Source organism: Vombatus ursinus, unplaced genomic scaffold (genome assembly GCF_900497805.2).
Source record: "Vombatus ursinus unplaced genomic scaffold, bare-nosed wombat genome assembly UNPS02008961.1, whole genome shotgun sequence".
NCBI classification, from domain to species: Eukaryota; Metazoa; Chordata; class Mammalia; order Diprotodontia; family Vombatidae; genus Vombatus; species Vombatus ursinus.
Window position 1 is genome coordinate 23,241 of NW_020948739.1, and position 72,089 is coordinate 95,329.

Sequence of the window (72,089 nt, forward strand, 5' to 3'; positions counted from 1 at the left end):
TGTCAATCTACTCTCCTCTGGCTCTACTCGACACCATGGGTAACTTTCCAAATCGCAATACCCTTCTCCAGGCCACCACTCCCCTTTATGAATTTTCCTCCAATTAGAATGTAAGCTCCCTGAGGGCAGTGTGGACTGTCTTCTCTTTTGTATTTATATCTCCCTGTGAATGTTCATAGTGCTTTGTACATGCTTTTATTCATTCATTACTGTACCATGTCTAATACTCTAGTGGCAACAGTTCTCAAAGTATGTCCCAGAACTCTTGGGAATCCTTTTCAGGGGGTCCACAAGGTCAAAATTATTTTCATCAAAATAATAAAACATTATTTGCCTATAAAAACATTCTTTCCTCTTCCAACTAAATATTTACATCAGGCTGGATTTTCTTCAAATACGTCAACCAGAGCAACATATCACAACAGATTGAATGCAGAAGCAGACAGGAGAATCCAGCTGTCTTCTATTAAGCCAGTCACAGAAGCTTGCAAAAATACATGAAACAAGGCCACTCTTCTTGCCATATCTTTTTTGTTTTGGAAAATATGTTATTTTGATATATTTTTCATAAAAATGTCATTTATATTAAAATATAATGTTTGTTGTTATTTTAAATTAACTAATAAATATTTTTACAAATGATCAGCTTTAACTTCTAATATGGTAAAATATTGATAGATATAGCCTACATGAACAAAAGCTCTTTTGGAGTCCTCAATTTTTCAGGAGTGTTAAAGGGGTCCTGAGAACAAAACATCTGAGAACTGCTGTCCAAAAGTGTCTGATCAGGGTTTGGGGGAGGATGCCCAAGAGTAGAGTTCATACCCTAAAGGAAGGAAGTATAGAATGCCCTGAGTGTGTGTCTGTGGACATGATGGGGACTGGAGATAGACTGATCCCTGGAGCGGGGAGCATTCCTCTTTAGGTACTGTAGGCTCCTTTGCTAAGATCTGCTTCCTCTCCAGAGGAAGCATACATATTAAACCACTCATTTCAGCCACGGATTTGATACTAGATCAACTTTTGTTATGGGAAGAAAAGCTGATGAGGATTTTCCCCTAGCCTTGGAATGACAGCTCTCTGTGTTTTAAAATGAAGAAACCTGATCAGTTTCTTCTACCCATTTAATTCCTATGTTTGGTCGGTAAATGCTTCTCCAAAGGAATGGTGTGGTATGTGGTAACCCAGAATCTGCACTGGAGAAGAGAAAGCTTATGCACAAGATTAGTGTGTCCCAAACAGACTAGAGGGTATTTTTACAGTCAGTTGGCAGTGGGCAGAGGGTACTGTGGCCATCCAACCCTGTGTCCAAATTAGGCAATGACGAGGCAGCTCTAAGGTGGCTTCCCAGCTTTCCCTTTTGTTTAGGAAGAGTTTTGATCTCTGACGAGTTAGAAATGCTGCCTCCTTTTGAGACTTTTCAGGGAGATGCTTGGTGGGGAGCAAGGTACTTCTAGATCTATGCTTTGAGATCTTTGAACACAGTAATTGGTTGAGGAGAATGAGAATATAGCATTAGAACTTTTCTCAGTATCTTTGAGGTTGGCTGGGGGGGAATGTGGAGGAGTTTATCCGTGGCCCCAGATATAATGGGCTTGGCCCAGATGGATAATTATCTATGAAATTGTAATTAGGTAAACTAGGGAAGACTTTTGGGGCAACAAAAACTACATAAGTATGCAGCATGGTGTTGGTCGGTACTTTTCAATATGTCTGACTCTTTGTGACCCCATTTGGGGTTTTCTTGGCAAAGACACAGGAATGGTTTGCCATTTCCTTCTCCAGCTCATTTTACAGATGAGGAAACTGAGGCAAACAGGGTTAAGTGACTTGCCCAGGGTCACAGAGCTAGTAAGTGTCTGAGGTCAGATTTGAACTCAGGAAGATGAGTCTTCCTGACTCCAGGCCTAGCACTCGATTCACTTCACCACCTAGTTGCCCTCAGGTACACAGCACAGTAGCCAAATAATATGAACACAAGTCATCTTGAGGAGCCTAGACTTCTAAATTGTCTAGCCAGTAAGATAGCTGGATAACCTTGGGTTTTTCTCTGAGTAAGGATCAAAGATGCTTTCCTTTTGGGATTTAAGAAATACATTTTTCATTGATATCTTTTATTTTTCTACATCACCAAAATTTTCTCCACTGTCCTTCCTCCTCCCCTTCCCAGACAGTCATCGCACATAATAAATAATATTTTTAAAGGAAAAGAAAAAAATTGGCAAAAATTATCAATAAATTGAAAAAAAACAACATGAAAATATACTCAATGTACCATCCCCCTGGACCTCCCATCTCATCAAGAGTGAAGGGCAGGGGTGTTTTACCATAGATCTCCTTTGGAACCATGCTTAATCTTTAAAGTTTTATAATATTCACTTTTTGATTGTTTTGTGGTGGTTCTTTCCATTTACATTGTTGCAGTCATTGTGTATATTGTTTTCTTGACTCTACTTAATTCTCTCTGCATCAAGTCATGTCAAATCTTCCTATGCTTCTCTGCATTCATCATATTTGCCATTTCTTACAGCATAGGAATATTCTATTACATTATATAGCCAATTTATTCACTCATTCCCCAATAAATGGACATCTGCTTTGTTCGCCACGATTTGCTAACACAGAAAGTGCTGCTATAAATATTTTGCTGTATTGAAGTTTTCTTTTTATCAATGGTCTCCTTGGGGTATGAGCCTAATAATGGAATCTCTGGGTCAAAGGGTATCCTCTTAGGATTTTTCATATAAACACTAACTTGATTCTATAGGAGGTTAGGGATAAAATTCCAATACACAAAGATCCTAACCAGAGGAAAAGGTCTTAATTATCAATATAACTTTGTATAAATGTGTGTCATCAATTCTACAGCAAGCAATATCAATCCACTTTCATCTCCCAGTGAAAAAAGAATTGCACCTGTATTACAAAAGTTACAAAGTTCTGAAATGCAAAAATATTCTTATATGCATAACAAGGAAGGGTCATAGAAACCACACACCAGAGACTCTGAAATGAATCATGACAAAGTGTAAGGGGCCCTACAACTCTGGGTGTGTGTGGGGAGGGCTCTGGTCTTTTGAAAAGATTTGTGGCAAAATGTCTTTGGGATTTACACTAAAAGGGAGATAAAACAAGGAACGTATATCCCATTCAGAGGATGACCTCTGAAGCCAGGAGCTGGAAGTACAGAAAAGCTCTGCAAACTTGTGCCCAATGGAGTATTGCTTGGTAGCAGCTGATGGCAACTATGACATCAATCAGTTGCCATGCTCACCATGAGAGAAATGATTATTTCTCTCTCATATTAATAGTCAATTGTTAAAACTAGGGAGATCCAAGCTTTTTTCCCCTGTCCCATTTCCTTGTCCAAAGTCTCAGGACAGGGCTGATGGAAGACAGGATTAACATTCTCCTCATTCTGGGTATTGCTACTCCACCCAACTAGCTCAGGCTTTGATTGGGGATATAGATTCTTTGTCTAGATTGCCCAAGGCTGGGGGTGGTCTGGGTATAAGGATAGTCTCTGTCCAAGAGTGACATGATGTCACTCTCAGTCCCTCTTTGGAGTGAGCTCACTGCTCTTTGTAAAGTCTACCTCTCATTAATTGTTGACCAGAATTGACTGCCACCCTCAGGAACACTCCTTCCAAAAGGGCATATAAGCCATGAGCTTGCAGCCATGATGGTCTTTGGTCTAAGAGAGAGATGGCCAAATAACTATCCTTTTATTAAAATACTGGCATTATTAATAAAATGATTAAATTACCCAGAAATTTTGTCTCTTGAACCTTTTCAAATATCACAACCAAGAGAAAGAAGGAAGGGAAGAGGGAAAGGAAAGGAATATGCATTTATATAGTCTTTTATGTTCTAGACACTGTGTTAAGGGCTTTACAAATATTATCTCATTTGATCCTCACCACAAGCCTGGGTGGTAGGTGCCATTATTATCCCCATTTTACAATTGAGGAAACTGAGGTGGATGGTGGTTAAGTACAACCCCTGTAGGGTCACAAAGCTAGTAAGTGTCTGAGGCTAAATTTGAATTCAGGTCTTCCTGACTCCAGGCCCAGCACTCCATCTATCAAACTACCTACCTCCCTCCTATCAGGAAGCAAACCAAAGCAGAGACCACACTCAATGTCCCACACTTCTGGCAGACACTACATGTCTGGTTTAGTATGCCAGCAGAGGCTATGTATCTCTTGTAGGGTATGTCATAGTGGCTATTCTTTCATTTATGGGTTGGATTAGATGACAAATGACGTACCTTCCACCTCTCAGATTCTGTAATTGTGGGACTGTATGATGCATGATGCCAGCTGGGTAACAGGTTGAGCCCAAACTGCAGTTAGTCAACCAACATTTATTAAGCTGCTACTACGTGCCGGGCACTGTGTAGAGATACAAAAAAGAGGCAAATGATTGTGTCTGCTCTCAAGGAGCTCGCAAGTAAGTGTCAGCATGATGACATCACTAGATGCAGTGTTGAAAGTGTGCCTGGACTCTTTACCCATGAGCCATGGCCATAGGGTATAGGCCATTTCCTGTATTTTCCCTTCCATGAACATGCCCTGACCCCCTCTGTTCTCTACTCATGTGCCATTCTAAGGATGTCTCTTCCTTCCAGTGATGGTGATGGGGTTGGGATCTGGGCCCCAGAAAGGAAAAACCCTGGACTTTCCCACAGGGCCAAATCTCTGGTGTTCCTGAGGCTATAATCCCATCAACCGGCCTTTCATTGTGACTACACCCAATCTCCCAATTCTGTTAATCTAGCAGTGGCCTTCCTTTGTTTTACCTCCCTATGTATGGCCCCCGGCCATTTCCCACCTTTAATCCTAGCTAGGCTCCATTCTCCCTTGGCCCTGCGGTTCAGGTCCCAGGAGTTCTGTTCACCCAGTTTACTGGCCACTCCTAGGTCCCTCCCACAGTCTTTCTGTATATAAGGTCCATCTTGTCTCCGTTAAGATGCTTAGATTCTTAAAATCTAGCCACTGCTGGCATTCTTAAAATCTAGCCAATAGCTTACTAATGTTCAGACTCCTTAAGAGTCTGCCCAATATGACGGATGTTCTAGTAAACATTGTCTTTGGCTGAAAGAAGGCTTGGGTCGAATTCTTTCAGGCAGGATCCACGTGTTGTGATTTTTAGGGTCCCAGGACCTCTGAACCCCTAAACTGCATCAATGGTATGTATGTTTATGAGAGAGGGCACACCACTTTCTTCCTATGATATTTCATTAAAAATCTTTGCTTTGAAGTAATTGTGGCCTCTGGCTGCCTAGAAAAGCAAACAAATCAAGAGTGACTTGTGAGCTATAGTTTTGAGCACAGTGCTTGGAATATAGAAGACATTTAATATATGTTTGTTGATTAATTAAGCAGATTCAGATCCACAGAATACCTTGAATCTGATATGGCCTTGTCTGGGGGACCTCATGGGGTATAGGCCCAAGCCGAGACCTTTGCCTCTTACCCCAAAAAGAATTTGGGTCCCCTTTGTCTAAGGGATTCTCCCATGGTTTTTATCATATTACCAAGGACCACTTTATTTTTGGTTCATTTCATGATAATGGAAATAATTCTTTTCTCTACATAAAACATTTGCTTTCTAATGGGGAAATGCCATAAAATATCTTTTGTAATTAAAGTTTCAGGATCATTATGAACATTTCATAAGACTTGTAACCAAAGCATAAAAAATGATGTTTTTTTCCATTTTCTAAATGAATCACTCTTTTTAGTATTTAGTGAATTATTTCTTTTTTGTTTTCCAAACATTAAAAAACCAAGTCTAATAAACTAATTATGCCAGGAAGAACAGCTCACATTTGTATAGGTCTTTAGAAATTACAAAGAACTTTTCTTACAACATGAAGAGGAAAAACAGGAATGCCGGAAAAAGGCCAAAGCCACAAGTAGCCCATCTTGTGTCCCAACCACACCTGCCACGAGGCCAAGGACAAGGCAGTCAAGAAGCTTGTCACCCACAATATCATGAAAGCTGAGGCTGTCGGGGACATCTCAAATGCCACATGTGTACTGTCCAAGCCGAATGTGAAACCACATTACTATGTGAGCACCATGGTAAGGACCTTATCCATTAGTTCAAGTGAGTGTTGAGAGAGTGAGCCCCAGAGCCTATATGTACTATAGCTCATTAGATCCCTATGCAAAGTTTACTCTGAAGTCAGAAAGATATGAGTTCAAATCCTTTCTCACACATTTATTAGCTGTGTGACTTTGGGCAAGTCACTGGGCAAGTCAGCCCAGTTTCCTCATCTGTAAAATGGGGATAGAAATAGCACCTTCTTCCCAGTGATGTTGTGAGGATCAAATGAGATAACATATGTAAAATATTTTGCAGCCTGAAAGCAGTATATAAATGCTGTTTATTAACATTATTGTTGTTATTTTTTAAAATACGTATATCTCACGTCTGGGACATCATAGATGTAGGTAAAGGGGTCTTTTAAATCTTGTACGAGAGCTCAAGGTAGCAATGTTTTTATTGGGTAGAGGACAACCTTAATTTTACAACACAGAAAATATAGAAAATGTGAAGGGCTTACAGGGGCTCACTGGGAATGCAGAGAACACATCAAGGCCTCTCAGTGGCCCATAAACAATCAGTATAATATTCTTCTCCCTCCAGTAAGTCATATTGCTCATTAGTTCCTAAAATCTCCAAAGGGCTTGTACTCTTCTGGAAACTGTCAGACCTATTCTAAGTATCTTTCAGTAATAAAAAATAACAAAGTCCAAATCTCTAGTTCCCTTCATCTTGTAGCTTTGGTCCCTCGACACACAGCTCTGCAAGCCATATCACTCACACTATCCAGGAAATTCTCCTGCTTTAGGTTGAAGGCAGGATCCCCAAACTCTCAAACTTGGTGCTGTTTTTGAGGCAATCCCCTAGGCTTGCACTCTCAAGAAATTTCCTTTTCCCTAGCAAGAAAGTAATAATCTCAAACATTGTGCTACTGAAAATACTGCCCTTAGGAACTCTCTCCATTTGACCACATAGCTCTCTTCTCCACAGCTACAGTGTGGCTGAAAGGTCTTTAATTGCTCTGGAGGATCAGTTTTCAAGATATTTCAAAGTGGATGATTTAAAAAGTATGAAAATGATCATGAATAGTAGTATTCTTCCAGAGAATATTTCTTTAATATCTCATCTCTTTAAAATCATGAAAATAGCATATGCACTTAAAAGTTAGCTATTTTAAAAAATAAATGTAAAATATATGGTTTTAAGAGGACTCCACCTGGATGTTGTTTTTATCTTTGGTGTTATACAATGTCAATGGAATAAATATTGCAGGAAAAAATGCTCTCCTCTTGCCATTATTAAGTGTGAAGGTCCTGTGGCCCCTGATTATAAGTATTCCATGAACTTTGGTATAATCATGCCTGAGAAAATAGGGAAGGGCTCAAAAAAACTAAAGATTATTACTCACTATTATTATTATCAGCATTATTACTGCCTGATCCCTTTACTGTGTGTAATACCTTAAAACCTCCAGCAGCTTGCAGTATAGGCCACCCCAGGAGACTGTCCTTAGGGACACATAACAAGGGAGAACGTAGCTACACAGAAAAGCCTGCCCAGATAATTAAACTCCCCAGTCCTCCCCTGTTGTGCCACACAGAGTTCTTACCTGCAATCTTCCTGCTCCACTAATTAGTCGTGCTACCGTTCAGTTTGTGGTTACATCAAGCATATGTGTGATCAGAAAAGGACATGGCCTAGACCAGTAGATAGGAGGGAATGCATAACCAATGGACCACCCAAGTGATATATGGATATTCACAAGATTTTAAAAGAATCAGAAAAGGAAGCACTGGATGGCAGGATCAAATATTTAGAGCTGGAAGGGATCTTAGACAGCATCTACTCCAAACTTTTTATTTTGTAGATGAGGCACTAAGTCTAGGGAGTTTAAGTTACTTAAAGTTGCACAGGCAAAACTGATTTAAACCCAGGTCCTCTAATTCCAAATTGATTCCCAATAGCAGATTTATGGAAACATGTGGACTAAAATTAGGCCAGATGAGAAGGCATAGATGGGTTGTGTGTTCTGTGCTCCTGGAGGAAGTTCCACATAAATGAGATCACAGATTTACAGAAGTATCACGTACCATCTTTTTTCCATACTGTCTTATTTTTCACAGAGGAGAGGAAAGCTCATCAAGAATTTATTATTTAACAGGAAAGGAAAGACATGTGCATAAATAAATACGGTATAAGTGTAATAGGGTTGACTTTGACCCTTTCGTTCTACCACTACACTAACCTGACTCCCCACCTCCTGTATGGGCTCGTCTCTTTTTTCCTGCCATTGATTGACTCAATCTCCCCAACCAGTGGTCTTGTTCTTCCCCCCTATTATTCCCCCAAAACCTGTCCATTTTTAGGTGTCTAGTGACTAGCAACCCAATTCCATTTAACCACTTAATATCAGATGACTTTTACAAAGGAATATTTATTTTACAGACATAGTAAGAACAAAGGTACAGATATTTCCTCCAGTACCTCAGGGTCATAATGCTCTTTAAACTACCTAGGCCTCTTGGTAGAAGAGGGTAATCAGGCTTACACCTTAACTCAATTCCTATACAGGACTGGTCACACCAAATTGAAGTCCAAAGCCCCCACCTCCACTGGCTTCTGCTGGGCTGGAGTGCTGGCTTCCTTGCTTCTCATATCTGGGCTACCTGCAACACCTGGTCTAGATTCAGGAATGCCCAGATTGCTGTGGCTTACACTCCTTGGCCAGATCAGAGACACCATACCCCACATCAAGGATAGAAAAGAATGAACAGAAAGGCCAAAGACCTAGGACCACAAGGATTCAATGGAGGAAGGAGGCCTCCCCAGGGATCTCACTCCCTTATTTCATGGTCTCATTTGGCTATGAGTGGCCTTACCTTGCTCCCTCACACACAAATGCAGCAAAAACCATGGCTGATGCTCATTCAGGCCCTCAATGGTTCTGGCTACACAGCCAATGAAAAAAGATTCTTCCCAACCACATGGTAAGTCAATAAGAATGTCCATACATGCTCATGTCTTCTACTCTCCTGGAAGCAGCTCCCTAGGAACTTCCATGTAGATAACAGCAATTTAGGTGGTCTGGCCTACACCTCCATTATACAGAGTAGAGAGTTCAGACCCAGGCCAAGGGAGCAAGGAAAGATGCAGGGGGAGTGGCTGACTCAGAAATAGGTGGTTGGCCCACCAAATTACTCAGGGCTGTAACGTGCTAGCCATAGGTAGGGTATTCAAACCCTCCAAAATAAAAGACCATTTGACATAGAGTTTTAGGAGTCACTTGAATTAAAGTGTTACTTCCATGGCACTTAACTGAAAAAAATTTTTTTGTCTTCCTAATTGCTAGCAGATTTCTTTAGTTCTGGATTCTTTGACTCTACCAATTAGTTGAATAACTCATCCGAGCACCTGAGTTTCAGTACTTGTAAACACTTCAGTAACTGACCAGGCTAGGCCTCTGTTTTCCTCCTAATTTGGATCTTTCAGAAGAGGATCCCCATTCCACTCTACCAATTGTGTCCTTAATTACTGGCCCAGGGTGAGCCACTGCCCACCCACTACATAGAATGTGCCAAGGGCAAAGAAGGGGGCTAGACAGAATGCTATCAAAAAATTGGAGGGGAGATGTTGCTTTCAGATGAAAGAAGCTAGGAATGCTTCATCGAAGTGGCCCAGGAGCTGACCCTTGAAAGAAGATGATTTCAAAAAGGTGAAAATGCTCAAGGAGGGGTTTCCAGGCACTGTTAGTAATCTTTATGAATCTAGGGAGATGGGTGAGACCAGATGAAATCAAAGAATAGCTAGTAGTCCAAAGTAAGTAAACTGGCCATAAAGATTCCAGTGAGGATCTAACCAATGCCACATGATTTGCCATAATTGGCTTTCTTGCCTTTTTTCCCCTCGCAAGCTCATAGAGTAAGAGTTTCAGAGCAAGTAGGGATCCTGGTAGTAGTCATCTAGTGCCGCTCCCCTCATTTTTTAGATTAGGAATTGAGGTCCAGAGAAATTAGGCCTCCTGTTCTAAGGTCATGAAGGTGATGGTCTTATCACTAAATTATCATGACTTTTTTTAGCCCTACATACGTAGGCATACTTCATCTAGTCTTGAATGATTCATTTTCTTATTAAATTGGGTGTTGGCAGATCTGTCACAACAGATATAAAAGTTATTCTATTTAAGTTATTATAACCATGAGTCATCTTGCCTACTTTTTGTATGTATTTTCTGCCAATATGCCACAATTTCATTCTTCTTAATTGAAGCTTGAATGTGATAATTATATTTTCCTTTCTCTTACATTTTTTTTTTCAGGAGCAAAAGCACAAAAGTCTTCAGTTTTTCATACTTCAACAGTTAATGGGTCTGAGATCTAATAGATGTGAGACCAAAAAGTCCCTTTGCTGATAGACTTAAAAAGCATATAGATTCAGAGCTGGAAGGACACTTTACAAAAGAGAAGAAACAGAGACTCAGGGAGACCGCACAATTTGCTTTCCCATCCTTTGTGAATCATGTTCATCCATGTTCTTCCACAGATGATCCATCTGTCATTCTGGAAGCCTTCCTGTAGGTGGTTTACTCTTTCTGGGTACCAGTGGAGCACTCTGGCTCTCCATCTATTGTCCTACTCTCTCTCCACGTGACTGGCCTCCCTCCTTTTTTGCTCAAACATCTCTTTAGTGAGATACCTTATGCTGCTTCCTAAGTGTTGGTCATCCTGGGAAATGTGCTAGATGTAGCTAGCTTGTGCCCATCATCCATCTCTCTACCGCCTTTTGTTTCACCCACAAATTTGATTTTTCAGAATTAAGGAATTGATATTTCATCTTGTTATGTTAAGCTACTCTTAATCCTATTTTAACTTAATAGGAATGAGGGGGCAGCTAGGTGGCGCAGCGGATAGAACAACTGGCCCTGAAGTCAGGAGGACCTGAGTTCAAATCCGGCCTCAGACACATAACACTTACTAGCTGTGTGACCCTGGGCAAGTCACTTAACCCCATTGCCTAGTCAAAAAATAAATAAATAAATAACTTAATAGGAATGAACTAATGAATCAATCAATCAATCAATCAATCAACAAGTATTTCTTAAGTGCCAAGTATGAGCTGAGGGAGACAACATATGTGTATATTAGTACCTAAAGAATAAATTCAAAATAAGTATAAGATAGCTAAATACAAATAAAATTGAGAGGGTAGGCACGTGCAGTTGGAGGAGGTTGGGAAAGGCTTCATGTAGTTCAAGTGGTACTTGAACTCATGATAGAAAATGCTATCCACAACCAAAAAAAGAACTATGGAGTTCGAATGCAGATTGAAGCATACTATTAGCTTTCTATTTTGTTTCTTCTATCTTGTGGTTCTTCCCATTGGTTCAAACTCTTCTTTACAACATGACTAATGTGAAAATATGTTTAATGGGAATGTACATGTAGAGCCTATATCAGATTGCACCCAGTCTTGGGGTAGGGGGAAGAGAGGGAGGGGGAGAAAATTTGGAATTCAAAATGTTATGGAAGTGAATGTTGGAAATGAAAAATAAATTAATTAATAAAGAAAAAGAAAAAAGAAGGTGAGTCTTGAAAAAGTAAGAGATTCTAGGTAGCAAAGGCAAAGAGGGAGGACATTTCAAACACTGGAAAGTCCACTACAAAAGCATGGAGATGAGAGATGGAGTATTGTATTCGATTTGAGGAGCGGAGAGAGGCCAGTCTGGCTCAGCTTAAGAAGGCAGGAAGGGGAGTAATATGTAATGTGGCTGGTTTGGGTCATTAGGACTTCAAAATTCCAACAGAAGGTTTATAGTTTGTCATCGAAGTCATAGGGAGCCACTAGAGTTTGTTGAGTAGGGGAATGATGTTGTCAGACCTATGCTTTAGGAAAATCACTTTGTTGGCTGTATGGAGGATGGATTGAAGAGGGGAGAGCCTTGAGACAGGGAGACTGGTTAGGAGGCCACCGAAATAGTCTAGGTGAGAGGTGATGAGGGACTAGAGTCAATGGAGAGGACAGGATGGTTACAGATGTTGAGAAGATGGAAATGATAAGACTACTTTTCCCTATCCCAATCATTTTTATTTTGAACCTAGACCTGGGGGGGGGGGCACACAGGAGTACAAGATTTAGGTAAGTTTTACTATATATATATTTACTATACAAAATATGATCTTACAACTTTTCATCATTACTTACACTATATTTGTACATGCTGTTGAGAGAAATGATTATAGATAACAAATTATTGGGGAGATCTCTGACTTTGCCCCAAAATTTACCCCATCAGGACCATCTTATTTGGCGGAGTTGTTGTCCTATCCAACTAGAACAACCTTACAAAGACATTCTAGTCCACTGAAATCTGGCCCATTTGTGTTTTAGTCAGCCAGGTCTAAATTGTCTAGATTGTCTTAGGGAGAGTAGTCTGGATAAGAGATAAGTCTCTTTGTCCAAGATTATAGGATCAGAGTAACTTCCCCCAGTCCCTCCTCAGGATAAGCCCACTTTTCATTATAGTATTCATTCTTCTCATTGTTAACCAATCAGAGTTGATTGCCACCCTCAGGAACACCCATTCTTCCAAGGGCATATAAGCATTGAACGGGTTCCATGAGGGGTCTTTGGCATTTGAAAGTGCCACTGACCTCTTTTATTACTTATCCACTAGCATAATTATTAAAATGATTAATTACCCAGAAACTGTGTCTCTCCGACTTTTTATACATCACACTACACGTAGGATATGAACAACCAGGCCACCAAGCATAGTCTCTATTCCTATTCTACTCTCACTCCCTCTACACTCAGGCTCCTCTTAAAGGCTAGGGTGCTCAAGCTCTGGCCTCATACCCACCCTCAAGCATTTTCTTGCCAAATTCCAGAAGGCACTACCAAAGCTCCCAAGCTCCATTTTCATCTGCTATCCCTTATTGCATATTCACTAAAACCATTCTTCTTTCATTACTTCCTATGCTGTTAGCACTCAGACCAGCCTCCAGATGGCTCCAGCAAATGGCATATGCCAGCACGGTGGCAAATTCCTAATTTTTTGTTCCCCATTAGGAACTGGTGACAGGAGCTGAGGAGGAAATTACCTTATGGAATGGACACTTTTGTTTCTGTTTTCCCCTTTCAGCCCTAGAATATTCAAGCTTCTGACAGTATCTGCAAGGGGATGGCATGAAGTTTAGTAAATAACTCATCTGCAAAATTCTAGACAACATGGTCCCATAGTATCTTAGACAAAAAGACCTGGAGGAAATTTAACTGGCTCAAGCCACACTTAGGTATGGATGGAGTGTGGTACATTGAGCAATATAGAAGGGGAAAATATGAAAACACTACCCCAAAAAACAGCCTTAAGCTAAGATAAAGCTTAGCATATAAATGCCAGTTTAGGAACACCTATAAATCAAATCAGATAATATTTCTAAAGTGTGCTAAGGCACAGTGCCTGGCACATAGTAGGTGCTATATAAATGCTTATTCCCTTTCTTTCCCCTATAAAACCTTTCAGTGTTTGTGGACATAGTCAGTAAGTCAACAAGCTTTGATTAAGTGTGTACAAAGTTCTAGGCACTGTATTAAATGATGGAAATGCAAATACAAGCAAGAAGAAAGTCATCTTGCTATGTCACCTGCTCTCAGGTAGCTTACATTCTATAGGTGAAGACAACACATAAAAGGGAACTGAAAGGAGAATAGGGTAGAGATACTCTCCAGTGGTGTCAGAAGAACTGGGAGAGGAGTGAAGGACAGTTAGCTTGGGCTCTTCCTCAAAATGAAGGTTCTAGGAGAGGAATTCACCAATGGGAGGAAGGACAGTAGGGTTAAAGGGGTCTTCCAGGGTGAGAAGGCAGATGGGATATGGTGGAAAAGTCTAGAGAGTCAGAAGTGGACTTAGGAGAGGAGTGGAAGTCATAAAATGTCCTATACTAAGGAAATGTTTTACACCAAGTGGTGAAGTGAATAGGCCTTTTCTTCACTTTAAAGGATAGATGTTTCTGGAAAAGTTAAGTGGTGATGTGAATTTCCTTAACAAAAATTTTATTGACACCTTTTGCTTTCACACATCACAGTCATTTTCTAATATGCCCCCTCCACCATTAAATACTCCCTTTTAATAGTATATACAACCAAACTCCCCCTACTAAGAAGTTGTTGCTCAGTCATGTCAGACTCTTTGTTAGCTCACGGACCACAGCATGCCAGGCCCTCCTATCCTCTGCTATTGCTAGAAGTCTGTCCAAATTCATGGTCATTGTTTCTATGACACTATCTATCCATCTCATCCTCTGCCATCCCCTTTTCCTTTTGCTTTCAATCTTTCCCAACATGGAAGTATGTTTCTCATGATGCTAATTTCTATGTATTCAATCATTTTCCCTGCTGATTTGAATAATAAAAAACGAACAACATTAATACATGCAAAGCAATCTATTAGTAAGTGAATATAAAAGTGCCAGTGCAGGGAGGCTTCCTAGAAGTCAGGAGTCTGAAGCCAAGCCTTGGTTGAGGAGGAAGAGCGAGAATTAGAATTAGCTGAGTAATAGAAGTTTAAAGCAATAAGGTGAGCAAGGGCATGAAGATGGAAATTGGCAAGCCGAATTTAAAGTGTGGGAAGCAGGAGGACTAGACTACACCCGATTGTTTAAGATCCACGCGAAGGCTACTTTGTCCAGTAGCTTTCAAACATCCTGCGGTTCTAAGCTTCCTCAGTTTCTCACTACACCCAGCCCCTCTCCCAGACGGCTGAGTGGGAGGGAGAAAAGGGGAGACAAAACTAAACTCAGGGGGCCAGGTCATTGTCTCTCTTCTTCAGTCTAGCTACATTCCTGGCCTTTCATATAGAGATTTGTTCAGTCAAAGGGGCTTTGGGCTCCCTTTTATATTTCCTACTTTAATCATTCTAAATCTGGAATTGTAGTCAAAGGCTCTCCCTGACCGTTTCTTCTTACTCTGAGCTTATTTGGAATCTGTGTCCTAAACTACTTATCTCTGAGCTGGTAGGTATCATCTTTCTGTCCCAACTACAAATAGTCTCTTCACCCTTGGTAGGCTAGTGGAATTGGGCACAGAGAAGGCTTTTTTCTTTTTTTAAATCCCCAAATTCCTGGGGTCAGAGGCCCTTCTTCCTTTCTCTACACATGGAATGGGAAAGAGTGAGAAAAACAACCATGTAGTGGTATGTATCACTGGCAAGACAAAGTCATAAGGTCTGGTTTTTCCTAATCAAAAGGGAGTATTTTCTTATCAGCTGAGCAGAGGAGTAGAACAATGATCTTTCTTCTTCTTGGACCAAAGCTAGTTTAAAAAAAAGAGTGCCCCAAGCTCTATATCTAAGGCTTGACCCTTTTCCCACCAAATGCCAGTTCTACAAAAAACATACATAGCAAAGAGCAGATAAACCCATTTATCCAAGTTAATAGCAAAACAGATATCAGAGAAAGTATAGATAGGAGAATATATACCCGATAATACAGAGTGAAGAAGCTCTCTCTTTGGGAGGAAGATACCTCAGCTCAAGGAAGAGTCTCTGAACTTACCTAAAGGGAAATTCCCCAAAGTCTCTAGGCTAGCAAGCTGGGGATAGGCATAGCCACCTTCACTCATGTCGGCTTCTTCCCGGAGTCCTTCTCTCCCTTCAGTGACCTGAAGAAAAGTTGGAAATGCACTTTTCCTGTGATTCCACCAGCTGCTGACATAATGAACTATTGAATCTCTGACACTGTTTGCCGAGTATTCAAGGGTGAAGAAGAAGAGAGGAAGCCAGGTCAAGAGGATGAGAATTGTGTTCTCTTTCCATCTTGACTTGATATAGACTTGGCTGAGTCAAGTATTTGAGCTTCTCTTCATGATAATGGTTATAATAGCTAGCATTTATATAGTACCTACCTCATGCCTCATGCCAGGCACAGTTCTAAGCACTTTACAAATTATCTTATTTGATTCTCACTGCAACCCCAGGAGATGGATGCTAGTATTATCCCCACTGACTTCAGGCCCAGTGCTCTATCCACTGTGCTATCTTTATACCTCCATAAAGACTTCCATAAAAACATCTCCAAAAGACTGCTATTTAAACCCACATTATAACTACTACCAAAGTCTTGAGTGGGACTGTGGCCATGCTTGCAGACTAGCAGATTGAGAGCTGAACTCCTCCTTCCCTCTTTGCTTCAGAGCTGGGAAGGATATTACTCACTGAACTGTCCTATTTCTCCAAAGTCACTTTCTATCTTCCCCACAAGTATATGGAAACTGAGCCAATACAGTTGCCCAGTTGCAGTGAGAAGCATTTTGCATTGATTGCTGTTCAATGCCAATGAACTACACTGGTCGGCCATTCATGGTCCCCTCTTCTCTCCTTCCCCCACCACACATACTGTCCATTCTCTCGATACTGTTTATGCCATTGTTATATAAAAGAAATTAGTGACTGATCTTTGTTTGTGATGGATGTTCTTTTTTTTATTAATTTATTTTGATTTATCAATAATCACTTCCATATGCTTTTGAGTTTAAAATTTTTCTCCCCATTCCCACCACCCTCCCCAAGACGGCGCACAATCTGATATAGGCTATACAGTTACATTTATATTAAACATATTTTCACATTAGTGATGTTGTAAGTAAAAATTAAAATCAATAGGAGGATGGATGTTCTTTATAGTGATAGAAATTTAATAAAAGCACAGGCTGGATAAAAGTCATAGACACATCCATCCTCCTTAGTAAGAGGAATGAGAGTCATGATTTTTCCTGGGATATCACATGTTTAGGATATGCCTATGACAGTTTTCCTTAACCAGTTTGAGGTGATAAGTAGGAGAAATAATAAGCAGGGAAAGATTAGGAACTCCACAAGAGTTCAAGAAATTTTCTCTAAACTAGTAAATGAGATATTTTGAGAAAGGTGTACTATTTTGGAATTCCTTAGCAGAACACTCCTAGATTCCTTTACCCCGTGTCACAGCACTCTGATTACACTCTTCCATCTTGTAGTGAGGGAAAAACCACTTCCTTCCTCACTCCTTTCACCAAGGGAAGGGCAGAGCAAAACCTTTTTTTTTCTTCTCCTTTATCATTGGGGGTAACAGGTTCTTTTCTTCAAGGCTTCTCACAGAGAGAAGGACCAAAGCAAAACCTCAGTAGCTGTTGAGAAAATTCCCTTTCCTGGCTGTTTCATGAAAGGAGAGGCAAAAGAACAGCTTTTTTTTTTTTAAGTTTTGGAAGGAAAATTCCTTTGATGACTTCCTCCCCTCCTGCTGGTGTAGTGAGCTTCTTTCCTTGGCAGAAAGAAAGGAAGAGAAGCAGGAGGAATTGCACATATGTCAGCCCCATGTTCTAATGAGCCTACAGCTATGGAGAGTTTCTTGTGATATGTAAAGTTGCATTATGCAAAATTGACTTTACATAAAGAATTCTGAAAGAAATTTGCATTCCCAAAAAAAACATCTATGCTAACTTTTCTGTACAGTATTGTGCTCTCTCTCTTTCTCTGCTCCTACTATGTGGCTCCCAGCTCTGTGGCCTCTCCACTCCCTACTTCCCCAACCAAGAAAAAAAAACCTATCCAAGTGAAAGCCAAAGAATGGAGGAAAAGAGATCACCACCACCACTACAGCCAGAGGGGGGCCTTGGCTTGAGACCTACAGCAGGGAGAGAGGAAACCTTTGCCAGCATTCTGCAGCATGGCCAGCTTTCCCCTCTGCATCCATAGCTAGCCTGTTTTCTTCCTCCTGCTCTTGCTTCTCTGTCCCTATGTGTCCTTGAATAGTGTGCCAGCCCCCTCCTTAGGGTCCCTTTGCTCCCTGCCTTCCTCCCTCCCTCCCTTCTCCACATCCTGGCAAATCTGCACTATGGAAAAATCACTTTACATAGAGTTCTGTGGAACAGTCCACTTATGTGTAAAATGAGAACTATTTGTATATAAAATTGTCAACAAAACATTCAAATAGACATAGAAGACATGAATTGCACTGATTTCATTACAAGAAGAAATAATGCTACAGTGATATGGCAAAATGTATTTGAAGGATATTGCATTGGTAGCTTTATTTGGGTCCACTGAAGTGAGGAGAAAATGGAGGCTAGAGACCAATCACAGCTCAAATGTCAATTCTAAAGAGCAGGAAGGAAAAGATTGTCACCTTGACTGAAATCTCAATTCTACTTTCACTAAAATTGAACAAAATCTCACGTTTAGCTTAATAAATGTTGAATTCAATTACGACATTGGTTGGAACAAGATTGAACTAAGAGGGACCCACACTTCCCCTTTTATATTACCACATTGGGAAGTTAAAAAGATAATCGTTACTCAGTAGGGGTAAAGACTTCACTTGCATGTGGAGTGAAGATGTACATGGGCATATACCATATTATAACAGGGGTTCTTAAGCTTTTTTGTGTCATACACCTCTTTGGCAGTCTGGCGAAGCCCTTCTCAGAATGTTTATGACTACATTCACAATTAAATGAAACTCTAAATTTCAGTTGGAGGATAGTGAAAATAAAGATGTAATTTTTCCCATCCAAGTTCATGGAACCTCTGAAATCTATGTACAGATCCCTTGGATTTCAGGTTAAGAATTCCTGCCCTACAAGAAAAAGATTTTACAGTGAAGGGGAAGAGGGGGAGGTGAGGGGGAATAATGAACCTTACTTTCATCAGAATTGGCTCAAAGAGAGAATAAATAATATACACTTGCAATTGGGTATAAAAATCTATCTTACCCTCCAGGAAAGTAGGAGGGCAAGGGGATAAGACAAGGGGGCCGGTGATAGAAGGAAGGGCAGATTTAGGAGAGGGAGAAGCAAAACACTTTTGAGGAGGGACAGGGTGAAAGGAGAGAGAGAATAGAATAAACAGTGTGTGTGGGGGGGAATAGGATGGAGCGAAATACAGCAACTAATAGCAACTGTGAAAAAAAATTTGAAGCAAATTTCTCTGATAAAGGCCTCATTTCTCAAACTTATAGAGAATTGAGTCAAATTTATAATAATAAGAGCTATTCCCCAATTGATAAATGATCAAATGATATGATCATTTTTCAGATGAAGTAATCAAAGCTATCTATAGCCATATGAAAAAATACTCCAACTCTAATACTCCAGTTGACTGGAGAAATGTAAATTAAAACAATTCTCAAGTATTGCCTCATACCTATTATATTAGTTAATAGGACAGAAAAGGAAAATGACAGAAGTTGGAGGGGATGTAGGAAAAATGAAACATTAATGCATTGTTGGTAGAGTTGTGAACTGATTCAACCACTCTGTAGAGCAATTTGGAACTATGCCCTAAGGGCTACAAAACCATGCATACCCTTTGACCTAGCAATACCACTACTAGGTCTGTATCCCAAAAGAGATAAAAAACAAAAAGGAACAGGACCTATATATACAAAAATATTTATAGCAGCTCTTTTCTGGGGACAAAAATTAGAAATAGAAGGGATGCCCATCAATTGGGGAATGGCTGAACAAGTTGTGGTATGTGATTATGATGGAATACTATTGTATTGAAATGATGAGCAGAGTGCTCCCACAAAAACCTGGAAAGATCTGCATGGGCTGATGCAAAGTGAAATGTACTATGCACAAAGTAACAGCAATATTGTAAGATGATCAACTGGGAATGACTTAGCTATTCTCAGCAATACAACGATCCAAGACAACTTTTTTTCCCCCCTTAGGCAATTGGGGTTAAGTGACTTGCCCAGGGTCACACAGCTAGTAAGTGTCAAGTGTTTGGTCTGAGGCTGGATTTGAACTCAGGTCCTCTTGACTTCAGGACCATGCTCTATCCACTGTACCACCTAGCTGCCCCGATACAAGACAACTCTTGAAAAATGTTGTCCATCCCCAGAGGAAGAACTGATGGTGTCTGAATAGATATTGAAGCATACTTTTTTTACTTTCTTTATTTTTCTTGAGGTTTTTTTTTGTCTGTTTCTTTTTTAAATTTTCACATTAGTCATGTTGTAAAGAAGAATTAGAATCAATAGGAGGAACCACGAGAAAGAAGAAACAAAACAAAACAAGGAAAAAAAAGAGCCAATAGTATACTTGGATGGGCATTCAGACTCCATAGTTCCTTCTCTGGATAAGGACAGCATTTTCTATTATGAGTCTTTTAGAGATGTCTTTGATCCTTGCATTGCTAAGAAGAGCTAAGTCTATCAAAGTTAGTCATCACACAATGTGGCTGTTACTGTGTACAATGTTCTGGTTCAGTCCATACAAGACTTTCCAGGTTTTTCTGAAGTCTGCCTGCTCCTTATTTCTTATAGCACAATAGTATTCCATTACATTCATATACCACAACTTGTTCAGCCATTCCCCATTTGATGGGCATCCCCTCAATTTCCAATTCTTTGCCACCACAGAAAGAGCTGCTGTAAATATTTTTGTACATGTGGGTCCTTTCTCCATTTTTATGATTCTTTGGGATACAGCCTTATTGTCTATGTTTGCTTTTTTTTTTGTCTGTGTTTTCTTTCATAGCATGACTATTTTGGATATGTTTTGCATGACTCCACATGTATAGCCTATATTAAATTGCTTGCCTCTTCAATGGGGGGAGGGGAGGAAGGAAGGGAGAGAGTTTGAAACTCAAAATTTAAAAAATGTTAAAAATTGTTTTTACATGTAATTGGGGAAAAATAAAATGTGGAACTGCCCATCTATAGTATTATTTCATTTACTTCTGTGTTTCTGCAGAACCAATTAGAGATGAATGATATTAACATTAATAATATTATGCTTGGATTAATGATGGTTCCATAATCTAGCATGTTCCCTTTCATAAACATTTTATGATACAGCTATGTAAGGTGATATGTGCATTCTGAGATCATGGGATTGATGAAGCCATCTGACTCATTAGGAGGAATTGATATAGAAAACAATAATAGTATTTTCTTTGTCTTATTTAGGAATTAAGAAAAGGTTGGAGCGAGGCATAAGCAGGGAACAATATGATTCTATGAGAGAAAATAAAAAGAGGGAAAGGCTACAGGTAACTAATTAAGTGGCTAAAAAAAGAGGAAAGACAGTGTCACTTCAGGGAAGTATGAGGTCATACATAAAACTTTTCTGCTATCACTATTAAAAGGCTCTTAAGAGCTTCTGAGACCCAATTTCCATGACCCCATGAGATTTCCTCCATTACCCTTCAGGAATTTTTACTCTAAAATATAAGAAATATTATTCCTATGTTCCCTAAATACAGGCTCACTTTTCTCATCTCTCTGTGAATCATGGTTTCTCCTCCATGCCAGTCAGTTCCCTTTTCAAATTTTGGCATGCATTTCCTTAAGGATGACTTACCTGATTGATATGAATCATGACGTAGCAGACAGGGAGAGGTACGAAAACAGTAAGAATATTTTCTGGGGTAGCTCCATTGGACCAAGAATGATTTTCCACGATACAAGTTGAACTCTCTTATTCCAGCTACCTTGTCTAAATTGCTTAATTCTCTGTTCTTTATTATGCACCACTATTCCACACTTTGCTGAACACTAACAGTTGAAAAATTCTGATGGAGAGTGTAAAATGGTAAGGATGGGGAACAGGGAGAAATAGGTGAGAAAAGCTGAAAGTTAAAGGTACATTATTAGAATCTAGAAAATCCTTTATTATTTCTTCTCATTAAATCTGATTATATAATCATAGGAGTCATACGTACACGAAAGAATGAACTCGGGAATCCATTGGGGTGTAGCATGGTAGTTACTCCCTTTTCACCATCTTCTCATTTGAAGAATAAAATAAACCTTATGGGTTTTTTTTTTTTGGCAATTGGGGTTAAGTGACTTGCCCAGGGTCACACAGTTAGTAAGTGTCAAGTGTTTGGCCTGAGGCAGGACTTGAACTCAGGTCCTCCTGACTTCAGGTCCAGTGCTTTATCCACTACACCACCTAGCAGCCCCCAACCTTATGGCTTTAAAAAAATAAAACATATTTTTATTTTTGAGGGGAGGGAATAAGCATTTATATAGCACCTATTATTTGCCAGGTGCTAAATGTTTTTTTTTAAACAAATATCTCAATCAATCCTCACAACAATCCTTCAAGGTAGGTGCTATTTATGATAATGACGATGTTGCCCAGAAGGTAAAGACAGATTCTCAAAATTTTCAAGACATAAAAAATGAGTATTTTTATGGCAAACATATGCCAATAATTTTGAAGTTTAAAAATTCTGTCAGATAGGTTCTTCTGTTAATGTATCTTTGGATTAAAAGGTTAAATTTTAAATTCATTATGGATGCCATTTAAAAAATATTGTGCTGTTTTTTATTTTATATTTATGAGCCCTGTATAATCTCAATTTTCCTTTCTTCTTCTTCTTCTACTGGCTGTAACAGTAACTCTTGAAAACAATTCAGAAGAGTTCTGTAGCAGAAACCAAACATTCAGTGCCCTTTTTGCTTCCAGTAAACATTATATTTAAAAGTGAAATATAGTTAACACCGATAAGCTTTATATTTTTGACAAGTAAGATAAACATAAAAATTTTAGTTTTTCTGAGTTTCAACACTACAAATGTTAATGACATCTCTGTTGGGATTTACAGTGCCTCATTTATAGAACTTAGACAAGACAAATGCCAGAGCAGTGGTTGGAAACAATTAATAGGATTCTTGCATGTCCCACAGGTTCACATGGTGAAATTTCATAAGACTAAGGGTCTCATTTCTGCCAGGAAACTTTAAGTAAGTTTTATACAGATATACTGCTAAATTAAAAAAATTGTAATTTGATTTCAAGCAAGACAGCTTGGCAAATAAAATAGTAGTTTGATATATAGTTTAAATAAAATAATGCTTTAGAAAAATAGGTTTATGTTTTTGCCCCCAAACCACTCAACAATTGACCTCTAACCTTTGAATCCCCAATGCTCAAGGGCTATGTTCTGTAGTCAATATCAGGAAATGTTTCACAAAAAGTCTAAGAATTGAATACAAGGCTCCTTGACAGGACTTGGCAAGGACTTATTTTCATAGGAAAACCAGTAGCTTCCTGCTTCAAATAATTATTTTAGTAAAAAATGAATAATGCTACATTTGGTGGTGGGGGGTTGTTATTCAAATAATTCTTGTTACAAAAGTATTTTGACATGTACAACATCTGTTCCATATCTTATGCATGCAGGGGACTCTAGCAAATTTCTACGTGCCAAGGTTGCTGGTGGAACAACTGTGATGCAGATACCCCCAATTTTCTGTTTTTTAAATGTTCAAAAGGATTCAAGTATGACCTTGGACAGCGCCCATTTCTTATTGCCTCCAAGAAGAGTAGGTAGGTTTCAGTTTTATTCATAGATTTGAGCATCTGGGCCTGTAAAAACAACCAAAATTATATTTTATGTTGAAGATTTATCTATAAACTGGGTCCTTTTTGAGAGTGGATTTTTAAGAGAGGAATCCTAATATTAATTTAGGTTTTAGGATAATGCAGCTAAATCTGAAAGGGACAACAGATCAGAAATCTAGTCCAATATCTTAATTTTATTTACCATTGATGAAATTGAGGGCCAGTGAGTTTGTGACTTGTTCAAGGTCACAGAGGAATTTAAACCCAGGTCTTTTGACTCCTAAGTCAGTGCTTTTCCATCGTACCCCCTGTTTTCACTGATTCACTGTAGCCTCTTCTAATTATCTTGTATTTGCTGCTCAGTAGCTATTATTGGGCTAAAAAATCAATTTCTAGTAATCAACAGTCTTGTGGCTCATAGGACCCAGCTAAATGCAACCTGGCTAAATAACAGGTCTCACCATGTGTCTTTGGTTTGGTTCTTTCTCTTTTGTGAGCACAAATTTCTTAATAACCTACTTCTTTCTTTCTTCTTTAATATATTTTTATTTTGTTATTTCCCAATGACATTTAAAAATTTTTTAACATTCACTTAAAAAAATTTTTGAGTTTCAAATTGTCTCCCTCCTTCCCATCCTTCCCCACTCCTTGAGAAGGCAAGAAATTTGATATTGATTATACATGTTAAGTCATGCAAAACATATTTCCATATTAGCCATGTTGCAAAAGAAAATAGATATAAAAGGAGAAAAATAAAGAGTTTTTAAAAAGTATGCTTCAATCTACATTTGGAGTTCATCAGTTCTCGTCTGGAGGCGGTTAGCATTTTTTATCATGGGTCCTTTGAAATTGTCTTGGATCACTTTTTTTTTTAAAGGGATTTTACTTACTTATAACATGCTTAAAATTTATTATCTTAGATTTGTCATATATTTAAGAAAACAGAGGGCTGTCCTTGTGTGGCTCCAAGGGAAGCTTTCTTTCCTGCCAGGAAGGGAGGCAGAAGGTTGGAGCTGAGGCTCCTCAGAAAGAGGGGACACTGGACCAGAATTACATCTATTTGTTCTCTTAAATATTACCCTTCTAAGGGATATGATCAGATTTGAGCTAACTTTTGATTGTTTTGTCAATTTTAGGGGGAAGGGGGACCCCAAGCTCTAAATCTAAGGCTTGACCCCTTTCCCACTAAATACCAGTTCCACAATGAACATGTATGTATAGCAAGCAAATAGCCAAGAAACTTATTTACCCAAATCATAGCAAAACAGGAACCAGAGAAGGTATTTATAGGAGAATGTATACCAGACAACACAGACTGAAGCAGCTCTCCCATTGGGAACAAGACACCTCAGTTCAACCAAGAGAAAATGTCCTAGATCTCAGCCAAGGGGAAACTCTCTAGACATGATGGAGATGACCATCTCCATTATGTCTTCTTAGAGACTTCCTTTAACTGCCTGAAGTGGGTTAGCCTCTTCCATCTTCTCTCTTGATGCTCAAAAAACACCAGAGTCCCAAAAAGGACTGGTGAAGGCTAGAGCTTTTTCACCTCTCACCAACTCTGCCTCACCTCTCATGTAGGGCAGGACTTTTATCTTCACCAATAAGGAAAGAGTCCCATACACATGGGCCTTGGGATGGGGATTATATATAAAAATATGAATTTATAAAACAGATAAATTAGGGGCTGATTATTATATCACCACAAAACTTATTCCATGATGCCTTTAAAGTTCTCTTAGTGTATATACACATATGCATAGATCACTAGTCAACATAGTATAGTGGGAAGTGTATTAGATCAAAAGCCAAGGGACGAGGATTCACTTCCTGATAAAGCTATGATGCAATCTTGAGTAAGTCACAAACTCTCTGGGTCTATTTTTTCTTGTAAAATGAGGAAGCTGGACTAGATAATCTCCAAGTTCCCTTCCAGCTCTAATATTCTATGATTCTTTTTTGTCTTCCTTTTTTTTTCTCTAACATCTCAGGCTGAAAATTGGATTGTGAGCAAATCAATCATACCTCACCCATCTATATCCATGTTTCTAAGTAGATGTCCTGAAGGCATACTGAAGGCTAACTCTCCATCAGCAGGTCTGCTGGTTTGAATACCAGAACATCATGCCCCACTTGGGATAAACCGATCACCTGAAATCTCATCATTATGCTGCTCTGCTCAGTTTTGGATACTCAACACCTTCTCAACTCCTTCAGCCTCCTCTTTCCTCTGAATAGAGGACTGAAAGGTAGAGCATTAAACTGGTCCCAAATCTGGGATTTGAACTTTCCAACTCATTCTCCACTTTCCATTAGCAGCTCTGCTTGGTTTGAATTCCTGGAATATCGTGCTCTATGATGGCCCCTTGCCCCCTTTCCACCTTCCTTTTATGTGTTGTCTTTTCCCATTAGATTGCAAGCTCCTTGAAGGTAAAAAACTTGTTTTTTTTCTTATTTGTATCCTTAGTGCTTAGCATAGTGTTTATGGAATTGAATTGAATCTCAAACTCTACAAGTCCAAAACAAAACTCATTATTCCCCCCCAAGCTTACCTCTCTTCCTAACTTCCTTAGTTCTTTTGATAGTTCCGTTATCCTTCTGGTTACTCAGGTTGAACCCTGGAAGCACCTTTGATTTTTCAGTTTCCTTTACACCTGATATCCCATCAGTGTGGTCCATCCTGGAGTCAGAAAGAACTGAATTCAAAAGCTTACGTGATCCTGGGTAAATTAATTAATCTTTTCTTGCCTCAGATTCCTCATCTGTAAAATGAGGATCAAAGGAGATAATAATTGTAAAGCACGCAGCACAGTGCCTGGCACACAGTAAGTGCTATATAAATATTATCTCTTGTTATTATTGTTATTGTTATGTCTTCTTGACATGCTTTGTCTCCTCTCCACTTCCACTTATCACAATTCCATGGACTAGTTTGAGTCTTCTTACTTCCAACAGCTTCTGTTACTACCCCATTAGCCATAAAGCTGCCAAACTGATATTCCTAAAGCACAGGTCTCATGGTTGCAATCCAGTGGTTAAGAAACAAATTCTCTTGGTTCCCTCTTGAATCTAGGATAAAATATAGAGCCCTTCACAGTTTGGTTCCAGTCTACCTCTTATTTTACATGAATCCCTTCTTGCACTTTACATTCAGGTCAAACTGGCCTACTCATTACCCAAACACTTTTATTTATGCCATGAACTCTAGAATCCTTACTGTCTTTAAAGGCTCAACTTGTGCCACCTCCTAGCCTGCCTATCCAGATTCCCCAAGTGTTACTGCCCTCTCCCTCACAAATTGCTTTGCATTTACTTTGTGAGTCAGTCATCAAGCATTTAGTACCTGGCACTGTGCAGAATGATAGAAATGCAAATAAAACCAGAGGCCCTGCTCCTCAAGGAGCATTGTAATGGAGGAAGACAATACATAAGAGAGAGCTGGGAGGGGAGAAGAAGTATCCTTGGGTGCATGGTAGAGAAAGTCCAGTGGATGTCAGTCAACAGTGCAGCCTGAAGATGGGATGAAGACATTTTTGCCCTGGCTCTCTTTGTTAAATTGGAGATTCTGGGAGGAATGGCTAATCAGCAGGTGAGGACACAGGGATGGAAGGAGCTTCCAGTGTGAAGAGGTTTCTATGGCCCTGTAGAGAAAATCCTGTGGTGGTGAGTCAGCACTGCAGCAAATTTTGTACTTATTTCTGAGTACTTCTTGTTTCGTTCAAGAAAATATAAGCTCTTTCAAGACAAGGTCCTGTTCCATTTTTGTCTTTATATGCACAGTTTGGCACATGGTCGATGCTAATAAATGTTACTGAATGAATTAATGAAATTAATTGTGTATATTTTAGTTTCTCTGGACTCTACAGTAAATTCCTTGAGGTAATTTTATGTACTTCTTTGGTATTTACCCATTACAGTGAAGCTCAATAAAGGCTTGATGAATGAATCAAGTCGCTTCCTAAATGGTTTAACAATGAATACTATAAATGGCATTTATATTTTTCAGATGGGGAAAAGAGGTAAGTGGAGGTCAGAAAACATTTTATAAGATTTATGAACCACTTCGAAGCAGTGTGGCTGTATCCTAGATGGAGATCATATTGGAGGAAGACCTGGGTTCAAAACCAACTCTGGCTGCTGTGTGACTCTGGACAAGCTACTTATGTTAAAGAACAAGGGCTGATATGCATTGGTAGAGGGATTTTTCCCCCAAGGAGTTCCCTCCCTATGCAAGTAAAATTAAAGGTGGAGGCACAAATCAATTATTTGAATGTAGTGCCTGATTTTTCTCCAGTTCCTTCATTTTACAGATAAGGAAACTGAGGCCCAGACAGGTTAAGTAATTTCCTTAAGGCCACACAGGTAATCATCAGAGTCTAAATCTGAACTCAGGTCTTTCTCCTTCCACATCCAGTCCACTTTCCACTTAACTCTAATTTGAAGTTTTGCCATTTCACTGAACCAACAATGGAAAAGGCCCTAAAAGGGCCAGCTCCCATTACTGGACCTTCCATTAATGTAGGGAAAAGAGAAGAAATAACCAAGGGTGTCAGAACCTCTTCCTACAAGCCTACCCCGACCTCTGTAGGAGTCAATAGATTTTCTTTCCTTACCCTGGCCAACATTTTTCATTTAGAGGGAAAGCCCAGAGGAGGTAGCACAGCCGATAGAGCACCTGGTCTAGAGTCAGGAAGACCTGAGTTCAAATTCAGCTTAGACACTTATTAGCTGTGTGACCCTGGCCTCAGTTTCCTCATCTGTAAAATTAGGTGGAGAAGGAATTGGCAAACTACTCCAGCATCTTTGCCAAGAAAACCCTAAATGGGGTTACAACACTACAACACAACTGAACATCAGCCAAGGAACTAATTTTGCAGACAAATTAGGGCCCAGGCAGAGGTTAAAAGACTTGCCCAAGGGCACCCACGTTAGGAAACAGCAGAGGCAGAATTAGAATCCTGGTCCAATCAATGAACCAATAAATATTTATGAAGCGTCTACTGTGCCAGGCACTTCTCCATGCACAGCACTTTGCCCAGAGCCCAGGCTTTCTTTTCTTTTTGCCCCAATTCAACATTTATACTAGTAATAACTATCCTTTACATAGCACTTTAATATCTCATTTTGTCCTCTCAACAACTTCAGAAGGTAGGAGCTATTATCAGTCCCAGTTTTTTACAGATGAGGAAACTGAGGAAGAGTTTAAGTGCCCATAATTACACAGCTAGTAAGTGACTGAGGCAGGATTTGACGCCAGGTGCAGCACTGCTCCATTAAGTGCCTACTATGTGCCAGGTGCTGTTCAGCACAAAGGAATAGTCCCTGCCCTCAGCGAGGTGACATTCTACCAAGGGGCTTCCATCGCTTTTACATTCCACACATAAAAGGTGACACCAGGCTTTTTTTCACTCTATCTGACTTCTAAAAGTTAATCAAGCCCTTCCAGAAAGGGGTGGAGGTGATCATAAGCGACGGAGACACCACCTAGATCAGGAAGAAGGGCCGAGGAGGACGAAATTCTCAAGCCCTGCCCAAAATGGCGTCAGGACCCTCCCTTCCTCGCTCTTGTCCAACCCCACCCTTTCCCGACCCCGGGGAGGGCGGGGCCTCCGCAGCTCGCCCCGCCTCCCGCGCGCCTCGAGGGCGGGGTGGGTGCGCTCTGAAGTTCGTGCGCGCGTCGGCAGTCGCGCACGCGCCGCCGCGGAGGAGGCGGTTGAGTTCGCAGTTGACTAGTGGAGGAGGAGGAGGAGGAGGAGGAGGAGGAGGAGGAGGAGGAAGAGGTGGTGGTGGCGGGGGTCGGGGGAGTCTCGGGAGCGTCGGTTAAGAGTCACCTGTGAACGAACGGCCGCCCGCCGCGCTCCCGGCTCGGCGGGTCCGGATCGGGATCGGCGGCTGCGACGCCTCCTCCCCCTCCTCCTCCTCCGCGGCGTCCGCTCGTACTCTTGGAGAGGGGCTCGCGCTGCCCCCGGGGGAGGGCGGCCGGGCGGGGACCCGCCTGCCGCCGGCCGCTCCTCATTCCCGGTTACCAGGAAGCTCTCGAGCCTCGCTGACTGCCGCCGGGCGTCGGTCCGGGTAGGTGCCTCCGGCGGTTTCGAAGGGAAACTTTCCGAGCTCTTCCCCGGCGCGGAGAGCCGTCGTCCTCCCCCCTCCCGGGCGGCGGCGGCGGCGGCCGGCGCCATGTTGGGGTCTGGGGAAAACGGGGCGCCCGGCTGCCCCCTCCCGCCTCGGGCCGGGCGCGCGGGAGCCCTGCCTATCCGGGGCCGGGGGCCGAGGGAAGGGGCGGCCGCCGAGGCTTCCGTCCCGCCCAGCCCGCCTCGGCGCCCCCGTCCGGCCCCGGACCTCCGGTTCCCCACGCTGGAGGCCCGAGCGCGCGCCCCGGGAGCACGTCCCCGGCCTCAGAGACCGGGTGTCCCGCGGAGCGGGTCACGGGGAGCCAATCTCTGCCGGCTAGAGGAAGAAGCGGCGTCCGCCTCGTCGCGGGGGCTTGGGCTCCCAGGGTGGGGGAGACCTTCTCCTCGGCTTGCTCGCGCCCCCGGATTTTCTCCGATGCAGACAGCCGGTGGTTCCCCGGGCATTCTTTCTTTGGAGGCTTTTAAAACCCAGGGTGGTGTTTTGCCAGGCTCTGTCCTATTATCTGTGGCATTGTATAAAGCCCCTCGCAGGCTTTGGTTGGTTGTAGAAAAGAGTGTACAGATTGCGATTAACCAGGGCCATTACCTATATATCTTTACTGTATAATATTGCAAATTACGTTAAAATGGTAGTTGGCTTTTTTTTTTGTGGGAGTTGACTTTTTTCTTATACAGTCGAAGATAGCTTAAAGACATTTAGACAAAAAAAAACGTGTTTAGACCTGTTGTCCTCGAAATAAGGTGAAGTGAGTTAAACACTGACAAGTAATTTTTCACTAGTTTCTGGGAGCTGCGTGTGTACCACATTCCTAGTTCAGTATATTTATCTCTTTTTTGACCTCTGGTACCTAATAGGGAGTTGAGGTTATTCAGCGTTATGAAACCCCGAATTAATTTTTCCTTTGTTCAAGCTCTGAATTGAACTATGTTAAACATTACATTTTTATTAAATTTAATACTTAGCAACATCAATAACCAATTTGCTTAAGAATAAAAAAAACTAAAATAGGATATTTAAAAACGGTAATACAATGAAGGATTTAAGTATCCTTAGAATTAATCCCTGAGAAACAATTGATCATAGAGATCTGGAAAGTAGGGGAGGAGGCCATCTGGATCTGGTCCAACCTCCTCATTTTACAGTTAAGAAACTTACCTCGGGAGGTTGCAAATTGTCCAAAGTCACAGAGACAGAAGGCAGAATATTAATCTAGGTGCTCTACCTGCACATCCATTGCTTTTTCCTTTGTCCTACACACCCTGATGTACTGAATGAAATTGTTTTTTTAAGGCGTCATTTTGATCAGAAATGTGCTGCAGTTCACCTGAGTTGTGAGAATGAAATTGCTCTTTGTGTGCATGCGTGTGTGTGTGTGTGTGTGTGTGTTACCTTTAACTGAATCTTAGTGTCTCACAGTAGTTATAGTTAGGTTAGTTGACCTTTGAAATTCTTGTCACTGTGTATTAAATACACTTAATAGTTTTTTCCCTTTCCACTGTCCATTGAATCCACAATTTGTGTCTCAGACTACTTATTAAGTACAGCTCAGTTTTCAAGAATGGTTATATCTATTAAATATCAATATTCACACTGACTTGGAAAAAATTGGATAATGACTGGCACTAGGCCTGTAATGGTATCCTTTCTAATGAATAAGATTGATTGCTTTTGTGTTACTGCTGTAAATCCATCATTTTTTGTGTAGGTAACATTCATTGTTGTCATGGCTAGGGCTAGACTAGATCTTTGATTTCATTGATGTCATGAACTCCTGGGTGAGAAAATTCCTTCTATTAAGCCAGGTAGACACCTTCTCTGCGACTTAAGAGTATAATAGAGTTGCCTAGAGCATTGAGAGATGAAATGACTTGTGTATGGTCACAAAGTAAGTGTGTCAGAGGCAGAATTTGTATCCAGGTGTTTCTGGGTCAAGGCTGACTCTCTGTCCTCTCTTCCTTGCTGTCTCTCTTTACATTATTGGAAATGAATAAATCAGACTTGTATACATAGCTTAGATTTCTGACCATGTAGCCCACTGTTGAAAAAAACTAAACAAAACTGAGGGCATCTCCGCTGTAGGACTTCTAGACATCCTGTAGAATGTTCTCCCATGTGTTCACTATATTTCACCTTTTCACAGACTCACTGAAAATCCATCTTTCCTGACTTGAAATCAGTTCTCCCTAAACATCTGTTTTAGTTTGTTTATTAATCCTAATCTTGAACATAGGAGGTATATCTTGTCTGTATGCTGAATCCTTAATATGGTGCCATGAATTCAGTGAAATACAATACAATTTGCTTTCTCCTGAGGTCATTTTAATTAATTAATTAATTAATTTTTAGGCAGTTGGGGTTAAGTGACTTGCCCAGGGTCACACAGCTAGTGTGAAGTGTTCGGTCTGAGGTCAGATTTGAACTCAGGTGCTCCTGATTTCAGGACTAGTGCTTTATCCAATGCGCTGAGGTAATTTTAAATGCATAGATATACTCAGAAGTCTATTTGGAAACTTCAGAAGGCTGATTTTGAATTTCTTTAGCTGACTTTGGTGACTCAATATTAAAACTACAATTACTTAAATATTTGTAGAAGTCTTGTAGATATCAAGGAGGGTGCAGTTACTTCAACTCAACTCTACACCAGTAACAAAAGGGAAGTAGTGGATCTTCATAATGATTGTATAGACATCCCTCACTAAAATTGCCCCAGCCAACTTTGTTTCGTGCTATACCAAGGAAATAATAAACCTAACAATTTTGCTATAATGGGGACACCAGATACCAGACTGATAGAAGTCCTTTGGAGACTTTAATACTGAGGCTAATGAGAAATGGTAGCTTGTAAGACTAGGGGTGTCACCCCTTGAGCTACTGGAGTAGGGCTCCCCATCCTAATTGGCAGGGACATCGGAGAGAGAGACATGTGTGGCACAGCTCATTCTCACTCTTACTTAGTACCTAGAACAGTAAAAATGCTGGTTGAATTGAATGTATTGAATTTTTGAGTTAGTTATATGAAAGATAGTAGTAGATGTTTCATTAAGGCAGTTTGTAGGATGAGCTGGAAGGAATACAATTGTTTTGTAAACTAAAGAGAAGAAATACTTTGAAAGGCATGTAAAGTTACAGTCTTCAACAGTGCAAAGTAGCGATTGATAGGTAGTGGTAGTGACAGTAAAACATTCTGGCATTCTGTTCAATGATAAAATCACTAAAAAGTAAAGACTGAAGTTGGACAGAATGCAAAGATAGGCTATGTAAGTCCACTGAAACAGTTCTTGATGAAAAGTTGAGCAAAACTACTGGTCATTGTAGAAGGGACAAGAGTGACCCTTATACATGAATCATGTGCAGTTTGGACATCATACATCTTTGAATAAGTCTACATTTTTGTTTGTGATTATTATATCAGTGACTAAGTACTCTGTAAAATTCTAATGGTTGCATAAAAGACGTTTTAAGTGATTCTCATAATTTTCAGTCATCAAAAATTTTGCTTTTATCTTGTAAATAAGCAACAAAAGAAGAGGCAGTGTGGCATAGCGGATAGAGGGAGTCTAATCCTACCTCTGATTCTTCATCCCTGGACAATTCACTTAACCTCTCAATGCCCCAAGCAAGTCTCAAAAGACAGAATTGCAACTTTTTTAGAGTTGGAATGGACTAGAGCAGCCAGCTAGTCCAATGTTGACCTTCAGCTTTTTTTTTTCTTTTTGGTGAGTCAATTGGGGTTAAGTGACTTGCCTAGGGTTACACAGCTAGTAGGTATCATGTGTCTGAGGCTGGATTTGAACTCAGGTCTTCCTGACTCCAGGGCCGGTGCTCTATCCGCTGTGCCACCTAGCTCCCCCTGATATTTAACTCTTTCAAGGCAAATTAACAAAAAAAATATTTTTTCAGGGACCAGACTTATGATGTCCTGGCACAGGGAAAACTGTGGATGCTGATCCCACAATTCATCTATAACTTTTAGGAATAGCAATTTATGGAGAAAAGAAAACTTGAGAAATCATAATAGCTGTCTTCCTGTATTTGAAGGGTTATGTGGATCCCCAGTGATTAGACTTGCTCTGTTTGGCAGAGGTCAGAACTGGGAGCAATGGGTGGAAGTTGCAAAGAGGAAAACAGGTTTGCTGTTAGAAAAAAAGAGAGCTGTAAGAAACTTTAGATCCCATATAGTTACTTCCTTATTTTGTAGGTAAGGAGACTAAGACCCAGAGAAGCTAAGTGTCTTGTTCAAGGTTAGTCAAGCAGTAAAGAGCAAATGAAGGATTTGAAGCAAGATCCTCTTCAAAATCTGTTGCTCTTCCTTTGTACCATGAATGCCAGGAAGGTAGTAGATTTTCCATCTTTGGAGGTCTTCAAGCAGAGGCAGAATGACCAGTTATGAGGTATGTTGTAATGGGGATATTTCAGAAACTCTGAGTAAGGGCCAAGAGGGATAATGGTGGGTGTTTTTCTTACCTCCACGTATATATCCCATCTGCATCTGAACCCTTCTGTACTCCTGACCACCACACTAATTCAGGCCTACTTCACTTCTCCCTGGACTATTGCATGACTCCTAATTAGTCTCCCTGCCTCCAGTCTTTCACCTCTCCATTCTGTCCTCTAAACAGCCCTCAAATTGAAATTCCTGAAGCACAGTTCTGTGTCTCTCTTTCCCTGCTTAAGAAACTCCAGTGGTTATCTCTTGCCTTGGAAACACAGATCTTTCTTTTTGACTTTTAAAATCCTTCACAATCTGGTTCCAGCCTACTTTTTGCTCATTGCTTTCCTTCATCTGCTCTGTGTATTTCCTGTTTCCCCATACATGACGTTACATCTCTGTGTTTCCATGTCGTAGCACTGGCTGCCCTCTGTTCCTGTAATGCAGTCTGTCCTCAGTTCTACCTTTTAGTATTCCTAGCTTTCATCATAGTTCAGCTCTGGTCACCTTCTTCAGGAAGTCTATCCTGATCCTTCAGTCACTAATGCCTCCCCTCCCTCAAATGGTATATTTTGTATTTACTTTTTTCTGCATGTGTATTTTCCCCTAGTAGAATGGAAGTTCTTGGATGGCAGGGACTAAAGTTTTCTTTTTATCTTCATTCTTAGTATTCAACGTAGTTCAACATAGTACACAGTTGATAGTCAATAAGCATTTTTTTTTCCCAAGGCAATTGGGGTTAAGTGACTTGCCCAGAGTCACACAGCTAGTGAATGTTATGTGTCTGAGGCTGGATTTGAACTCAGGTCCTCCTGACTCCAGGGCCAGTGCTCTATCCACTGCACCACCTAGCTGCCCCTATCAATAAGCATTTATTAAGTACTTTCTTTGTGCCAGGCACTGTGCTAAGCTGAGGATATAAAGAAAGGCAAAAGACAGTCTCTACCCTCTTGGAGCTCACAATCTAATGGGAAAGACAACATGCAAACAAGCTATATACAGAATAAATAGGAAGTAATCAACAGAGAGAAGGCACTAGAATTGGGAAAGGCTTCTTGTAGGTGGAATTTTAGCCTAGACATCAGGGGAGCCAAGAGGCAGAGATGAGAAGGAAGAGCATTTCAGGCATGACGGATAACCAGAGAAAATGTCTGGAACTGAGACACGGAATGTCTTGTTTGGGAAAGAGCAAGGAGGCCAGTGTCACTAGAACAGAGAATATGTGAGGAGGCAGGGAGTGAGGGTGGGGGAGCTGTAAGGTGTAAGAAAGTTGGAAAGGTGGGGGGAAAGGGCTAGGTTATGAATTACTCAGAATGGCAAACAGAAGATGTTATTTGATCTAGTAGGTCAGAGGTGCCAAACATACCAGTCTGCCACATGTTGCTGACAACACTTCTGAGTGGGGCCAGAATCAAATTAAAATGTAATTGGGAAATATTTAACAAAATAAATAAAAATACAATAACATAAATAACATTACATTTTAAAATTAAGCCAATATGTGAGGGTCATTAGATGATAAGGAACCGTTTCAGTTGGATGTGTGTGTGTGTGTGTGTGTGTGTGTGTGGAGAGAGAGACAGACAGACAGACGGAGAAAGAGACAGACTGATACACTTGGTCAGACTTTCACTTCAGGAAAATCAGTTTGGCAGCTGAACGAAGGTTAGACTGGAGTAGGGAGAGACTTATGGCAGGGTGACCAACAAGCAGGCTATTGCAGTAGTCCAGGCTTGTGGTGATACAGCCCTGAATTGGAATGGTGGCAGTATCAGAGAGAAGAGGGAGTATTTGAATTGTTGCAAAGTGAAATGGACTTTGGAATCGGATTGGATGTAGGGGGTAAGAGAGAGGAAGGTGTCAAGGATGAAATTTAAATTGCAAGTGAGCAAGTAACAAGTGCTTGTAGAATTGAATTCAAGACAGTAAGTTAGTTGAACTTTGAAGTGAATAAAGTGGAGTCAGAATCAGGAAAGGATAGAAGGTAGTATTAGGTTGTGGTGAGTTTGAAGGATGGGTTTAGAAGTGAGTCAGAGGCAAATACAATTAAAAGGATTAAAGGTCCAATGTTGAAAGTTCTAGAAATGTTTTGTATCTGCCTGTTTTAACCTTAGGAGAAAGGCATGGAGAAAGGACTAGATAGATGTAAAATTTTCCACACATTTTAAAGTCACAGGAAAACGATTTAAAAGAAGAAAAGAAAAAAAATACACAGATGGAGAGATGGAAGGACAAGAAAGCTACGAGAGGAATTTCATAGTTTGTCATCATGGAAGTGAAACAGTTTGTGTTTAACGTAGTATTGCCCTCTTGGAATTAGAGTGACGATATAGGTCACGGGAGTTACCTTTGCATTGGTGTTCTAGGGGACTTCTCAAGTCTCGAGGGCAGGAGATTTGGTGGAGAGGAATCCAGGTGCTGAACTTCTTTTGAGGCAGTGTAAGTGGCCTTGAAGATAGCAATAGCTAGGACCTTGACAGTGTGAGAAAGTCTTCAAAGTAGAAGTTGCAGAATGATGGTGGCCAAAGGAAGGCCTGGAAATGGCAAGGGGACAAGTCATAAGGATCATAGGATCATAGAATTTTAGGACTGGAAGGAAGGTCCCGAGTTCAAATGCAGCCTCAGACACAAAACATTACTAGCTGTGTGACCCTGGGCAAGTCACTTAACCCCATTATCTAGCAAAAAACCAAAACAAAAAAAAACAATCACCAAGATAATCTTAAAGCACAGGTATATAATTGGTGCTCTGGTATCTGACTTTGTGTTTGGTTGGTATAATGTGAATAATGGTTGTCACTCCCTCACTCAGAAATTTTCATTGTCCCCTTATAACTTCTAAGATAATTGCACAGACTAGTATTTAAAGCTTTTTCACAATCTGACTTCAGCCTGCCCACTCCAATTTTATTTCACAGAACTCCCCTTCGTATTCTTTTAGCCAAGCTGACCTACTTTCTGTTCCCTAAACTGTATTCCAATCTCCTTTATTATTTCCCACAGCCTATCTTTTGGTGCTTGTATTATAGTATATTCCCTTCTTACTTCAATCTCTTAGGAGCCTTAACTTCCTTTAAAGTTTATTTCTAGTCTAGCTCTTATGTACAACCTTTCCTGATCCTTCCATTTGTTACTTTCTCCTTCTTCAGATTATCTTGTATGGATATTTTATGGATATTTTATCTTCCTTTGACTCATCATTTATAAACTGCTTGAAGGCAGTAAGAATAATTCAATTGGTGAAAATCTCATGTAAAATTAAAGAATTTTTAAAAAAGAAAAAAAAGAAAGGGGCAAGTAGATGGCGCAGTGGATAGAGCACCAGCTCTGAAGTCAGGAGGGCCTGAGTTCCAATTCGGTCTCAGACCAAACAGTTGACATTTACTAGCTGTGTGACCCTGGGCAAGTCACTTAACCCCAATTGCCTAAAAAAAAATAAAATGAAGAATTTTGATTTATCTAGGACTCATCACAAAACCCCAAATCCAGAAAAAAATAATAAATTCAAAATTGAGACATAGTAAAATGACCATAAATCTGCATTTTACAGCAGTATCAAGTTCTCAAGTTGGCAAAAACAATGTGACATTTGCTTTGGGAGAGTAGTAATTTTAAGATATACACTTTATTACTTTATTTTATTTTTCAAAAGGACACTTGGAGGATTTACTACTGAGGTATTAAAACTTGAGTTTTAATTATATATGACTAAATGTTGCTAAACCATGCTGCTGAGAAATGACAGCCTGTATATAGTTGGTGGAAGGAGCAGCACACTGGAATAAAATAAATGTTGTAAACATTCCTTAGGGAGTAGGTGATGCCCCTTTTCTGGTTATGAGTAATCCATTATAATAACAAGCATCACCAGTAGTCTTAAGCAGGTATACAATTGGTGCGCTAGTATCCCTATAGAGTGAGGGTGGGGAAACCAGTGATCTTTGTGTCAAATTTGGCCCGAAGCATAAATTTCATGTAGTTCCAAGAAGTAATAGGGATAATATCTGCATGTGTGCTTGCAGTTGCAAAACAATGGAGAACTTTAAATTTTTACTAGCAGTGTTCTCCAAGTACTCTTACATAATTACATAATAATGATGATGGTGACCTAATGAATAGTTCTGGAGTCTGAGCTAGGAATTCCCAGATTTAAATTCTGACACTTAGGATATCTGTGTGACCCTGGGCAAGTCACTTAACCTCTTTAAGCTTCAGTGTCCTAGTCTGATCTGTAAAATTGTAATACCTGTAGTATCCACATCTTAGGTAGGTAAAATGATATATAAATGTCAGTTATTTTATTATAATAATGGAAGGAGCAACCAGCATTGCAGGGGGATAATAATGATTGTTGGCATTTACATATTTTATTTGATCCTCATGACAACATTTAGTTTCAGTTACAATGCCCATTTTAAAGATGAGGAAAACAGATTCTAAGACTTGCTGAAGGTCACCGAGGTATAGTAAATGTGGGATTTGAATACAGATCTTTCTGACTTCAAGCCCCACACTAAAGTTAATCAGTAAATGCTTATTAAGTGTGTCCTATGTTCCAAAGATCATTCTAAGCTCTGGAGTATATATAAAGAAAGGCAACAATTCCTGCTTTCATAGAGTTCACATTCCAATAGGGAAGACAGCATGCCCAACAACTATGTACAAATAAGCTGTGTTGTGGATAAATTAGAGATAATCAACAGAGGGAAAGCACTGCAAATTAAGAGCTCAGAAAAGACTTTCTTTAGAAGCTGGGATTTTAACTGGGACTTAAAGGAAGACAGGAGGCAGAGGAGTCCAAAGATGATGGTGCCTTGGACAGCAATAAGGAAATTTGGAAAAGGAGTCTTGGGGAAAAAATGAGTATTTGGAAATGCTGAATTTGAGATGCCCAAAAGGCAAGTGGTAATGTAGGGCTCTAGCCCAAGAGAGAGATTAGGGCTGCATATGTAGATCTGGGAATTAACTACATGCTATTGTTGTTGTTTTTAAGTCATGTCTGACTCTGTGACCCCATTTAAAGTTTTTATGTTTTGACATTTGTTGTTTATTTTGTTGTTTTGTTTATAATGATGAAATAATACTCATCTATCACAATTTGTTTAGATATTTCCCAGGCGTAGAGTATGTCCCACAATTTATGGTCTCAGTTTTCATTATTACAAATAATGCTATGAATATTTGTGTACAAATAGGTCTTTTTTCCCCTCCATTTAATAGCATTCATAGTATAGTTCCTAGTTCTGTTATCATTGGGACAATCACTTTTTTGCAATTGAGTTTAATTTATTATGTTTTTTTTTAAATTTTATTTCATGTGTAGCACCTGGACACCCCTCCACTCCCACCTCCCCTTCACATATGACACCTGGAAACAGCTTCAGGTTATATGCCCTGTGTAGGTCATTACTCACTTAAGAACACACTTCATGCATCCTAACTGATGTTTCTTTTCTTGTACGACCAGAGGACACATTAGCTTAAAGCAAAAGACAGCTGGGTGGTATAGTAGATTAAGGAGTTGGATTTGGACTTAGGAAGACCTGCTTCAGATCCTGCCTTAGTCACATACTAGCTCTGTGATCCTGGGCAGGTCACTTAACCTCTTTCCGCCTCAGTTTCCTCAATTTTTGCATCATTAGAAATTAGCACATAATGTAGTAATTATTTGATGAATGTTTTTTTCACTTATTAGTGAGTTGGAGGAGCTTTTAGTATGAATAAATTTCTTAAAAAACTATTCATAAACTTTGCCTATTTATTCAGACACTATTTTTAATGACCTGCATTAACTCAACCTTTGTTTTTCCTAACCAAGTGGTAACCAAGTCTTAGATGCTCAGACTAGGAAATGTGGGATAAGACTAACAGAGGAAGGCTGTTGTTAGAAGAGGATATGAAGTAAAATGCAAAGGAAAGCTGTGGAGAGAAAGCTGGCTTAAGGAGAGACATGTTTTCTCTTAAAATCTTTTTGCCAGTCCTTTTAAGTATATTTTTATCAAACTTCTGGATGACCTCTTCTTGTTCCTACCTACTCCCTATTTTCTCCAAAAACATAACAGTGAAACTAACGGAAAGAATAAGCTACCCTACTCATGAGGTAGGTGATGAAGTATTCTATTAGAGCTGTGATCAAGAAGTTTGTATGTTGGCCATTTGTGTGTTCTCTGATATTGGCCATTGAGTGTTAATTTTGAGGAATTTGTTCACCTTAGTTGGTATTAAAGAAGCATGGCTTTATTTAAGCAGGATGCTTCAATATAAAGCAAATGTAGAATATACAGGGTGCCCCAAAAGTCTTAGTGCAGTTTAATAGCATTATGATATTACTAATACTGTATTACTATTAGTACAATGGATCCTAATGGGAGGGGGCTAACCCACTTTGTAAATACCTTAAGAAAGTCATCTACGCTATGTGCATCCACTTCCTCTACTCCCACTCTTCTAAACCCTCTGCAATATGGCTTCCAACCTTATTCAGTTAAAACAGATCTCTCCAGAGTTACCAATAATCTTTTACTTGCTAAATCTAATGGCTTTTTCTCAGTCTTTATTTTTCTATACCTTACTGCAGAGTTTTACACACCTTCTCTTGGATCCTTTCTCCCCTCTGGATTTTATGATGTTGGTCCCCTGGTTCTCTTCATGTCTTTCTGACTGCCCCTTCTCACTCTGCTTTGCTGGTTCTTCATGTCACTCCTATTCATCATTAATCAGTTAGTATCCTCAGGGTTCTATCTTGGGCTCTCTCCTCTCGTCATTGTAAATTTGATGATCTCATCAGCTTCCGTGGTTCAGTTATCATCTCTGTGTAGTTGATAGGGGGCAGCTAGATGGCATAGTGGGTAGAGTGCCAGGCCTGGAGTCAGGAAGACTCATCTTCCTGAGTTCAAATCTGACCTCATAAACTTACTAGCTGTATGATCCTGGGCAAGTCACTTAAACCCATTTGCCTCAGTTTCCTCATCTGTAAAATGAACTGGAGAAGGAAATGGGAACTACTCCAGTATCTTTGCCAAGAAAACCTTAAATGGGGTCGCAGAGTCAGATGTGACTTAAAAATGACAATAGCATGTAGTTGATTACCAGATCTATATATGCATCCCTAATTTCTCTCTTGGGCTATAGCCCTACTTTACCATTTGCTTTTTGGGCATCTCAAACTCAGCATTTCCAAATATTCATTTTTTTCCCAAGACTCCTTTTCCAAACTTCCTTTTTGTTGTCCAAGGCACCACCATCCTTGGACTCCTTTTCAGATACCATCTTGGACTCTTTGTTCTCATCCCACATATTCCATATGTTGCCAGATTTTGTCATTTCTGCCTTCACCTCTTTTCTGTACATCTTTATTAACATTTAGTTCCGGCCCTCATCACCTCTCTCCTGGACTATTGAAGAAGTAGCTAGCCTTCTAATTAGTCTCCTTGTCTCGTTTTTCTCCTTCCATTTCATCTTCCACTTATCTGTCAAAATGATTTTTAAAACCACTGGTCTCTCCATCCCAACTCGCCTACCCCCATCTCGCAGTTACCTGCAGAATCAAATATGAAGTTTTCTGTTTGGAATTTTAAAGTTCTTCACAATTAGACCCTTTTCCACCTTTTCAGATTATCACACTTTGTACCCCCCCCCCCCCCCCCCGCGATACATCCAGTTTTTGCGGTTTCTTTAAAAGGCACTCCACCTAGTGTCTCCTTATCTTTGTACTGATTGTCTCCCATGTCTGAAATGTTCTCTGCCCCTTAGCTTTCTTCCCTGGTTTCTTTAAAGGCTCAGTTCAAATCCCATCTTTTGTTAGAAGACCTTCTTAATCCCCTCCTAGTGCCTTTTTACATTCCATCTACTTTATATATCTTGTAGGTAACCATGTTGCTCTTTCATTAGAAAGTGAGCTCCTTGATGGCAGAGACTGTTTTTGCTTTTATTTTTTTATCCCCAGCATTTGGTAAATACTTTAATAAATGATTGTCAACTGGCTAGAAGAGTTTGCTTCTCTTGGTAACAGGCATAGGTATCCTGGAGACAGAATATATTACTATAAAACCTTTATATGTAGCAAATGATAATTTTTGAAATTGTAAATCTGAAATTCTCTCAACTGGGTTGAGAAAACTAAATATAAGGCTATGAAAGCACATTTGAGAATGTGACAAATGTTACTTTTCTATTCAACACTACATATTAACTTTATATTAAAATAAATTTGAACTCATTACATAATTTTTGGTTTTGCTAAAATAGTTTTCATATCAAACTCAGATTAATGTGATCTCTATAAATAAAAGGTATGACAATTTTGTGCTGTGGAATAAAGTACTTGGCCATTTTTTTTATAAGAATAAGATAGCTGTTTTGCCACAAGTCTTCAATTGGTGATAGGGGAAGAGAGGGGAATTGGTTCTTTTTTGCTTTTGGATATAAAATTTAATAAATAAAACAATTTATATGTTTATAATATAATTTATATAGTTGTTAATATAGTAATGTTTCCAGTGAAATTTTTCAAGTTTTCAAACAGTTCAATTCGTCTAATAGAATGTAAGCTCCTTGTGGACAGAAACTTTTTTGTTTCTTAGACAGTAGATTGCAATGCTTGTTTAATTAAATTGCCTTTGAGCAATAAAAATGAGATGTGTAATGATCTGTATAAACAAGTTAATGTTGAGCATCTTTTTTAATTAAAAAAGCACTGAAGGTTTTAACAGTATTTATTCAAATGCTTTTTAATTTCATTAGATCATATATTTTAAAGGCACTTCTTTTGTATGGCTGGCATTCTCTTTTAGATCAGCAAATATAAAACCTTGTAATTGAAGTCCCTGTTCTGGGACTAACTTTGAGTTAACTTGAAGAATTCCATCCAAATAGCATATTCTCTCATTAAAAGGAATATGTAAAGTCATTAACTGGTCATCCAGAGCTCACAAGATTTAAAAGCCTTAAAGCAAGTGATTTTTCAGAGTAGTAATTATTAAATAAAGAGTATGACTGTCCCAAGAAAAATAGCCTGCTCTTTTGATTTTATTCATTGTAGCATTGTAAACTCTAGAGCTAAAAACCTTCCTTTTATTAGCTATTAGATAAAATAAAATGTAATTTGTAAAATGGCTTTTCATCCCTAATTAGTTGATTTGTCAAAAGAGAAGCGGAAGCAGTCTACCCTAAAATAAACTGACCCTAGGGAGTATATAATCTTCCCCACCCTTCATCTTGTTCCTCTTTCTTTTTAAATGTTTCTTTCAGGTTCCAAATATAGTATTATATTGTTAATGTAATTACAAATTAGCATTGGTTCAAAATCTGGAAATAAGTTGATGGGCCATAAAACTTGAAAACTGAAAGAGACCCTAGGTATATTTTAGTGTAATGCTTAATTTACAGAGTATAGGAAAGTAAAGAGACTTGAGGAATGTTATGATAAATTAGTAACAGTGTTGGGGCCAAAACCTATGGCTTTGGGTTATATAACCCAGTACCCTTTCCATTTACTCTCTGTGCCACTCAACAGCTGTATTTAAATTAGTTAAATTTACTGATAGGATAGATCTCATAATTCAGTTGGAAAGAACTTTGAAGAAAAAGTCATTTGTCCCATTTATTAAATGCTTCATTTTGTGCTAGGCACTGTACTTTAGTGCTGGGGATACAGAGAAGGGCAACAAAGTCTCAGCTCTCAAGAGGATCCTAGTGTAATTTATATCTTCAACAAATGGCCTTTGAGCCTGAGCTGTAGGGCTTACCTACCCACAAGATTATATTAAGGATCATATTTGCAATGGGAAGAACACATCTTCAGTTTTTGGGAGCACTTCTTTTCTCAGTGTTACATTTCTTTAGAAAATCATTTTGCCTCTTTGTATTAGATATTTTAAGAGCACGACAGACGTTGTATTAAAATATTTACTAAATAATAAATTAAATGTAAAATGTGCCAAAAAAAAACCCCAAAACCATTAAGGAGGGACCTGGAGTTTTAAAATTCTTGTCTGTACTTTTAAAGAGGTATTTTAATATCAGGAATCCTTCTTTAAAATTTTCTAACATGAATTTCACACTTGATGACATTTTGTTTACACACTTCTGCTTTGGCTTCTGAAGTTGTATTATGCTAGACTGAGGAGTTTGGACTTAATTTGATGTTTATGTTTTTTCTTCCTCGCTAGATTGTATTGAGTGCTCAGTAAGTATTGTTAAGTGGTTGAATATAGTCTGTTTGTATCAAGATGCTTCCTTGTACAGACATTTGCCCTAGGAGTATTGTGTGTTTTTTTAAAAAAATCACAAATTAAAATATATCCACAGTCTCTCCCCTACTTTGTGAACCCACTCTCTTTTAAAAAAATAATTCTTTATTTTTAGTTTTCAACATTCACTTTTATAAGATTTTGAATTCTAAATTTTCTCCCTTTTCTTCCCCTCCCCAAGACGGCATACAATCTGATGTAGTCTATACATGTACAGTCATATTAAACAGATTTCCACACTAGTCATGCTGTCAAAGTAAAATCAGAATAAAGTGGAAAAACCACGAGAAAGAAACAAAAATTTAAAAAAAGAGCAAAATAGTATGCTGCGATCTGCATTCCGTCTCCACAGTTCTTTCTCTGGTTGTGGACAGCATTTTCCATCATGAGTCTTTTGGAATTGTCTTAGATCCTTGTATTGCTAAGAAGATCTAAGTCTATCAAACTTGGTCATCTCACAATGTTGCAGTTACTGTTTATAATGTTCTCCTGGTTCTGCTCACTTCACTCAGCATCAGTTCATGTCTTTCTAGGTTTTTCTGAAATCAGCCTGCTCATCATTTCTTATGGAACAATAGTATTCCATTATGTTCATAAACCATAACCTGTTCAGCCATTCCCCAGTTGATGGGCATCCCCTGAATTTCCAAATTTCCAATTCTTTGCTGCCACAAAAAGAGCAGGTACAAGTATTTTTGTTCATGTGGGTCCTTTTCCCTTTTTTATTATCTCTTTGGGATACAGACCCAGTAGTGGTATTGCTGGGTCAAAGGGTATGCACAGTTTTATAACCCTTTGGGAATAGTTCCATATTAATCTACAAGAATGGTTGAATCAGTTCACAACTCCACCAACAATGCATTAATGTTCTAATTTTCCCACATCTTCAACATTTATCATTTTTCTTTTCTGTCGTATTAGCCAGTCTGATAGGTGTGAGGTGGTAGGTACCTCAGAGTTGTTTTAATTTGCATTTCTTTAATCAGTAGTAATTTAGAGCATTTTTCATATGACTATAGATAGCTTTAATTTCTTCATCTGAAAACTTCCTGTTTTGTATCCTTTGACCACTTATCAATTGGAGAATGACTTGTATTCTTATGAATTTGCCTCTGTTCTCTATATATTTTGGAAATCAGACCTTTATTAGAGACACTCGCTGTAAAAATTATTTCCCAGACTTCTGCTTCCCCTCTAATCTTTGTTGCATTGGCCTTGTTTGTGCAAAACCTTTTTAATTTAATGTAATCAAAATTATCCATTTTGCATTTCATAATGTTCTCTATCTCTTGTTTGGTCATAAATTCTTCTCTTCTCCATAGATCTGACAGGTAAATTATTCCTTTGAGCCTTCTCTTTTAACAAGGATTAAAAAAGGAGGGGAGGAGGGAATCCAGGGCAAGTGTAGAAATTTGTTTTCTTCTACTATGCATATTTGTTACAAGGGTTTTGTTTCTTCCCCTTTTAGAAACAGTTATGAGGAGGTTGATTAGGAGGAGTGACTAGTGATTGGGTTGTTTGTTCCCCCAGAAAAAAAAAAGTATAACTGAAATAATGCATAGAAGAGCACAGAAGGAAGGGTTGAAGGAAAACAGAGAAATAGAATAGCTTTGAAAGTAACATGTTGAATTTATTATGTACTTAAAAGGATAATCAAATGTATGCAGTAAAGATTTGTGGTTTTATGTCCAGTTCTCTTTTTCTGATCTGTTTTGTATATGGAAATACTAATTTTATTGTGTATTAAGTTCAGGAGAAAAATTAATTTAAAAAGATTCTTATAGGACATCCATTTCAAAATGTCCACTAGGCAGTTATGTGATGTGGGATAATCTCAGGAGAAGATACTCTGAGTAGATGCTTGGTTATGTGCTGCTTGAGGAAATAGAAATGGCACTGAGGAAAAGATGGAAAGAATATTTAGATTAGACCAAGTGTATGCAGGGGACATCTGTGCTGGAGGAAACAATTTTGTAGGTATTTTAAAGATCAGATCTCAAGATCTAGAAGAGGAGGAGCACACTGAGCTCTAAGGAAAAAAAATACAGACTCTATTCTCTTAAAATTTTTTTGAGAAAATACCAACTTTTTCATCTTTACGTGAGTGATATGTGTTCATACTGAGGGCATCCTTGATGAAAGTATGAGAAGGAAACTGCTAGGCTTTCACAAATGATATTCTATAGCAGATAACATCTATACAATCCGATAGTTGACTTAAGATGCAGAGAATGCAAGATTCTATATTCATTTGACTATAAAAAGCATTTGAACCAGTACCATAAATGAGATATTTAAATAATTATGTATGTCAGCTGTCTATTATTGTTGTTCATCTTGTTTTTTGTTTTTTGTTTTTTTAATGAAGTTCAGTTAGAAACAGTCCTGGAGAAAGTCTGTCTGGATAGTATTTTTCCATATTTTAATTTTTTGCTGACTTATTGCGCAGGTAAAACAACTACTTTTTGTAACTAAATAAAAGTTTTGAGATACAAGTTCATCTTTTGTAAGCTCACTGAAAGCATCTTTGGAACAATTATAGTAGCAGACAGGACCAATCATCCTATCATGTACCTCATCTTGTTTGCCTCTACCTGCCCTCCAGTTTGTTGCTTCAGTTCTTCATCAACCATGATACCAGATTATCAGACATGTTAAAGTTATTCTCAGTTAATAATGAAAAGCTTCTGGGTGACATCCTAAAGTGCTTTCTTTTTAGTAGGAGTTGACATCTCTTTGGAGTGCTTAGAAAATCATTATTGCTTGCTTCTGGTTTCTTATCTGTTCATAAATAGTTAAGGGGTTGCTAGTTAAGTCACTTTAAGATAAATGAAATATTACTGTCTGTTAGTTGAAACAGTAATTAAATGAGTTTAAGGGTCTGCGAAGGACCTACCTCTATGTAGATAATAATAAATTTAGCAGTTAGAGATCATATAGATTTAAAACTTAGAATGGACCTGAGATACTATCTAGTCCAGCTTCCTTATTTTATAGGAGAGGAGACTGACTCTCAGGAAGGTTCAGTATGATTGTGGGACGGTTGTTAATAGGGATCATTCTTGTTTGGCATAGATAACTTCTGAGATTCTGTATGAATGTGTTAAAGAGCATAAGAATGCAAGAGCAATGAGTTGAATGCATAGGTGCACAATTTAGAGTTAGAAAGTAGTAGTTATGAGGAATAGTTAAATTAGTAATTTTACTTAAACTTGTTAAAGGTGACCTATCAATGTTTCTAGTCATATTTTAGCAAATTTAGGGGTCAGCTTTCCATTTTAGAAGCCAGATGTATTCAAGGACAGAGTAGCAATAGGAAAAAACTCAGTATACTGCTTTAAGACACTGATTCTTAACTTGAGTTTAGAACTCAAATTAGTATCACTGAAGAGCTACAAAAAAAGTTTTTAAAGATATTTTGGTGAGGTTTAATGCAGGAGCTCAGCACACTGGACTAGAGTACTTCCTGAGATGTATTTAAGGCAGATGGCAACCCTGATTGCTAGTGGTCATCTCTGGCTTGTCCATTTCTGTCTTGCCTCAAATCATAAATTTGGTTAAAGATTAGAAGATTATCTAAGACAGGAATGGGGAACACCTTGAGGCCGCAGGTTCCCTACCTCTGAATTCTAAGACATCATTTTAGGATTTATAATTTCATATTTTATCTCTATAATAACCATAAAAGATGGACTTTCAAATGCAAAAACAAAATAAAACAAAACAAAAACAAAAAAACAACTCTCCCCCCAAGTATTTTTAAAAGATTGTACTTCTAAAACATACATAAGGACTAATTTAAGTTTGGGGCAGGATAGGAATCTTAAGAAACAAAGTTGAATTAGTGAGAATCATGTTATACACTGTAGTAAAGATGTTATTTTGTTACCTTTGAAAAGCCTTTTAAACTGGAAAAAATTAACATCAGGTAGTAAAGACAGCTATAGAATGTTCACCAATAGTTGGGAAATGCTAAATAAGAAAACATCTTAAACCTCTGTTTAGATTTGATTTTGTGATGATCAGCTTACTTTCGTTCCTATTATTTTTCTGGATAAACCTAAATTAAATTTAGTACATCCACCTTGTAAAGATGTCATTGTTAATTATCTAATGTGATAAAAGAGAGTGTCTTTCTAAGTTGTATCATGTCTTAGACTGCCATTATCATTTTTACTGAAGTTTTAGACTTTGCCTTTTTCTGCTCTCTTTTCATCTAAGTGAATTAGGTTTTCCTTGTGGTACTTAAATAATTTGGTTGGTTTGTAAAATACATAGATGTATTGTAAAATCCCAGATACTGTGGAAAGAACACTGATTCTAGTCAGAGGACCTTGATTCATCTCTGATGCTTACTGCTGTTCAGTTTTGATCAAATTACTTACCCTCCTTGGGCCTTAGTTTCCTCATCTATAAATGAATGTATAAAGTGACTGAATGTACTGTAAGACCTTTACAGTTAACTTCTAGCTGTAGCTATGAGATCCTATATATGTTATGTTTATTCCACTAAATAGCCGATATTCAGCTTAGGTAGTGAGGTAATGAGTGCCTGTGAATAGCCAAATTTTGTTGCAGTGGAACTTTGTTATGATGAATACATTACTGATATCTGGACCTGAAAGAAAAACAATTGAGTAGGGGAAAAAATGTGTCTGGTACGCAAAAGTAAGGCACATGTCACCTTCCTTGCTTCTTTCCTCCTCTTAAGACCCAGGATCTTTTTGGATGTTTTTATTGTGATAAATGAATCAATGGAAAACATTTATTAGATGCTTACTATGTGGCAAGCACTATGCTAAAGGCTGAGGATACAGGTGCAGAAGTGAGACAATCCCTGACCCAAGAAGCTTATATCCTAATAACCTGAAACAGCACATAGATGGGATTGGTGGCCGGGAAAAAGTGTTTAAATCTGGCAAGTCACAGGGATGATGAGTTGAATTAGAGGGAGTCTATTGACATGTTCTTTACAGCAGCAATGGTAGTATTATAATTACCCCTCTATCTCAGGAAACTGTTAACACTACCATCTTCCATGTCAGCATGATTGCCAGGGAGCATAGTCTTATAGTTTGGAGACTGCTTTATATAGTGACCTAACCTAAGTGAATTTGTATTTATTGACTCATCAATTAGGATATCTTCAGCCCCAGGGCAGGAAGTCTAGGTCTCTAGAGGTCTAGATGGCCAGGGAGGATGGCTGAAAGCTGGGGTGCTATAATTGGCATGTTTTGGTGGTGATTGGGATGTTAGTCTGCAGGGATGAGGGCTGGTGACAGGTTATTATTGATTGATAACTAAATAATTAAAAGAGATCTTCAGCCCAGCCTCAACTCTATGCCAGTCCATTTTCTTTTTGGTAGGAATAATATACAGTAAAGTATTTTCATTACAAATATAAAACTTGCAAAAACCAAACAAGACATACATCAGAATTAGGCTTGCTAATAATTAAGATTTTTTTCCATCATGTTTTTGAGTTAGAAGCAGGCATATGCCACCAATGGGTGAATGTGTGTACCAGTATGCATTAGTTCTGTGTACAATAACACAGCTATTTCCAAATTACAGTAGTCTGTCCACAATCTGTGATCTGTTTGTGACAAATTATCTAAAGTAGCAAATATGCATAGTGAAGCAAAACAAATTCCTTCATTTGGCATGTCCAAAAAATTTCCATCTGCACCCTTGAGCCCATCACATGAGGGTGGGTAGTGTGTTTCATCATGAGGTTTCTGAAATTGTGGTTGCTCATTTTGTTGGTCAGAGTTATTAAAATACTTCAAAAAGTTGTCTTCACAGTGCTGTTATCATACAACTTTTTTTCTTCATTATGTTCACTTCACTCTACATTAGTTCATACAAATCTTCTCTGGTTTCTTTGAAAGTGCCCTATCACCATTTCTTATGTGATAATAGTATTTCATTACATTCATATGCCATAATTTGTTTAGTCACTCTCCAATTGATGGGACACTCTTTTCTTTGCCACCATGAAAACAGCTGCTATAAATATTTTTGCACACATAGATCTTTTTCCTCAACTCTTTAAGAGTATAGGTTTAGTAAGGTGTTGCTGGGTCAAAGAGTAAAGTAATAAAATATTTTTGTAGCAACCGATTTAACCAAATTCCCCAATCAATGCTTAGGTAAACTAGGTGGCACACTGGATAGAATGCTGGGCCTGAAGTGAGGAAGACCTGAATTAAAATGTGGCCTCAGACACTAGCTGTATGACCATGGGCAAGTCACTTAACCCTGTTTGCCTCATTTTCTTCATCTGCAAAATAAACTGAAGAAGGAAGTTACAAACCACTCCAGAATCTTTGCCAGGAAAACCCCGAATGAGGTCACTACTGGAGAATTGGACACTACTGAATGACAACAGTCAGTGGTGAAACTTTTTGTTTCTAGTTCTTTGCTACTAAGAAAAGGTTAAGCATTTAATATTAGCAGCAGTTATGGTTGTCAGTTCTAATCAGTTAAGGGATAACCATTTTTTCTCAAATTTTTTTTTGAAGTTTAAAAAGCAAATTTGTTTTATTTTAGGATGTTTAAAAAAACAAAACAAAACATGAATTCCAAATTCTCCCTCCTGCCCCTTCCCTCCCCATTGAAAAGGCAAGAAATGTGATATCAATTATAACTGTGAAATTATGCAAAATGTATTTCTATATTTGTCATGAAACTTGATGTAAAAATACCCCCCCCCGCCCAGTTTCCTGCTTTCCTTCTAATCTTGGCTGCATTGGTTTTTTTTGTGCAAAACCTTTTTAATTTAATGTAATTCATTTAACCATTTTGCTTCCCATGATCCTTTCCATCTCTTGTTTGATCATAGTCTTCCCTTATCCATAGATGTTACAGGTAAAATTTTCCAGGCACCCCTAATTTGCTCATGATAGTGACCTTTCTATCTAAACTGTTTACCCATTTTGAACATATCTTGGTATATACAATGTGAGATGTTGGTCTATACCTAGTTTCTTCCAAATTGCTTTCTAGTTTTTCCCAGCAATTTTTGTCAAATAGAGTTCTTGTCCCAAAAGCTTGGATCTTTGGGTTTATCAAACACTAGATGATCGTTTACTACTGTGTATTGTGAACCTAATCTCTTCCACTGATCTACTACTTTATTTCTTAGCCAGTATCAGATTGTTTTGCATATTACTGCTTTGTAATGTAGTTTAAAGTTTGGTACTGCCTACAGTTTTCATCGATTTCCTTGATATTATTTTTAAAATGTATTTTCATTTGTTTTTAAAAATATTTCTCAATTTAAATTTTTAACACTCGTTTTAAAAATAAAAATTTTATTTGTAAAATTTCATTTATTTATATTTGACAGTCAGTTTTAGAAGTTTGAGCTCCAAATTCTCTCTCTACATCTCACCTTCCTCAATCTTCTTTACTTGTTTTGAAGGCAAGAAATGTGTTATTGATTATATATTGTGAAATCATGAAAAACATTTCCATGTTAGCCATGTTGCAAAAAAAAAAAAAAGACAAAAATAAAATGAAAAAATTATTCTTCAGTCTGCATTCAGACACCATCAGTTCTTTCTCTGGAGGTGGATAACATCGTCATGAGTCCTTTGGAATTTCTTTCGGAATTGCCTGGGATCGTTGTTACTGAGAATAGCTAAGCCATTCACAGTTGATCATTGTACAGTATTGCTGTGAGTGTGTATGATGATCTTCTAGTTCTGTTCACTTCACTTTGCGTGAGTTCATATAAGTCTTCCCAGGGTTTTCTGAAACCATCCCCTTTGCCATTTCATATAGCACAATAATATTCCATCATGATCATATACCACAGCTTGTTCAACCATTCCCCAATTGATGGGCATCCCCTTGATTTCCAGTTCTTTGCCACCACAAAAAAAAAGTTGCTATAAATATAGGTCCTTTTCCCTTTTCTTTGGTCTCTTGGATTCAGACCTAGTAGTGGTATTGCTGGGTCAGCAGGTTTGCAGTTTTATTGCTCTATGGCCATAGATCCAGATTGTTCTCTAGAATAATTGAATCAGTTCACAACTCCACCAGCAGTGCCTTAATGTCCCAGTTTTTCCATATCTCCTCCAGCATTAGTCATTTTCCTTTTCTGTCAATCTGATTTATCTAAGTTTTTTTAGTTTGCATTTCTCCAGTAAGTAGTGATTTTGAGCATTTTTATGTGACTATTGATAGCTTTGATTTCTTCTTCTGAAAACTGCCTGTTCATTTCCTTTGACTATTTGTCAACTGGGTAATAGCTCTTATTTTTATAAATTTGGCTTAGTTCCCTGTATATTTGAGAAACGCAGTCTTTATCAGAGAAACTTGCTGTAAAATCTTTTCTCCAGCTTCCTGTTTTCCTTCTGATTTTGGCTACATTGTTTTGTTTGCGCAGAAGACTTTTAATTTCATGTAGTCAAAATTATATATTTTACTTCCTGTAATCCTAACCATCTCTTATTTGGATTGCTCCCTTAATTTGCTAATGACATCACTCTTTATGGCTACATCATTTATCCATTTTGACCTTCCCTTGGTATACAGTGTGAGATGCTGTTCTATACCTAGTTTCTTCCAAACCGCTTTCTAGTTTTCCAAACAATTTTTTTTTGTCAGATGGTGAATTCTTACCCTCCAAGGTTGGGTCTTTGGGTTTATCAAACACTAGATTACTATGGCCATTTACTTCTGTGTATTGTTTACAATGTTCCACTGATTGACCACTCTATTTCTTAACCAGTACCAGATTTTGAGGACTGCTGTTTTATAATATGATTTGAACTCTGGTACTGCTAGGCTGTCCTCCTTCACATTTTTTTTCATTGAACCTTGATATTCTTGACCTTTTGTTCTTCCAGATAATTTTATTATTATAAATTTTTTTTTGGTAGTTAGGCTGGTGTAACACTGGATAAGTAATTTAAGTAGAATTGTCATTTTTATTATATTGGCTTCACCAGCCATGAATAATTAATATTTCTCCAGGTGTTTATATCTGTCTTTATTTGTATTAAAAGTGTTTTGTAATTGTGTTCATATAGTTCCTGGATTTGTATTGGCAAGTAGACTTGCAAGCATTTCCTATTGTCTTCAAGAGTAACCATTTTTCAAAGGTTAACATAATTCTTAAAGAATTAGAACTCATACTATAATGGACATAGTGTGCTGTGTTGCTTGCTGTAAATCCTAAATTCTGATGTAAATTTCCTCATGGGTTCATGCAATATTCAGTCAATTGAATTAGAAAGTATCCCTCAATCATAGTTGAGGCACAATCATTCCAAAACGCAATAGTTATATTTTGAGGTTAGCTTACTATTTAAACTTATTATTGAGGAAAATCCACACCTCTAGATGATCCCAGGAATTTTCTTTTAAGAATAGTGTTGACCCAACAGGACTTGAAGAAAGACCAGGCTGAGATAGCTAACACTACAGTCTTTGCTATGTCTTGACTAATTTCCCATATATACTCCAGGTTGGATAATTTAAATTGCAACTGAAATATATTTCCTACATTTTGATGAATAGTGGATCCTTTTCAGCTGTTCTCTCTGTTCTGCTTCTAACCTATAGACACAGAGCTTGCCCAACAGGATGACTTGAGAAACCCTATAGAGAATCTTGGGTCTGATTTATGGGATGTCAGAACCTATAATGGCAAAGTAGATAGTTCAAAATTCAGTAATTTGTGCTCAATATTGTTTGCTTTATCAAATTCCAGGGCATTTAAATTCTATAATTGTGCAACACTGTCAGGGATTATCTGAGTTTCATTTCTTTCAGTTTTAATGGATCTCATTATAGCTCTTCTACTTATCACATTGTCTTGTGACAAAGTTGATGGTCTTCAAAAATTGCTCTAGTTGAAAAATCCATTACATTGTGGTCAGCTTGATCATGAATCTCTCCAAATTTAGCTAAATAATGGACATATTTGTTTAGGCTTGTACCTTCGAGAAGATGTAACTTGCTGGCAATTTCATCTCTATAGTATGGTGAAGCAATAGAGTAAAACTTTAGTGGAGATCTATTATTTTAAATGAATTTTCATTTTTGTCAGATCTTTGAATTCTTGTGAGAGTTTGTGTGTGTCTGAAGTATTTTAGGCATAGAGACTACTGTGGTATTGGTAAAAATACCAATCTACAAATAGTTGTGTATACTCTACTATTGTTTTCAGGGCTGTAATGACTGACATATATCACTTTCTGGTTTAGACAACAACTGCATCAGGTCAGTGGTGTAAATAGTGTGTCCTTATCTTAGAGATGAGGAAATGATCTCTTCTGTAAATCTATAATCTCATTGGTAATGATATTAAGCTTGGTAATTAATGTCCTTCAGATAGCTTCTCCTCAAATCCCTTTTCCTCTCTGCTTCCATGATAAATTAGAAGAAAAACAGTTAACTTTCTTCAGGCTCTAACCAAATAGGCAGCTCTTTGTTGCTTAGCTCTCCAGAAAATAAACTTATTTGGTTTTATGAGAGTATGTGTGGTTTTGAAGTTATGAAACTTTTTGTTCCTGGATTGTTAAACCAATCTCATTACTTAATATCACACCTTGTACTATTTGACTGTAAGTTCTTATCAGTAGAGAAATGCTGTGTGCCAGAATCTGTAGACGCTTTGATGATAAACAGCATTTGGCCAGGGATGTGGGGGGCATTTAAGGATTATCTTGCTGATCTTATTTATTACTTTTCTACTAGGAATTTTGGAACACTTGACCCTTTTATAAAAATTCATTCAATATATTAAATTTAGTTCAAGTAATTTGTCCTAGCTTCTGTGAACTTTTCTCTCCCTGTGTGCCAACAATTTTTTTCCTTTTTTTTTTTTTGTTTTTTTTTTGTTTTTAGGCTACTAGCAGAAGATGGTGGATCGATTGGCAAACAGTGAAGCAAATACCAGACGTATAAGTATAGTGGAAAACTGTTTTGGAGCAGCCGGACAACCCTTGACTATTCCTGGACGAGTTCTTATTGGAGAAGGAGTATTGACTAAGTTGTGTAGAAAGAAGCCAAAAGCAAGGCAGTTTTTTCTATTTAATGATATTCTTGTCTATGGCAATATTGTCATTCAGAAGAAAAAATATAACAAGCAGCATATAATCCCCCTGGAGAATGTCACTATTGATTCCATCAAGGATGAGGGGGACCTACGGAATGGATGGCTTATCAAGACACCAACTAAATCATTTGCTGTTTATGCTGCCACAGCTACTGAAAAATCAGAATGGATGAATCACATAAATAAGTGTGTTACTGATTTACTCTCCAAAAGTGGGAAGACTCCCAGTAATGAACATGCTGCTGTCTGGGTACCTGACTCTGAGGCAACTGTGTGTATGCGTTGTCAGAAAGCAAAATTTACTCCTGTTAATCGTCGTCATCACTGCCGCAAATGTGGCTTTGTTGTGTGTGGGCCCTGCTCTGAAAAGCGATTTCTTCTACCTAGCCAGTCTTCTAAGCCTGTGCGGATTTGTGATTTCTGCTTTGATTTGCTTTCTTCTGGGGACTTGGCTACATGTCAGCCTACTAGATCAGACTCTTACAGCCGATCACCTAAGTCCCCTTTGAATAATGTATCTGATGATGAAGATGATGAAGATAGTAGTGACTAAAGATATAAAAGTATTTTCAGAAACAGAATTGAGTGTGATCAGAGATATCTGCTTTGGAGGAGATTTATTATCGTGGCCTCCAAAAATTTCATTCTAGCCATAAATTTACCTGAGAAACTTCCAACCTATGTGCCTCAGTATATTTTATAGAGTATGGTTTCACTCTTCTGCAGGGATAGACTATTGCAAATGTATCACATAATTTTCCACCTTCTTATACTTGAGTTTTTCTAAACTATCCTTTTCATATAAGGTTGGAAAAATTCAGTTAGAGCTTTTTAAAAAATTAATAGATCATATGCTACATTGATATTTTCATCATTTCTGTATTTTGTTATAAAAGAAAATTAAAGCATCATAAAATTATGGAAAACTGAATGTACTTTTGGATTAATAAGTTATTTGCATAAGATTAGTAGTTTTTCTAACCATAAGTGATTAAGAGCCCTAACAAACATAGGTGTCATTTATTTGGCACGATTTTTGTTTTGCTTTTGATTTTGTATGCCATGTAGTGCCTTGAATTGATAGCACAGTTACAGGAAATAAGCCCTTATGTTCTCACTTTGTCAATTGTTATAAACAAGAGAAAAACCCATTGGTGCTATTTGAAATAAATATGATAAAATTAGTGCTTAAGAAAGGAAGTCCTAACCATGGTTACCAATTTGGAGGTAGTCATTTCTACGTGGGCATGTTTTTCCTACAAAATAGTTGAGTGATTATATTCTTACATTTTTATAGGTACCAAGTTGTATTTACACAAGCTAGAATTTTACATTAGTAAGGCTGTCATGTTTAAGAATTTACTTTACAATTTATCAAGTTTGCTTTGAGCCTTTTCAATACTGTTGGTCTCTAATTTTAGTAAGAATAATTTTAAAATGTAAATTGAATGGCTTTAAAGTTGAAGCTAAAGTGAAAAATTTTCATCTAATACCCTCAAAAATAAGCAGTCTCTTCTAACATTTAGTGGCAAATGAATGAAAAGTACCATGTTAAAAATGGAAAAGAAACTTAGGTCTGAAAAATTGGAATTAAATAATTTGCATAAATGATCAGTGCAGAAAATATCTTTAATATACTTAAATTTGAACAGATTTCTGTCTTTAGAAGTTTTTTGGCCCAGCAGAAAATAAACCTTAAACTTAAAATTAATAGTATACTAGGTTTTGTAAAGTCCAAAAGTATATTTCTATTTTTGTAAAATGATAGTATGTTTAATTTGTTTCTGATGACTTTTTTGAAATCCATGAAAATAGAGTAGTATATGATCTTTCAAAATTGTGAGCTTTGCCCAGTGTAGGTTATTTTTGAGAAGTGACCATTTCTGTACTGTTTGCAAACTTTGAGGTAACCATTAGGTCAAAAATATATTTATTGAATAAACCTGTTTGTGTATTGCACTAGTTTTCCTATTTGTATGCTGGAGATAACTATAGTGGTTTTTTGTGTATAAAAATAATCAGTTTAAAGTGTATTAACTATAATTCTGGACTCTTCTGTTTTATCTTAAAATTTGAATGTCATGCAGATAATCATGAGAGACTTGATTCATTAATTTATGTGACTGAGAATTGTTACAATGTCTTAACATTAGATTGAAGCACTATTTTGATTGATTTTATTTTAACTTTTTTAAAGCTCCTGTGGTCACATAGACCTATCTGACCTGTTTATATTATGAAGCAAAAGCACAGCAAGGTTGGTTTTCATTAAAAATAAATGCATTTTTTTTTTTCTCTGAGAGATAACATTCACATACATACAGATACATTCAGGTATATACATAACTGATGTGCTATGCTTGTGTGTATATATACACACCCTTGTTGCTTCATACTTATATTGATATATTTGCCTGAGAAATATGATAAAACCTGAGAACTGAGAAAGTTATTTTGTTCGTATCCTGGTACACAGGAAACTAACCTATTTTGGAAGTCAGGTTGAACGTTCAGAGAAGGCATTTGCATTTTTAACCTATTGACTATATATTTTTATAATTTAAAATCCTCAGTTACTATTTTTCTTATAGAATGTGATGTGATATTTTTCTTGTTGTACAAATACATAATTGAGTACATTTTGCTTTCTTGTTTTGTTCCTTTTTCTTTTAAAACAATCTCTTCTGAGATGCTACACTTTTCCCTAAATGCCTTTTTCTGCACTTCTAAAAAATTAAGTGAAAAAGCAAAACAAAACCATCTCATTTTTTACAAACTTTCCCAATAAATGAAATTTTATACTGTGCTGCACTGATCCTTGAAGCTGTAACCAAATTGCTGGCAATTGTAGTTGGAGGAAGAAAACAAACAAGTTTCTATAGGACGGGAAAAACATGGTTTTAAGTGGAAAGTACCTTATTATAGAAGTTCAAAGCTATTGGGGCCTAATACAAAAATTGTAATAAGTTAATGTTACAGGTTAATATTGCAATTTCTTGTTGATATATACATTGAATAAGTATACTTCCATTTTGAATTTTTCATAAAATGGGTGTGAACTGTGTTTGTGTAACTTAAATTTTTTGAAAGGGCTCAATACTTGTAATCTGTTTTCTGTCAGATTTACTAGTTTTTGTGCTCAAATATATGATGTAGCTTTTAATCACTGTTTTAGTATTTCTTTATCCTCATTTCTTAGAATTATAGAATCACAGATTTAGAACTAGAAGATACAGTAGAGGTTATCTAATCCAATCATCAGAAGGACTAGAATTGAGTATTTCTACAATAGGCCAGGTGTGGAAATTCACATCAAGAGGCTGAAATTTTGTGGCCTCTACCACAAGTTGTCTTCTCATGACAACAAACAATTTCATAATAACAAAGCCCTTGGGGGTTATATGTGGGATATTTTTAAAAAAGTATATTGAACAATTAAAATTTCAGTGGGAACCTTATTGATGAATAGACATGAGCATATCCCAGAGGAGAATCAAAGTTACAGTAAATAACCATATTATATTTCAGTCTTAAAAATGAACTTTAAAAATGATTTCATGATTGCATATTTGCATCATGTTGGTAATGAGCCCAGCCAGGGTCATAGATTTGATCCTTGAATGGGCCAGTTAGCTTTCATCTGCTCCATTGTTGAAGATTGTGTCTTACATCCCACAAATATATGCCATTGATCACAAGGGAAGACTATATGGACAAATGGACTCCTACAGACTAATCTTCACTACTAGAAAGGAATTAAAAGTTCATGTCTTAACTGTTGCTGTTCATTCCCCAAAGGACCACACACAATATGTGATATATATCCTTTCAGGTTAGTCAGTCACCAAGAATTTATTAAGTGCTTACTATGTGCCAGGTGCTGTGCTAAGGATGTGAACAAGGCACAAATTCCCTGCCCCCAAGGAACTCACATACTAATAGGACAGACAACATGAAAATTACTAGGGACATAGAAGGTTTTTACAGAGAAAGTGGAAGGTAATCTCAGAAGAAAAGGCACTAGAAACTGGGGGGACCTGAAAAGGCCATCTGTGGAAGGTAGAATTCAAGATGAGTCCTCAAGCCAAAGCAAGTAGGAGGTGGAAGTGAAGAGGAGCAGGACCATTCAGGCACAGGGTGGGATAGGAGGTTAGCCAGTGCGAAAACATGGAGACAGACGTATGGTGTGTTGTGGAAAGAATGACATGTATAGACAATGTGAATGGATGTGTGGGATTAGTGGAGAAAAAAGAATGGAGAGGTAGGAAGGGATCCAGTTATGAAGAGCCTTAATGCCAAATAGGCTTTGTATTTTATCTTGGAAGTCACTTTTTTGGTTAACTTTTGTTTTTGTTTTTGTTTTTGTTTTTGGAGGCAATTGGGGTTAAGTGACTTGACCGGGGTCACACAGCTACTCAGTGTCTGAGGCGTGATTTGAATTCAGGTTCTCCTGACTCCAGGGCTAGTGCTCTAGCCACTATGATGCCTAGATGCCTCTTCGAGTTAAATTTTAAGTTAAATAAGAGTATTTCAAATTTGTTGCATTTTAAGGTGCTTCAGTTGTCAAATCCTATTTCTGTGAAACTTTTTTTTACCCATCTTTTCTCTAACACAATAACATTGCAGATCTTTTTAACCTCACACCTGGAGTATTGCAGTAGCCTGCTGATTGGTCTCCCTGCTTGAAGTAGAGCTCTATATCAAACTGATCTTCCTAAATGCAAGTCTGACCATATCACTCCCCAATTCAATAAACTTCAGGAACTCCATTGCTTCCAGAATAAAATACAAAATCCTGTTTGGTTTTTAAAGCCCTTCATAAATTGGCCTCTTCCTGCCCTTCTAGTCTTATATACTACTCCCTGATAACACTTGTGTCCTTGTGATTCCTCGAACAGGTCACTCCCCGTCTCCCAACTCCAAGTGTATTCAACCGGACACTCCTCTGAGCTTTTTCACTGGCTGTCCCACATGTCTGGAACTGTCTCCCTCATTTCCTCCTAGCTTCCTTCCTTTACAGCTCAGCTAAAGTCCTACCTTCTGCAAGAAGTTTTTTCTAGTTCTCCTTCATCTTAGTGCCTTCCCTCTAAGAATACCCCAATTTATCTTGTGTATGTTTTATTTGTACATGTTAGTTGCACATCATCTCTTCCATTGGACTGTGAACTCCTTGGGAGCAGGGCTTGTTCTGGGTATGTGTTTTTATCCCTAGCATTTGACACAGTACCTGGCATGTAAACACTTAAAAATGTTAGTTGATTATTCAAGAAACATAAGTGCCTACTCCGTACCAGCTAGGTGACACTGGATAGAGTGCCAGAAGATACATTCCTGAGTTCAAATTGGGCTTCAGACACTAGTTGTGTGACCCTGGGCAAGTCACTTAACCCTGTTTGCCCCAAGTTTCCTCATTTGTTTGTTTTTTCTGTTTTGTTTTGGCTAGGCAATGGGGTTAAGTGACTTGCCCCGGGTCACACAACTAGTAAGTGTTATGTGTCTGAGGCTGGATTTGAACTCCTGAATCCAGGGTCGATACTCTATCCACTGTGCTGCCTAGCTGCCGCCAAGTTTCCTGATTTGTAAAATGAGCTGGAGAAGGAAATGGCAGCACTCCATTGTCTTCTAAGAAAACCCAAATGAGGTCATGAAGTCAGACACAACTGAAATGACTGAACAAGTCAAAGTAACTGATTAGGAAAACAGTTGCTTCAGAAATTATTTGAAGATATTTCTGTGATGTGGAGAGTGAAGACATAAGGTCTTTGTGTTAGTACTGAATCAACAAGTTACAACTTTAAAATGAATGTCAGAAAAGGAAATATTGTGAATGGGACTGAATGTACTAGATACGTAATATGTCATGGAAAATTAAGAGTTGATCTAGAGCAAAGAAAATGAATTTAATAATAAGGATAATTACATAATGGAATATTAGTGAAGAAAGAGTTTTTTGGTGATTTTTGAAATCTAATGAAGGCTCTTTCGAAGATGAGAAGACTAAATCATAAGGGAAGGACTTCTAAAAAAAACCATTCCATAGCTTTGTACTGATAACTCCAACCTGTTACAAGATAGGTAGAAGCAACGTAACAGCTTTGGTAGGGGCAAGGGAACAATAATTTTGTTACCTTAAATCAATTTGGGAAATGATTTCTGTAATTATTTCTAGTTACATATTTGTGATACCTCTATATAGGGGTACTGCATTGATTTTGTAAAATTATATTGTGTTATGAAATGTTTTGTCTTTGAAGGCCTTGTCCGTTGCAGACTGGTCTGTTTTTAGTTTTTAAAAAGCTTTATTGCTGACTTTTGTTTTCATATCATAGCCATTTCCTGATATTTTATTCTACTCCTAGCCCTGATTCCACAACCAGTCCAGTTTTTTTTAACAATTTATTTATTTATTTATTCTTAGGTTTCAGCATTTACTTTCACAATATTTTGAGTTCCAAATTTTCTCCCTGTTCCTCCCCTTTCCCCACCCCATGGCGGCATGCATTCTGATTATCCCTTCCCCCAATCTGCCCTCCGTTTTATCACCTCCTCTCTTATTCCCTTCCCCTTCTATTTTCCTGTAGGGTAAGGTAGATTTCTATACCCCATTTCCTGTGTAGATAGATTTCTATACCCCAGTTGCATGTAGAAACAATTTTTAACATTAGTTCTTAAAGCTTTGAGTTCCATATTTTCTCCCTTCCTCCTTCCCCACCCACCCTCATTGAGAAGGCAAGCAATTTGATATAGGTTATACATGTGTATTCATGCAAAACACTTTCATAGTAGTCATGTTGTGAAAGACTAACTATATTTCCCTCCCTCCTATCCCGGCCCCCATTTATTCTATTCTCTTCTTTGTCCCTGTCCCTCCTCAAAAGTGTTTATTTCTGATTACCCCCTCCCCCAATCTGCCCTTCCTTCTATCACCCCTCTCTCTCATCTCCTTTCCCCTTACTTTCCTGTAGGGTAGGATAGATTTCCATGCCCAGTTGAATGTGTATGTTATTCCTTCCTTAAGCCAAATCCGATGAGAGTAAAGTTCACTCATTCCCTCTTACCTCCCCTCCTTCCCCTCCACTGTAAAAGCTTTTCTTGCCTCTTTTATGTGAGATAATTTACCCCATTCTTCCTCTGTCTTTCTCCTCCCAGTACATTCCTCTGTCACCCCTTATTTTTCTTTTTTAGATATCGTCCCTTCATATTCAACTCACTCTGTGCCCTCTGTCTATATATATTCCCTCAAACTTCCCTAATAATGAGAAAGGTCTCATGAGTTACAAATATCATCTTTCCATATAGGAATGTAAACAGTTCAACTTTAATAAGTCCTTTATGATTTCTCTTTCCTGTTTACCTTTTCATGTTTCTTGAGTCTTGTATTTGAAAGCTCTGGCTTCTCACGAATACATTAAATTCCTCTACATCATTGAATATCAATTTTTCCCACTCATTGATTACACTCTGTTTTACTGGGTAGGTGATTCTTGATTTTAATCCTAGCTCCTTTGACCTCCAGAATATCATATTCCAAGCCCTTTAGTCCCTTAATGTAGAAGATGTTACATCTTGTGTTATCCTGATTGTGTTTCCACAATACTTGAATTGTTTCTTTCTGGCTGCCTGCGGTATTTTCTCCTTGACCTGGGAACTCTAGAATTTGGCTATAATATTCCTGAGAGTTTTCCTTTTGAGATCTCTTTCAGGAGGTGATTGGTGAAGAACCCTGTTTTAAAGTCAAGCATGTAGCTAATGCCATTGTTACACAATTTCAGTGGAACTAACCTGCTCTTATCATGCTGCTTCATCTAATCAGTTCTTTTTTCCTCAGAACCAAAAATATTAGGTGATATATACCTGGTTTATGACAACATAAAAAAAGAAATGTTTTTGTAAGGAAGAAATCTCTAAAAGTGGACATGTTAGACCAAAATATTTAATGTGTATAGTGCTCACCTAAAATAGATCTGTCTGATAATTTTAATGATCGATCTCGTCTCCATAGAATAAATTAGGAAATGTATCACCCCCTCTTTTTGCTGGAGAGATAGGTGACCATGAGTGTAGAATGTGACATACACTGTCAGACTTGGTTGTGTCAGGGTTCTTCAGCTGGTAAAAGGATGTTATTAGGAAATGATGTCAGTTGAAGTGGGAGGTATGATTCTAGTTTCTCAATATAGATTTTTAAAAACACCCATAATCTCTGAAAATTAAAAATTTGTGAAGAAGTGTATGAAAATAAAGTTAAGACTAAAATTTCATTGCATAGATGAAAGTGTGCTTGATCTGTAAGCATGAACAGAAATTATAGCCAGAATTTATTGCTGCCTCCCTTAAGATAGTACAAAATTCAGAAAGGTGTGTTTGATATCACTGTTTAAAGTGATAACTTTTCATTTTAAGTCTGTCAGATTAAAGATTGAATAGAAATGCACAGCTTCTGAAAGGCAGAGGATTTTAAAACAAATTCACAAGGGGGGAAAGGGAAAGCAAAAAGTATTAACAAAATTTTAAAAATCTACTTCTGAGAAATATTGTTAGAGTTGTCTTTTTAAAATTTAACTTATTTATTTGTATTTATTTTTTAAAATTTATTTAAAACATTTTCTTTTTAAATTTTGTGTTCCAAATTCTTCCCTTCCCCTATCCACTGAGAAGGCAAGCAAAATGATAGCAATTATACATATGAAATCATGCACAATATTTCCATATTATCCATATTGGGGAAAAAAAGGCAAAAAAATAAAATGAGGAAAATTATATTTTAGTTTGTTTCCGTTCTCTCTCAGGAGGTGAATAACTTTTTCATTATGAGTCTTTTGGAATTTTCTTTGATCACTGTATTGATCAGAGTAGCTAAGTCTTTCACATTTGATTATCATTACAGGATTGCCATTACTATGCACAAAGATCTTCTGATTATTCTTACTTCAGTTTGCATCAGTTCATATAGGTCTTGCCATGTTTTTTTCTGAAACCACCCTCTGTCATCATTTCTTATATCATAATAGTACTGCATCGCAATCATGTGCCACTGCTTGTTCAACCATTCCCTAGTTGATGGGCATCCCCTTAATGTCCAATTCTTTGCTACCACAAAAAGAGCTGCTATAAATATTTTGTACATATAGATTCTTTACTTTTTCTCTTTGATTTCTTTGGAGAACAGATTTCTTTCTTTGGAGTATAGTACTGTTACTGGTAGGTCAAAATAGTCACAGTTTTATAGTTCTTTGGGCATAATTCCAAATTATTTTCCAGAATGGTTGGACCCGTTCACAACTCCACTAACAGTTTATTTGTGTGCCTACTTTCCCTCATCCCCTTGAGCATTCATCATTTCTGATAGGTGTGAGGTGAGGTGGTACATGAGAGTTGTTTTAATTTGCATTTCTCTAATCAATAGTGATTGAGAGAATTTCTTCACATGACTCTAGGTAACTTTGATTTCCTCTGAAAGCTGTCTATTCGCATCCTTTGCCCATTTATCAATTGGCGACTGGCTCTTATTTTCATAAATTTAACTCAGTTCTCTATATATTTGAGAAATGAGGCCCTTATCAGAGAAACTTGATGTAAAAAATTTTGATATTGTCTGTAGTACCTTATAGCAAAATATTTCCTTGATTATCTCTTAATTAGGTCTATTTTTGTTTGTCTGAGATCATGATTGCTGCCCTTGTCTTTTTTACTTCGGCTGGAGCATAACTCTGCCCAGGCCCTTTATTTTAACTCTGTGTGTCCTTCTGTTTCAAGTGTCTCCTGTAAAGAACATACTGTTGGATTTTACATTCTGCTGTCTGCTTCCATTTTATGGATGAGCTCATGCCATTCACGTCCACAGTTATGATTACTGTGCATTTCCCTCCGTCCTATTCTTCTCTCTTTTTTATCCTCTTCCTGACCACTGCCTCCCTTAATCTGCTCTTCATTTCATCATCCCTTCCCCTTCGTATTTCTCTTTTGGGTAAGAGATTTCTCTACCTGGCTGAGTGTGTGTGTGTGTGTATATATTCCTTTTCTGAATCAGTTCTGATGAGAGGTTCCAGCCTTGCCTGCCACCCATCCGTTTCCCCCTCCACTACGAAAAGTTCTTCCTTGTGTGCCTCTTTTATGTGAGAAAATCTTCCCCATTCTACTTCTCCTTTCCCTCTTCTCCTACTGCATCCTTCTTTCTCACCTTTTCATTTTTTTTTTCTGGAAGTCATCCCAACATAATCAACTCACACATGCTCTCCGTCTATTTAGACTCCTAACTGCCTCCAAAACGATGAAGTTCTTTGGAGTTAACGTGTATAATTTTTCTGTATAGGAATATAAACAGTTTAACCTTATTGAGTCCCTTGTGATTACTCTTTGATGTTTATTTTTTTATGCTTCTCTTGAGTCTTGTGTTTGAATATCAGATTTTCTATTTAGCTCTGGTCTTTTCTTTTTCTTTCTTTCTTTTTTTTTTTTTTTTTTTTTTTGGTTAGGCAATGGGGTTAAGTGACTTGCCCAGGGTCACACAGCTAGTGTCAAGTATCTGAGGCTGGATTTGAACTCAGGTCCTCCTGACTCCAGAGCTGGTGTTCTGTCCACTGTGCCACCTAGCTGCCCCATAGCTCTGGTTTTTTCATGAGGAATGCTTGAAAGTCTTCAATTTCATTAAATATCCATTTCCACTCTTAAAGAATTATACTCAGTTTTGCTGGATGGGTTATTCTTGGTTGTAATCCTGTCTCCTTTGCCTTCCAGAATATCATATTCCAAGTCCTTTGATCCTTTAATGTGGAAGTTGCTAAATCTTGTGTGGCTCCACAATATTTGAATTTTTTTTTTTTTTCTGGCTGCTTGCAATATTTTCTTCTTGACTTGGGAGCTCTGGAATTTGGCTATTATATTCTTAAGATTTTACATTTTGGGATCTCTTTCAGGAGGTGATCAATAGATTCAATTTCTATTTTACTCCCTGGATCTAAGATATTGGGGCAGTTTTCCTTGATGATTTCTTGAAATATGATGTCTAGGTTTATTTTTTTGATCATTGCTTTCAGGTAGTCTAATAATTCTTACATGATCTCTCCTCAATCTGTTTTCCAGATAAGTTGTTTTTCCAATGAGATATTTCACATTTTCTTCTTTTTCATTCTTTTGATTCTATTTTATTGTTTCTTTATGTCTCATAGAGTCATTACTTTCTACTTACCCAATTCTAATTTGAGCTTTTGTACTTCTTTTTTCCATTTGGCCAATTCTACTTTGCAAGTTCTTTTTTTCAGTGTATTTTTATGCCTCTTTTACCATTAGGCTAATCCTTTTTTTTTTTTTTAAAGGTAATATTTACTTCAGTATTTGTTGTTCCTTTTTTTCCTTTTTTTTTAACCAAGCTTTTAATTCTTTTTTCATGATTTTCTTGCATGATTCTTATTTCTTTTCCTTTGGGTTCAGTTAGCATTTTTCTTTGAGGCTTTGCTTGTAGCTGTTTTCACATTGTTGTCTTCTAAATTTATGTTTTGATCTTCCCTACCACCATGGTAGCTTTTTATGGTCAAGTCCTTTTTTTTGTTGTTTGCTCATTTTAGGCTATTTCTTGACTTTGGACTTTATGATAAAGTTGGGCTCTGCTCAATGGGTGGTAGGGAAGGCATCATGCCAAACCTTCAGGCTTTTCTGTGCTGCTGTTTTCAGAGCTAGTTCTGGAGGTCTGTGAGTTTTTGATGCCATTTAGTTGTTGTGATCTGGGAGAGGTCTGGTCACTGCCCTCCTGGTCTGCATTCTGGTCTTTACCCGGGAAGGGTCTTTGCTCCCCTGCAGCTGTTAAGTACTAGTGTTCCTCTTTGCCCTGGATCTGTGACCAGGTACCCTGCTCTCCTGCAGCGACAAAGTGCCAATGCACCTCCCTGCCATGAAACTGCAACCAGGGCCTCTGCTTCCTTGTGACTGACCACAAGTGTTCTTCTCCACCCTGGAACTGCAACTCAGAACTGCATATGGCCAGTAGAGTTGCTGATCAGTGACAGCTGCACCCAGTGCCAGCAAAGGATCCCTTGTAATCTTTTTGGCTAGTTGTTCACCTCTTTTACTGTCTCTTGACAGAGCTCTGGAAGTTGCTGCTGCTGTTGCTGTCCTTGTGGTCTCTTAAGAAGCACTGCTGGTGTGGTGCTCCAGGCTGGCCCCCACTCCAGTGTCACAGACCTGTCCTGCCTACCTCATAAGTCATCTTAGGTTGGAAAAATGCCTCACTGACCTTTTGTTGGCTCTACCATTCCAAAAATAGGTTTGAGAAGTTATTTTAAAATTGGAGGGTAATGTTGGGAGAATTCAGTTTGCTGCCAGTACTCCACTGTCTTTCTTGCCCTGTTAACACTGAAAAATGTCCCAAGGGCAGGTCGGACTGCAGGCTGGATTGTTGTATCACCTAATGTTACTCATGTACCATATCTTTGAGTTTTTGTGTATTAATGTAGTCTTTCCTAGGGATTATGTATTCATGAAATTTTTATTTAGGTCTCATACAAAAGAACTGAATTCCTAGTGTCTTGTATAGAGGAGTTAAAAAGAAAATTATTATTTTATAGTAGTAAGTTAGATCCTATAGAATAATATATTAATTCCAGGTATCCTTTCCAAGAGTGGCTTTATAATTTTGGAAACCTGGCAGAGGTAGGAATGTGGGTGGGTTATTTTGACAGAATAAAGAAAGGTATGCTTTTTTATTTCTTCAATAAAAGTTCCATTAAAAGTGAATGGGTTTGTTTTACAACATTTTGTCACAAGTTATGTGAATAAAGCTACTCTTCTAATAATTTAATTTTTTTGTTATTTAGTATAAAATATTTGTTTTACAAATGTAGTTGTGTAAAAGTTCTCTTAAATGTTGAGGTTATGTGAGTTGCATTGTGAATTCACTTTACTGAAATATGTATAGCTTCTGAAAAAAAAATTGAGCCAGGACTTTTTAAAATTCTATTTGGATCACATTTAACTTGTAAAATTATTTTCTGTAATTAGATCTTATCTGACTTCTGATTTAGACGCATATGTGAGTCTATGCTAGCGAAATATTTTCAAAAGTTTTATTCTTAAAGTACTGAGTTTAGTAGTTCCTAGTAGGTACATTTATACATATATATATATTTATAGCATTACAAAAAAATGACATGAATTTTAAATATACAAGGGGGAGCAGAATGTCATTATAGCCATATATAACTTAATTTTAGTAACCCTTTGGTCATCTTAAACCACCAGGAAGAAAAGATACTAGAAAATAGAGATTTTTGTTTGTGACCAAGAGTGTGGTTATCTCCAGTATTGATTTTCTTAAATTTTTTTGGCTTTAAGAGAAGAGTTCTAGAAGCAAGTCAAACTGTTCATTGATACTTCCACAGGTGGGGCAAAATCTGGTCTTATTTACAATTCAGTTTTTCATTGTCATAGAAGGAAATACTATGTATGTGAGAAGACTCCAAGTTTGTGGATCTTAGGGATCACAAATCTAGAGCTGAAAGAGGCTTCAGAAAATAGATTTCATTTATAGTTTTCATCTAATTATACAGTTACTTTATAACATAATAAACTTCTATTAAAAATCTTACTCTTCTTGTGTGGAGTTGAACCTGGGTCCTTCAAGGCTGTATCAGTGGAATGCAAACTGGCACGTCTTATAAGAAGCTGGAAAGTTTAATAATACAGTAATCTTAAGAGTTGTTAAGTCTTTTTTGTTTGTTTTTTGGCAATTGGGATTAAGTGACTTGCCCAGGGTCACACAGTAAGTGTCAAGTGTTTGGTCTGAGGCTGAATTTGAACTCAGGTCCTCCTGACTTCAGGGCTGGTGATCTATCCACTGTGCCACCTAGCTGCCCAAGAATTGTTAAGTCTTGTCCGACTCTACATGAAAGTCCATGTCATTTTCTTGGCAAAGATATTGGAGTGGTTTGCCGTTTTCTTCTCCAGCATAACCCCATTTTGCAGAAAAGGAACCAAGGCAAATAGGGGTTAAGTGACTTGACCAGGGTCACACAGCTGGTAAGTGGCTGAGGCCACATATGAACTCAGATCTTCCTGACTCCAGGCCTGGTGCTCTATCCACTGCAACACTTGGCTGCCCCAAAAATCTAATAATAGGCCTACCTAAATCTGGAGAGGCTTACTACAATCTAGAAGATTGATTACCAGATCATGAATATTTTTTGTTAAAGGAAGTCATGGGGGCAGCTAGGTGGCGCAGTGGATAGAGCACTGGCCCTGAAGTCAGGAGGAATTGAGTTCAAATCTGGCCTCAGACCAAACACTTGACACGTACTAGCTGTGTGACCTTGTGCAAGTCACTTAACCCCGATTGCCTCACCAAAAAAAACAAACAAAAAGAACATCATGAAATAATGGAAAGGTTGTAATTCATGTCAGTAGGCAGCACCCCAATATATAGATCTTTTGAAATGCTTTATAAAACATTTTCAGTGCACAATGGTTGCAGGTATAGGCAGAAGTCAAGTCTTGCTTTGAATAAGTTAAAATTTTCTTCTCTTTTTACTTATAAAATGCATAGAAATCTTGAGACTCATTAAAGCATAAGTGAGCGTAAAATGGTAGGTTGGTTCCTTAGTAAATGTTCCTGTGTCAGTGTTGTAAAAAGTAATACAACAGGCAACACTTTCCATTCTCAGGTGTAAGATTTTAGGTGACGTCTGCTTATTCTCTTGAATGACAGTTTGTTTTACTTGGCTCTAATGGGTGCACAGCAGTTTGCAGAGCTGAGGAAGTGTGGGTGAATGGATGGTGTGTGTGACTGCATACTCTTCATTTCCAGCAGACTGGATTTCAGAACCTGTTTAGAAGATTGTAAGCTTCAGCTTTTCCCATCTGAGTTTAATCTCTGGTTTAAATTGACCTCTTCAGTTCAATCTACTGCTCTGTCATCCTTAGCAATGTATAGCTCTCCCCTGATGGGGAAAAAAAGGAATGAGATTTGAGATAATTTTTTTTAATTTAATTTTTATTTTTATTTTCAATCTCAAATTCGCTCCCTCTCTTCCCTCCCCCAGTCACTGAGAGGGCAAGAAATAAGATACTCACTAAACATATGAAATCATGCAAAACATAATTTCCATATTAGCCTTGCTGTAGAAAAAGAAAGCAAAAAAAAATTAAAGAGAAAAAATATGCTTCAATCTGTACTCACAGTCTATCAGTTCTCTATCTGGAGATGGATAACATTTTCCATCATGGGTCCTTTGGATTTGTCATAGGTCATTGTATTGATCAGAATAGCTAAGTCTTTTGCAGTTGATTATTGTTAATATTGCTGTTACTGTGTACATTCTGGTTTTGCATCAATTCCTATGTCTCCCCAGGTTTTTCTGAAACTCCCCTTCATTTTTTTTTTTTTTTAGTTTTTGTTTCTGTTTTTGGTGAGGCAATGGGGGTTAAGTGACTTGCCCAGGGTCACACAGCTAGTTAGTGTTATGTGTCTGAAGCTGTATTTGAACTCAGGTCCTCCTGAATCCAGGGCCAGTGCTCTATCCACTGCACCACCCAGCTGCCCCCGTCCCCTTCATTTCTTACAGCACATTCATATTCCATCACAATCACATAACGTAACTTGTTTAGCAATTTCCCAATTATTAGGCATCCCCTCAGTTTCCAATTTATTGCCACCACAGAAAGAGCTGCTGTAAATATTTGTGTACGTACGGTTCCTTTTCCTTTTTCTTTGGTCTCTTTGGGGTACAGACCTAGTGGCATTGATGGATCAAAGGGTACGCACAGTTTGATAGTCAAAGCTTTGGGCATGGTTCTAATTCTTCTCTAGAATAGTGTGCCACATTGCTTCTAGCATTTGTCATTCTCTTTTACTGTTATGTTAGCTGATCTGATGGGTTTGAAGTGCTGGGGTGGGGAACCTGAGGCCATATGTGGCTTTCTAGGTCCTTGGGTGAAGTCTTTTGATTAAGTCCAAGTTTTAAGGAACAAATCCTTTTATTAAGGGGATTTTTTTCTATGAAGTGTGGATTCAGTCAAAGGGCTGCATTTGAAGACCTAGAGTGTGTCATGTGCCTCGAGGCCGCAGGTTCCTTACCCCTAACTGGTAGTCCCTGATTTGAGGTAATTCAGCTGAGATTTCTTTATAAGCAATGTGGATTACTCTTCAATTGTGTTTAAAAAAATACAGCTTTCCACAGACTTGCCTTTTATTTTGTTTCTGGGATAATGGTTCTCATCGTTAATGTTGATACTATGAGGAACTTTGTTATGGAAGACGACTAGTGAACATAGACCGTAATTATCCCAGGATATAGCTTTTTGTATCTGATCCTTTTTAGGGATGTAAAGTAGGTGATTGTCTCCCAGTTTCCAGTCTCCTTTCTAATCCAAGCTCCACACAACTGCCCAATTGATTTTCCTAAAAAGCGGGTTGTAAGGATAGAGCTGGAAGGAAACTTCAAGGTCCAGTCCAACCTCCTTATTTACAGATGAAGAAACTGAGTCACAAAAGGGTTAAGTGACTTGCCCAGGGTCACACAGCTAGTAAGTGTCTGAGGCTAGATTTGGACCCAGGTCTTCCTGGTTCCAGACCCAACTTTCTATTGACTGTCTACCCAACTGCCTAGTAAGGTGCAGAATGAATGTTGAAACCTGCTCATTTTTTATTAATCTTTTGACAAAAAGGATTACACTTAGGTTTAGTGTTTCACAGATTTGGGAAATGATTTTTGTGCATGTAGATAATAAGGCTGAAAATAGAAGCGTGGGCAGATATCCTAATGGAGAGCACCATTTGCAACTTTATTAATCACAGACTTATTTGTTGTTTTGTTCTAAAAGATAGTCATTT

The 72,089-nt window shown here is 38.1% G+C and overlaps 1 protein-coding gene across 1 annotated transcript; it reads left to right on the forward strand.

Moving 5' to 3' along the window:
* Positions 1 to 29,346: 29,346 nt before the first annotated feature.
* Positions 29,347 to 58,433, forward strand: PLEKHF2 (pleckstrin homology and FYVE domain containing 2). Its single transcript, XM_027849929.1, has 2 exons — positions 29,347 to 29,457; positions 55,060 to 58,433. Exon 2 carries the CDS (start codon positions 55,074 to 55,076, stop codon positions 55,821 to 55,823), a length of 750 nt encoding a protein of 249 aa, XP_027705730.1. The 5' UTR covers positions 29,347 to 29,457; positions 55,060 to 55,073; the 3' UTR covers positions 55,824 to 58,433.
* Positions 58,434 to 72,089: the final 13,656 nt, after the last annotated feature.

Bases quoted from the DNA above. Each gene is read 5' to 3' on its own strand.
- PLEKHF2 (XM_027849929.1), top strand. From the start codon at position 55,074: ATGGTGGATCGATTGGCAAACAGTGAAGCAAATACCAGACGTATAAGT.